The sequence below is a fragment of the Pinus tabuliformis genome, chromosome 4_1, assembly GCF_031772625.1.
Source record: "Pinus tabuliformis cultivar Carrire ecotype Pingquan chromosome 4_1, CPIR1, whole genome shotgun sequence".
Lineage (NCBI taxonomy): Eukaryota > Viridiplantae > Streptophyta > Pinopsida > Pinales > Pinaceae > Pinus > Pinus tabuliformis.
This window is the reverse complement of record NC_142303.1, coordinates 480766494-480838582: the sequence shown is the minus strand read 5'-3', so window position 1 is coordinate 480838582 and position 72089 is coordinate 480766494.

Here is a 72089-nt window from a genome sequence, read left to right as displayed (position 1 = left end):
CCTTCGCCTTGGATGAACTACCCTAGTGTTGTGGGAAGGCAGGACACAAGCTGATCTGAAGAAACATGGTAAAATTCTTTCTACCTGGAATGAATTTCTTTCTACCATTAGAAAGCATTTCTATCCACTAGCTTATATGTAGCAATAAATGATGAGTTGGCCAACCCTTCGCCAATTAAAGGGGCAAACTATACAAATTTATACCTAGGAATTTAAAAAAAGAGCTTTAACTCTAGGCATTTCTCTAGACTCACTAGAAAAATTGTTCAAGTATATAGGTGGTCTGCATAGCTATTTTAAGCACACCATTCTCATGTTTAACCCCACTAGCGTAGATGATGTATCAGTTCAGGCTACACATATAGAAGCTAGGGGCAAGAATGTGAACTGAGAGATTGGGGGATAATCAAAATCCTCTGCAAGCAAGAACAAGGAAAAGCAGAAGCTGAAATGGAAGGAGAGGTAGGAAAACACTGTACAAAAAGACAAACCTTCATGCACTCACTGCAAGAAGGATGGACACAATGGTGAACAATACTGTTCTTTGCATCCGGAGCTGAAACCTAATAAGTTTGATGGTAAGAAGAATAAGACTGCTGCGGCTATTCAGAAAGACTTGGGGTCAGACTCAAGTGATAAGACAATAGTCACAACCACAGTTATAAAGGGTAAAAATTCTGAAGCGCCTACAAGTGATTATGCACAATCTCTTGATAATGAAGATAATGAGAGGAAAAGACATGAGATTTTTTAAATTAGAGTTATTTCCAAGCACCAAAAGATTGATACTTTATTTGATAGTGGATCACAAGTAAACTTGATTTCTGAAGCAATTGTAAAGAAGTTGGGATTACTAACCACACCTCACAAGAAGCCATATCCATTAGGTTGGGTATGTGATAAAGCAATGCTACAAGTGACAAGACAATGTAAACTTAGGTTTTCTATTGGGTCAACATTTGTAGATGAGGTAGAGTTAGATATAGTTCCCTTGGATATATGTGGTATTGTTTTAGGAAGTCCTTAGTTGTATGGTAGAAAAGCCATTTTCTATAGAGATGAAAATAAGTATCAACTCACTAAAGATGGAATAGAATATATTTTAAGAGCTCATAAACTCAAAAATAACAATTCTCTCATAAACTCAGGGCAGATGAAAATAATTGTAAATTCATGCAAGCAATTTTTACTAATGGTTGTAAAGGAAAAGAACCCTAATAAAACCAATGTATTTGAGGGCTATGATGCTAAAAAGAATACTGATATAGTTAAATTTGTTTCAGAATGTAATATCCTATTTGAAGAACTTAAAGGTCTGCCACCCAAAAGGGAAATAGTACATGATATTCATTTGCAGCAAGATGCTCCATTACCTAACATCAAAATGTACAAGTTATCCACTTTAGAGAATGCATAGACCAAGAAGCAGGTATAGGAGCTGATCAATAAAGGGTTCATAAGACCAAGCACATCAACATGTAGATCTCTAATTGTGTTGGTGAGAGAGAAAGATGGTTCATGGAGGATGTGCATTGACTATAGAGCACTGAATAAAATAGTGATCAAGAATCGTTATCCTCTCCCTCACATTAATGATCTATTAGATCAGATGAAAGAAGCAGTTTACTTTTCCAAGTTGGACTTGCATAGTGGCTATCATTAGGTCTGAGTTGCAGAACAAGATGCATGGAAGACTGCTTTCAAAACAAAGTAAGGGTTGTATGAATGGCTCGTTATGACTTTTGGCTTAAATAATGCTCCTGCCACTTTCATGAGAGTTATGAATTATGTGCTGAGACCTTTTATTGATGATTTTGTAATTGTATATTTAGATGACATTCTTCTTTTCAGTAAAACATGGGAACAACATTTTAAACATGTAAAGCAGTCTTTAGATGTTTTGAAAAGAGAAAATCTATATGTGAAGTTATCAAAATGTAAATTTGGCAAAACATCTTTAAATTGTTTGAGTTATATTGTAGGGGGTAGTGAATTGAAGATAGATCCCTCTAAGGTTGAAGTCATTGTGAACTGGCCTACATGTTGGCATTATGATGCATGTGTTGTACTTGATGGCAACCCTCTCATAGAAGAATATCTCACTTATGTATAACTGGGTGAATCTTCAGAAGAGATATCAGATGTGACTGATAGAGGATAGCTCAAAGGAATCAGATGATGAATCTTCAGAAGAGATATCAGATGTGACTGATGGAGGACAGCTCAAAGGAATCAGATGATAGTTCTAAGTGTGACAAGTTAGCTTTGCCATCAAGTCCAAAGGGGGAGATTGTTGGCATTATGAGATAAGTGTTGTCCTTGATGGCAAACCTCACTGATGACAAATCATAGTACAGAAGGTCAGCAGCAAGGAATTGATGATCAGACTATAAGAAGAAGAGAAAGTTCATACACGCAGGTTCGTTAAGCCCAAGTCATGTGTACACGCAGGTTGGCTTCAGCAAAAGCGCGTGTATGTGGAAAAGTACTTTTGGTCCATGGCGGTTATTCCTTGGAAGTTGTGCCTATGGTTTTGGACCTTGGCGTCTCGACGGACGTGTTGATCCCTAGTTTTGAAGTTGATGGTATTGGATTTCTATGGTTTTGGCTCTTGGTATTGAACAAGGCCTAAGGCTATATAAAGGGAAGGAAATCATTAGGCAAGTGTATCTGAATTGTCTTGAATATCTGATGAAGCATTAGATCCAGTATGCAGGGTTATGGGTTGATGATGCATTGCTTGATCTGAGCTAAGGAGAGATCTCATCGGTCGATGGAGAGCAAGATCTAAGGAGAGATCGGGATCAAATGGTTTGAAATGAACTATCTTTATGATGCTTATTCTAGATCTACATACTGACGCATGTATTGTTCTATAAGTATTATGAGTATGATTGATGTCTGGTACAGCTGCAAGTTATGAGAAATTATTTTTAGATCTGTACGCGGGTTGTCTTTGGCAAAAGCGCGTATACACGCGGGTTTGATTCATCGAAGTAGCGTATACATTGTAAAGCTTGATATTTGAAGTTGCAGATGGGTCAGATGGTTATTACAGAGTTCTGTGTCTGCTCTGTGTTCTGGTGACAGTGTTGTTAACAGGGTTTCAGTGATTCAGAGTTTGATGACTGTTTTTATCTTCAATGATAGTTATGGGTCCAGTATGAAAATTGGATGAAATGTGGCCTTTCAGATTATGTGTTGTGCTTCAGTGTATCCAGTCTGAAAATTGATGAAACGTGGTACCTGGAGGAGAGAAGATTGTAGGCAAGCACCTATGTACTAGTATCTAAGCTAGTACAAAAGCTAAGGGAGATCTTTGGAGCATTGTAGCAGGTAGCAGCCTGTGTACTAGTAAATGGATCGGCTAGTACAAAAGCAAAGGGGGTTGTAGCTCCCGTAGTGGTATAAGACTGCACCAGTACAAATATTGTAAAAGTATTTTCTTATTAAGAAGAAGATTGAGATGACTTGCAGCAGGTGGTTTTCACCCACATTGGGTTTCCACCTTATATCTTTGTGTTCATGTGTGTGGCTTTTGTGTGATGATCTGTTCTGTTATACTGCACCTGTTTACTGTTAATATGGTTAATACTGTTCTGATATATTTACTGAAGATAAGCTAACTGAATCATAAGATTTCTGGATATACGCTAGTTTCTTTAGACACAGAGGCGTGTACACGCGGGTTCACTTAACTGAAGTAGCGTATATGTTCTTGAGCATTGAAAATTTTTTAATGATCTAATAATACTGATTCACCCCCCCCTCTCAGTATTATTTCCAACAATTGGGATCAGAGCAGGTCCTTTGGTAGAAGCTTGATCGCTTGAAGGAGATCCGTGGAACAATGGGAAAGAAGCTTAAGAAGAAAGCTCATAAGAAGAAGAAGACATCTCAGAAGATCTATGACAGTGGGAGAGTCGATTGGGGATTAGGTATAAGAAATTCTTCAGATTCAGAATCAGATTCAGATTCAGAATCATTATCAGGTATGAATGTGTTATCCTCTGATGTTCCTGATATATTTCCTTGTGAAAGTGATGGAAGTGATAGTGAAACTACTGAACATGCTTTTATGGGTGAGCAAGAAAAGTATCAAATAGAGGCAGTATTTAGAAGGCTGGCAGACAAAGTTAAAGATCAACAAGATCTATTGAACAAAAGGGAATGTGCTTTCAAAGAAGAAGTTACCAAACTAAAGGCCCAACTAGAAGAAGGAAACAAGGTAAGAAAGCTACTCAAGGACAAGGAAGACCAATGTCAAAAATTGCAGCATGAAGTGACATCATTAAGAAAAGAAGTCAACGAAAGAAGCACAACCATCAAGAAACTCAAAGATAGATCCAGCTACTATGAAAATCTTGAAGCTACGATCCTCTCACTAAAGGAAGATCTTGAAGAATCCAAGAAGCAGAATGAAGATCTACACCAAGCAATTGAAAAACAAGACAACGAAGTCATCAGCTTAAAATCACAGTTGGAATGTGCCTTCAGAGTTCGTCAAATTTAGCAGGATCTGTATAAAAAGCAAGAAAAGGAGATACTCAATCTAAGGCAACAAATGGAAGAAGGAAGAAAAGATGGAGAAGACATGAAGAAGCAATGTCTAGAAAAGGAGGAACAACTTCAAGTTGAGGTAAATATCTTGAAAGGTAAATTAGAAGAAAAGGATAAACTTTTGAGATTTCAAGATAGTACTAAAGCCTTGGATAATATTCTTAGTAGTCAAAGGTCTCCTGCAATCAAGACTGGTCTTGGTTTTCATGAATCTGTTGAAGGTGAATCTACCTCACAAGGTGAGGCAAGGAACTCTAAAGAGAAAACTAAAATGATCAAAAGGGAGATGAAAGGTCAATCCCATCAACAATCAAGGAAAGAGACTCCTCAAAGAAAATCGTTTACTCCTCCTATGAATAATGTTGAATGTTATGTATGTCATAATCTTGGACATGTTGCAGCTAGATGTGGAAGAAGAAGGGTTCAAGACCATCATGTAGAAAGATCATCACATTCAAGGTACTTTAATGGATATTGCTTTGCTTGCAATATGTTTGGTCACAAAGCCGCTGACTGCTACAGGAGGAATATGAAATATGTAAGATGTTATGCATGTAACACGATTGGACATATAGCAAAGGAATGCAGGAACAAAGGATGGACATCACACCAAAAGGAGAAAACCTCATCACACTTGAAGATATGGAGGAAGAAGGAAGTACAGTCAGCACAATGTACTGAGACACAGCACAGCACAGACATATCAGACTCAGGGGGAGCTGAAAGTGTAAAACTTCAGTGTCCTGAATCTCATACGCAAGTTCCTTAAAGGGAAGTCGCGTATATACGCGAGTTAGACACTGCAAAGTCGCGTATATGTCAGTCTGAGGAAAAGCAGTGGGAACAGGATCAGAAAAAGGATCTGATATGATTCAGTCTATTATTTGCTCTATTGGTTACAGTCTGCTGAGGATGTGTGGAAATGTTTTGTTACTTGTATGATGTCTAGAAGTGTTTTGATCCTAACTTGAGGATGATGATGTTTTGATGCTTATGCATGCTCAGATCTAACAGATGGCACTGGTTGAGGGGGAGCATATGCCTTTAGTAATTCATTGTTGGCATTATCGTTAATAATCCTTGGTGATGATTCTTATATGGCTAAATGATATATCTTGCTATGATGTGGTTGTGAGTTGTCTATGATAAAATCTCATATGATTCTTGGGGTTACATAGTTGATGTTCAGATCAGATTTATGGATGATTCTTTGATGATGCATATATGGTGCTTACATGGTGATCTTCATAAGGACAAGAAGAAGTACAAAGCTTGAATATACATCTTCCTCACTTGATGATGGGTCACTCATATACTGCTGTTGTCATATGCATAAAAAAATCATACAGTTATGATGCAGGCACTCTTGTGGATAAGGATTGTTGCTGTTGATGATATCAAGAAGTTTTGTCAAATGAGCTTGAGCTCAAGATACATAATGCTGATACATGGATGACTACTCAAAGTTGCTTTATTGGAGACATGGTGATGAGTTCTTATCTATATGATGATAGGTTTATACTTACATATGTTAATTGATGCAGATGTTCCCAAGTAATGATACTTGGATCATGTAGAGCTTGATGAAATGGCTATGGTGGTTTCACACATGATACAATGTGAATGACTCTAAATTCTGTTCAAAGGGATGAATTGATGCAGACATACCTTGTTATAGGTTGATGACCTATTCTCTACAGGACATTTACAGGTTGCTGATATGGAAATTTGTGTACGCGTGTTGTTTAAAGGATATCCGCGTGCATACGCCATTTTACAAGGGGATAGTCACGTATATGGTGTACGCGTGTTGCGTAAGGGATATCTGCGTATATACGCTTGTTTATGTATATACAGACGCGTATATGGAGATTTGAAGGAAATCAGCAGGGACAGATGTTGGTTGCAGAAAGTCTGATATAGGTCTGACAGAGATCATTTGGCACAGGTTCAGGGGGAGCAGATAATCTTCCAATGATGCATTGTTGGCATTATCTTAAAGCTTTTGGTTCTAGTTCACATTTGGTGTTGATTTCAGGAGGAACAAAGGCGAAAGGAGTACAGAAGGATCTCTTGGTTGCTGATCTGAATGGTGATTATCAGATGCTGCTGGTGACTTTCATAAGTCTTGGTCTAGTTATTTCGTCTCTATGTCATATATCTCTTTTGGGGTATCTCTTTCATGGTGTCAAGGTCATGTAACGGCCTATTTTGGTTTCCCCACTATGCCTGGGATGATTGATGCAATGTGATTGGTTGTCATATGTAAAATTTTGATGTATTCCCACTTGGTTGGGTGGATGAGTCAATTTTTGTATATCCTCACTTAGTTGAGAGATGGATGTATGTATGAGTCCTAAGTGATAGGAAGGTCCTTTATGATGTATAGAGTCATGTTCTTCTTGAAGAACATCTTTTGCAGATCTTGCCTACAGTCAGGAAGAGCATGTACAACACACTTCAGCGGTACAGAGATTCAGCATGTACTCAGGGGGAGCATGAACAGATTGGTACACCTTGGCATATGCAAAGGGGGAGACTATTCAGAGATTTCAGCAGGTACTCAGGGGGAGTATGGACAGTGGAATGATTCAGCAAAGGAAGAGAATATCTTGGTCCACCCTTTGCCCTTGATGTCAAAGGGGGAGAGTGATTTGGTGTTGTTGCCATCAAGTCCAAAGGGGGAGATTGTTGGCATTATGATGCATGTGTTGTACTTGATGGCAACCCTCTCATAGAAGAATATCTCACTTATGTATAACTGGGTGAATCTTGAGAAGAGATATCAGATGTGACTGATAGAGGATAGCTCAAAGGAATCAGATGATGAATCTTCAGAAGAGATATCAGATGTGACTGATGGAGGACAACTCAAAGGAATCAGATGATAGTTCTAAGTGTGACAAGTTAGCTTTGCCATCAAGTCCAAAGGGGGAGATTGTTCGCATTATGAGATAAGTGTTGTCCTTGATGGCAAACCTCACTGATGACAAATCATAGTACAGAAGGTCAGCAGCAAGGAATTGATGATCAGACTATAAGAAGAAGAGAAAGTTCATACATGCAGGTTCGTTAAGCCCAAGTCGCGTGTACACGCAGGTTGGCTTCAGCAAAAGCGCGTGTATGTGGAAAAGTACTTTTGGTCCATGGCGGTTATTCCTTGGAAGTTGTGCCTATGGTTTTGGACCTTGGCGTCTCGGCGGACGTGTTGATCCCTAGTTTTGAAGTTGATGGTATTGGATTTCTATGGTTTTGGCTCTTGGTATTGAACAAGGCCTAAGGCTATATAAAGGGAAGGAAATCATTAGGCAAGTGTATCTGAATTGTCTTGAATATCTGATGAAGCATTAGATCCAGTATGCAGGGTTATGGGTTGATGATGCATTGCTTGATCTGAGCTAAGGAGAGATCTCATCGGTCGATGGAGAGCAAGATCTAAGGAGAGATCGGGATCAAATGGTTTGAAATGAACTATCTTTATGATGCTTATTCTAGATCTACATACTGACGCATGTATTGTTCTATAAGTATTATGAGTATGATTGATGTCTGGTACAGCTGCAAGTTATGAGAAATTATTTTTAGATCTGTACGCGGGTTGTCTTTGGCAAAAGCGCGTATACACGCGGGTTTGATTCATCGAAGTAGCGTATACATTGTAAAGCTTGATATTTGAAGTTGCAGATGGGTCAGATGGTTATTACAGAGTTCTGTGTCTGCTCTGTGTTCTGGTGACAGTGTTGTTAACAGGGTTTCAGTGATTCAGAGTTTGATGATTGTTTTTATCTTCAATGATAGTTATGGGTCCAGTATGAAAATTGGATGAAATGTGGCCTTTCAGATTATGTGTTGTGCTTCAGTGTATCCAGTCTGAAAATTGATGAAACGTGGTACCTGGAGGAGAGAAGATTGTAGGCAAGCACCTACGTACTAGTATCTAAGCTAGTACAAAAGCTAAGGGAGATCTTTGGAGCATTGTAGCAGGTAGCAGCCTGTGTACTAGTAAATGGATCGGCTAGTACAAAAGCAAAGGGGGTTGTAGCTCCCGTACTGGTATAAGACTGCACCAGTACAAATATTGTAAAAGTATTTTCTTATTAAGAAGAAGATTGAGATGACTTGCAGCAGGTGGTTTTCACCCACATTGGGTTTCCACCTTATATCTTTGTGTTCATGTGTGTGGCTTTTGTGTGATGATCTGTTCTGTTATACTGCACCTGTTTACTGTTAATATGGTTAATACTGTTCTGATATATATACTGAAGATAAGCTAACTGAATCATAAGATTTCTGGATATACGATAGTTTCTTTAGACACAGAGGCGTGTACACGCGGGTTCACTTAACTGAAGTAGCGTATATGTTTTTGAGCATTGAAAAAGTTTTAATGATCTGATAATACTGATTCACCCCCCCCTCTCAGTATTATTTCCAACACTACACCCAAATCTGCAACAGAAGTTAGGAGTTTCCTAGCAGCAGCACAATATTGGAGAAAGTTTATTGTTAACTTTTCCTTGATTGCAGCTCCCTTACATGCTTTAACATGATTTAATAAGGTGTTTCAGTGGTGAGGCAAACAACAGAAAGCCTTCGACACCTTAAAAGAAAAAATTAGTACAACACCATTACTAGCACTGCTAGATCTTCAACGACTATTTGAGATTGAAACAGATGCCAATGACTATGCCGTGGCAGTAGTGTTGATGCAACACGGTAAACCCATATGCTATCATTCTGAGACATTTAATTCTATAGTAGTTAATTATCCCACATATGATAAAGAATTGTATGAATTAGTGCAAAGTGTGAAAAAGTGGAAACATTACTTTATGGGCAAAGAAACAATTATACATACAGATCATCAACCACTTCAATATTTTCGCTCAAAAAGTAAATTGAAAAAATCAAGGCACTATAGGTGGATGGGTTTTATACAACAGTTTCATCTTGTCATAAGATATAAGAAAGGCACACACAATATGGTTGTAGATATGTTATGCAGACCAATAATAAATGAATATACTATACTTAAGCATAACTCAGTAATGCATGAAAGCTACATTGAACAATATGCTCAAGATATAGATTTTGAAGATGTATATGCAACATTAAGTCATGGAAACCAAGTAGAAGAATTGGATTATTATGTTAGGGACCAACTCTTGTATCATTTGGGAAAGTTATGCATTCCACAAACTGAAAGAGTTAACATAATCCGAGAAGCACATACTTCTCTTATATCAGGTCATTTTGGTGTAAGTAAAACAGTTGCACAACTACATAAGTTCTATTATTGGACGAGAATGCATGAAACCGTTTCTGGATATATTAAAGAGTGTACCATGTGTGCTAAAACCAAGCCCAGCAATAGAAAAATAGGCTTGTACACTCCACTTCCAATTCCTTCTCGTCCTTGGGAAAGTGTTTCCATGGACTTTGTTGGGGATTGCCAAAATCTAGAAAATGTCGTGATTATTTATATGTTATTATGGATAGGTTCAGCAAAATCTGTATTTTAATACCTTGTAACAAGCAGATTATAGCTGAACAAACAAAGAAGTTGTTCTTTCAGCATGTATGGGTTCATTTTGGGTTACCCACTTCCATTGTATCTGATCGAGATTCCCGATTTGTTGGGAAGTTTTGGTCAAGTCTGTGGGAATTGATGGAAACCAAATTGAAGAAGAGCATAATATTTCATTCGTAAACAGATGGCCAAACAGAGGTGGTCAACAGGACAGTGATACAGTTTCTCAGGGCTATGGCAACAAGCATCCCAAGCTTTGGGATGAACATTTGTGTTATGTGAAACATGCTTACAACTGTGCTAAGCACTCTTCTACACAGAGATCTCCTTTTGAGACTTGTTTTGGTTTTACACCAAAGTCTCCATTGGATTTTTTCTTTGGAAAAGACTTAGAAGTTGATGGGCATAGTGATCTGGACAAAGCAACCAAGTTCATTGAACAGATCTAAGAAATTCATCAAGTAGTGTAGGAACAACTGGAAATAAGCCAGGTTAAGTATAAGGCAAAGAATGACAAGTATTGAATCGAGAATAGCTTCCAAGTTGGTGATCAAGTCTAGTTGTACATTAGCAAAGACAGAATGCAAGGTGAACGTAGGAAGCTAAAGCCAATAAGGTATGGGCCTTTCAAGATACTTGAGAAAATTGGTGAGAACACTTTTCGCCTTGATTTGTCAGCTTACATGCATATTTATTCAATCATTAATGCAGATAAATTGAGACTGTTTGAACCTTCATTGGTTGAAGATCTTGAAGAGAAAAGTTAGTTGCCTTCTATTGATGATATGTTTCCTGAATATCTCAATGAGTTGCGGGAAGATATAGTTCTAGATAGGAAGGTGAGAACTACGCACAGAGGGGATGTTGAGTAACCGAGAATTAGACTCAAAGGTTCAAAACCAAGAAGTGCACGATGGATAGAAATTGGGTAAGTGGGGAAGTTGTATCCTCACTTGATCGATGCTTAAAAACCAAATTTTGGTGGTCAAAAATCTTTTCAGTGGGAAGGCATGATCCAAAATGGATCCTAAAAATCCTCTAAGTCTTCAAAAATAAAAAATTGAACCTTTAAAAATGGTGGAAAACACTATTGGGAGATAAAATCATGAAGAAATAGTGAAAAATAGAGCCTCTCGGAGGTCAAAATAATGATGCACAAGAGCATTGGATCCAGTCGATCAACGGTCCAAATCTGACTAGCATATCGCAATCATCGGTGGCAGACATAGTTAATCAGGTGTGGCCTTTTGGAAATCATGATGGCGAAGAAGCGCGATTAGACGAGGACCATTGATCAAGCGCATAGATCTAACGGTCCAGATCTATCCACGCTATATTGCATCGCTTATCTGCATGTATAAAGGGGCTTAACTGCGGCTCGAGGTATTAGTGATATGCGATTGCAATATTGCTATATTGCATCGCAACTATATAAAGGGGTGATGTCAAGAGGCCAGCGACCATGCAATGCACTGATAGCTGATAAGGCCAATCGGCACAATCGGTGATCGGAAGCCAAAAGAAATATGCAACCTGCGATAGGGCTAGACCCAAAAGGGTTATGAATGTGATCTTATAACATTGAAGTCCGATATGGAGCATTTTGTCAAGTGTTGCTTTGTATTGGGGGTTTTCACTATAAACCCAAATAAGAAGAAAACCACGACTAAGCAACTTGTGATAACGATCTAAAGGTGGACCTGATGGATTTTAGGGCAAAGTTAATGATATTTCATGTCTGAAGAAAGGTGTTTTGGTGGATTTTCCTGTTTTTCTATGTATTTATCTGTGTAAACAGAGAACGATTATTTTTGGGATTTCGAATGCACCGATGGTCCCTTCTGTTGCATAACCAGTGGCCACCATCCATGAAGATGTTTAACAATGATTGTTTAACACTCAGAGGGGAGTTGAGTGGACAGAGGCTGGAAGCCAGAGAGCCCGAAGGGGAAAATGAACATAGAAGCGTTGATTGCCTTAAAAGCCACAGAATGATAAGGACAATGGCAAGCAGTGTTGAGACAGAGAGAAAATAGAGACAGAGAGCGAGAGGGAAAGTATGTGTACTCAAAGAGACTTGATTGATTCAAGTAAACTCCTATTATTTTGTATCTGTTGCGTTGAGACTCAATTTGAGCTCACATTTTGTAAAACACTGCTCTTGAAGACATAATAGAGAGGTCGCCACTAAAGGCTAGACCAGGAGACGTAGCCCAGGAGTTTTGGGTGAACTCCTTGATTATTTGGCTGTGTTATGTGTGTATGTCTATTATGTTTCTCTAACAGCTCATTGTCTATATTATTCGCAATCTTATTGATCTGTTGCACTAAGTGATATAGGAAAATCCATGCACATGACTGTGTAATACCTTAAAAGTAATCTAAGATCTCATTTTCAGAACAATCGAGGTGCTATATTGCGAGTGAATTTAACCTCAAAAAAGGATTAATTAAATTCCTTAATAATAATCGTTCCATGCCTCATGATTTGATCTAAGATGTAGTCAATCTTTAAGATGCCACCTCATCTCCTTTTGTGTTTATCATATGATCATGGTACAGACCTTGATTGATCCTATGTCAAACCGTGAGTACCCTCATGACAAGCCACATACCATTGGCATCGTTATGATGAGACTATTTTTTGAGGAAGGTCTCTAGAGAAAATTCACTCATCCTCAAAAACTTCTACAAGTGAGGGATTTCTATGGTTTCCTACTAACCTTCTAAGGCAATTCACCTATTGAACTTCCCAAGTGATATAATCCATGACATATATCAAGAGTTTTCAAGAATGGAAGTTTGCATCAATGACAACACCATTCAACAATACCCTAAGAAGAATAATTAGATGATGTTCATTATTAAGAACGATGGTGATCTTAAACTAATCCAATGTAGGAAGATTTTACTTCTACATGTTATGCAGTTTAGGTGTTATAACTAGTTATTATGTATTGTTCCTTTTTTGGGTGCACAAGATCTTAACATTTCACTTCTAACACTTTATGTTTGTAACTATATAGGAAAACTCTAATTCATGGCCGCTAATGCAAAAGAGCTAGGATGCCAATTGGGCTTTGAAATTGTGTTTTGATGGTAATATCCATTTTCTTTTGAAAACTCTTTCCATTGGCAATGTGCTCATTGAAAATAGAAGGATTCCATAGAACTACTAGCCTAATACTACATGCATATATAATGAACTTCTAAATTATTATTTATTATTTCTTATTCTTACTTTTATTATGGATAGTGGTTTATTTCATGGCGAATATGAGGAGTTAACATTATAATTTAGGATAATATGAAGTTTATATAAAACAATATTGAAGATTAAGTTGCCTAGTAGTGGAAATATCACAATTAGATAAATTAATGTTTTTTTTTAATTTTAATTTTTTTATTTATATGTTACATTCAACTAACAAGTGTGTTAATAGTATTCATTTTTTACAATATATTAAATATACACCAATTTGGTATTTGACTTAGTGGTGAGGTTAAAATTAGATAATAATAATAATAATAATAATAACCACCACAATAACAATAGTTAATAATGTTGGGACCCTGTTACATTCAACTAAGAATTGTGTTAACAATATTAATTTTTCACAATATATTAAATATACAACAATTTGGTATGTGTCTTAGCTGTGACTTTAAAATCAGATAATGATGATGATGACGACAACCACAACAACAATAACATTTAAATTGTATTGTGAACAAGTTTATTTACTTATAAAATTGTATAATATATATATGTATTCAATTGTTTTTATATGTTAATATATTTATTAATATAAAAAGTTTAATAAATTTAAATATGTTATTTTTAAAATATTATTATGTTTTTTATAATTTTAATATTTAATCATGAAAAAATTATAATGAATTATATTTAAATTTTTAACACAATAATTTGATTATAAATATATTTAAAAAAAAGTTATCTTTTATATAATTTAAATTTTATACTTAATTAAATATCTACATAACGTGACGGATAAATATTTTTTCCCTGATATATGAATTAGATGTCGATCAACATGTATATCAAGGAAAGTTTCATAAAATAATTACAAGAATCAAATTAAAGTCAGTTTTACTGTATTTTGAAAATAAGCTTGGAAAAAGTGGACATTACAGTTTTTCCTTAATATTTAATATTTTATATTACATTTTAATTTAATTTATTAAAATAACTTAATAAATATTGAAATCATATTTTTTTCAATAATTTTAGATATTTTTTAATTTTATGTTTGATAAAAAAAATATACAATGTATGGCTATCAAATAAATGAGAGTGCTTATTGATTTAAAGCACTATCAAGAGCTATATTCATAAAGATATATTGATTTTAAATTTAAATTTTAAGTTTTTTATATATATATATATATATATATATATATATTAATTAATTAATTAATGGTAAATAAAGTTGAATTTTTTAATTACATTTAATTTTAAATTAGTAATTTTTTATATAATAAAATATTAAAAATTTGTTAATATTTCAATATTTAAAATAATTACCAAATTCTATGATATTTAAATTCGTATGTACTGGAATAGATAGTCTTATACGAAAATAAACAAACGGGGAGAATCAAAACAATTTTCTTTATCTTTAAAAATCTTTTATATATTAACATAGAATATACTATATCTTAATCTAGAATATAATATTTCAAATTCTTTACTTCAATCTATACAACGCATCTAAAATATTTAAATGAAGAAAAAACTGGTCAACAAAATCTAACTAAACAAACTACACTTTTGACCTCAAAAAAATCAATTTTTTTTTGTACAATGCAAGTGCAATATCAATCATCCAAAATAAAACATGTAAATATTTTATGTCTCATTCTCTTGTAATTTGTTCAACTCTATGTCATTCCAACATTTTGTCCATGCTCGTGCGCCGTTACATTTCTTTACCTATACGATTTACTCTTCATTATAATTTATTTCACTCTTATCCTATCTGTCCTAAAAACACGCTTGTTGCACCCTGTCATATAACAGTGATCTCAATCTCCGAGACGAAAATTTTGAACTATTTCCAGTTGTAGAAGATGTACAGTTAATCATGAAAGCATGGATTGTCGATCACATTTGTTTTAAGTAAATTAATGATTATTTACAGTTTCAAGTTACTGTCATTTCAGTTTAGGTATCTATTTCTTCATCTTGATTATTGCAAATGAGACATTGATAAAACTAGGCACTGACGTTATATCCTTAACTCATATGACACCAAAATTTCTTGGCTTTCAGAAACCAAAGGTTTGTAACTTACGATAGCATGATATACATGCAACCACTTCTATATTTAGTAATGAAACAATCCAATTACAAACTAGTTATATTCTTCCTATCGTCTACAATTTCTGGCTTATTATTCTTGATAACCACTCTGAGGTTAACGATTCAAAGTGATCAGTTGCGACAAAATTATGATATTCACTTCATTCAAAACTGCCCTATTCGTGGAGTTCCCACGTTCATGTTGTTTCTTCTACCATCGCCATCGGCTAGTTTTAGTCTTAACAGAGCAATTTTAGTTTTAGGGATATGAGATCCAAATCTATGTGCTTTTCCAATTTGAATAATGAAACAGTGAGGCCGTTGAAATTGGAACCCACAAAACAGTCCCGGAGCATTGAGTGATGTAACCTGAGGTATGCCACTTTTTGGATGTTCACTAAGAAAAGAAACGGTGTTGCGCGGGATAAAGAGCAGCGAGTGGGTGATATCCACGGATAATGACAATGGTATGTGCACCATGAAACAGTCGCCATTGCATTGAAGATGCGATTTGATTTACCAACATATCGTTATCTGTAATTCGTGATGCGCGTTAATTCGGAAGGAAATGGTGTGACAATGGGATGCGCCTGAGCGATATGCAGGGATAAATGATCCTTACGAGAATATCGATATAGGTGCAAAGAGGTGTATCAATTTCAATGAAGGTTTTATAAATTCCATATTATTTCCTTATAAATAAATACCTTATTATTTGAAGTTAAAATAATTTTTTAAATAAATTGATTATAATTTTCTCAATATAATTGTCTTTGTCATAATTTGTGGGACAAATATAGTTGTCAGTATGGTAGAGTATTGAATAGATAATATGGTATCATAAATAATTAAATGAAAATATTGAAATATTTAATTTTTTTTATGGGATTCTATTTTATTTGATTTAAAATTAGTATAGTTATATAAATTAAATTAGAAACCAATTTATATTACATATTAAAGTTATTAGATAATAAAAAAATAAATTAATAAAATTATAAATTTATTATTATTATTAATTATAAAAAGATTTATAACATGTGTGAGAAAGAAAGGAAAAACGGAATAAGATTTTTATTCACAAAGATTTACTTCTTTTTTACTACATATATTTTTAATGTATAAATAATTTTTCTTACAATACCATTGGGGGATACCATATTTTATCAATACTACATGGTCAAAAACTATAACTTATTTTATTTGACAGTTTTTCATTTGACAATTTTTTTTTAAATTATTGATTTAATTAAGAAGAAAAAAAAATCATAACTACTTATGACATAAGTAAAAATATTCTAAAATATTTTATGATGTTAAATCTTACTATCCATCTAATAATTATAAATGATTAAACTAAAATTCCAAATTAAACATACTTTATGATGTTAAATCTTACTATCCATCTAATAATTAGAAATGATTAAACTAAAATTCCAAATTAAACATACTTATCCATATAATAAAGCATTAAATCAAACAATAATAACAATAAAATATAATATAACCTCAATTAAAAAATAATAACAATAATTTATATTCTTAACAATAATATTGAAAAACATTCCATAAATAAACATACAAAAACTTAATAAACTAAATAAATAACTATACATTGAAACTTAATAAACCAAATAAATGATTATATAACTAAATATATATAAATCAGAATTTTTATCTTAAATCCTTCGTGGACACATAGTTAGTATGAAATTATAATTAATCTTTGATAATAAAATAACGACTTGTTAAACACACACATGGCAACAACAAAATATTAAAGATAAGCGTAAGAGTACATCTATTATTTGACAATGATATACATTTATAGTACATTTGTGTGACCGTTGGGTTCCACATCCCAAGCTCTCTTGGACTTCCTTAGTCTATTCGGCTTCCTCACCAACCCTTAGAGGATTAGGTGTCCAACATTCCCCCCTTAATCTGAATGGTTATGCATGAGTCCAAGAAGAGAGTTGTAATACAAAATGTGTATAAATGCATGGCAGCACTAGGCTGAATGTGCTCTTCGAAATGTTGGTATAAAGGGAGGTGGTTTAAGGATGCCCAACAACATTGGAATGCTTAGTGCGGTTCCCGAAACTCTTCCGAGTCTCGCATGAAGCTCAGGTCTTCCACTAGAGGAAGTGCTCCTGATGTTTTGAAGAGGGTGACCTTCAATCATGAAAGGAAGGTCTCACCTTGCATAAAAGGGAGAACCTTGACCTGAAAAGGGAAGTCTCAACCTCTGATGGTTTAAGGATGACCAACAACTCTCGAATGCTTAATGCAATTCTTGAAACTCTTCCAAAACTGGCAAGAAGGTGAAGTCTTTTGTTAGAGGAAGTGTTCCCAATTCTTTGAAGAGGTATCACAAACTGAAGGCATGCTGAGGGGCATCTTTGTCTCTAGCTACAACTCTGAATCTCGTGTGGCAGGTTGTGGCTCAGGCTTGCTTGATGTGGCTTTGAAGCTTGTTGATGACCATCATTTCCCCCCTATTAGATACAAGGTGAGAAGATGAAGAAATATCAACTGCAAGATGGTTCAATACGCTAGAACAGGTTCTTACATATGACTAGAATATATTTTTGGTTGTTGATGCCCATTGCCAAGAAGCGATCCATCCAAGATGAATCTTTGCTCTTGTAGGAGGTTTGTTTTTGAAGCACCTATTTGAAGAATGATTGGTTTTATGATAGTGCTTGCATAGATGAAAATAAAAACAATGATCTTTCAGATGGCCAACTCGATCATAGTGTTGGCATTTCACAATCTGTTGTTGTGGAAGAGGGGCAGAATCTAGAACAGTTGGAGGTGAACTGTCATGAAGGAATCAAGCACTCTGAAACTAGATGGGCTTTGAGTAGTTTGGAATATGAAATGACATCTCCTTATCATATCTAAGACCTATTTTATGCTTGTTGTGGACAAGCTCTTCCCAAGGTCTCACGATGAGCTTGGAAAGTGCAAACTGCACTTCTGCATCTCCATGTAGAACTATTGCTTCATTGGGTACTAAATCTGAATGAATTTCAACAATATTGAGTTGATGTTGATGGGTGGCTATCTCAATGTTCTGAACAAAAACGCGTTCAGAATGATGTCTATTTTGATGTAGGTCTTCTTCATGGAATTGAGATTCGAGCTGCAAAAATTCAATTTTCTCATGTGCATTTTGCAGACAAATTTTAATATCAGAATGTGTATGAGACCTAATTTTTACCATTCCATCAACAGTGGAATGAATTAGGATATTTAACAGCAATAATGTATCATCAATTCTAGCCATTGTCTCACAAAGAAATGAAGGCTCAAAAATCTTAGTGGACACAGTAGCAAGGCTAGACAAACCCTAACTACTAGAGATTTCAAAAGTGAATACCAATTGTTTGACATGACTAAAATTCAATCGAAGCCTACCCAGACTTCTCTACCAAACAATACATGAATGAGTCATGCGCATATCACTTTGCCTTCTTAAGAGGATCCCAAACTCATCCATACATTTAATGCCAATTGCAGTCTAGATCCTCACTCCACAAATTCCTCCCAAACTCTCAATGCCAATGGCAATGCAGAGAAATGCATAAAAAATTATGTAACATCAAGAGGCTTCGAGAGGCGAAGGATAGTACCATGATTTCAGGAATTGACACCTAAGAAGCTAGCGAAGGCTAGACTTATGAGGGAGAAAGCATTTGGCACAACTAAGGATCAGATGTTATACATAGAACAATGTGCAAATTCAAGGGAAGTGACAATTTTTATTTGTGGTGGAAACAAGATGATGATAGAAGAGACAAAGCGAAGCCTTCATGATGCACTTCTTGTTGCCTGGAACTTCATTCGTGATAGTTCAATCGTATACGGTGGTGGATTTGCAGAAATTTCATGTTCACATGTTGTACAGGCTACCGTTGACAATATTTCTGGAGTTGAGCAGTATGCAGTTTGGGCATTTGCAGATGCTCTAGATGTGATGGTAGGATTCAAGCTATGGTGGCACAAATCGATGCCCTGAATCAAATTGTAATTTAGTTTGACCCGCTACCACATCGTGGACGAGCTCCTCAAATGCAAATTTGAAACGAGAAACACCAACAATGGCTTTGATATCAATCTTTTGTCCTCTTCATCTTGTGTGAGTCTCTCTGCTCTCCACACCGTTGCGAAGCTGTTCTATGGTGCTTTTGATTCTCCAAACTCAGGCAGTCATTTTTGTAAGATAATTTAGTTCATCATGGAAAAGGAGAAAACCCATATCAACATTGTGGTTATTGGCCATGTCGACTCCTGCAAGTCAACAATCAGTAGGCATTTCATAAGCGTGTGATTGAATGCTTTGAGAAAGAAGCTGTTGAGATGAACAAGAAGTCATTCAAGTATGCTTGGGTTCTTGACAAGCTCAAGGCTGAATGTGAAAGTGGTATCATAATTGATATTTCACTATGGAAGTTTGAGACAACTAAATACTACTGCACTATGATTGATTCCCTCGCGATCGTGATTTTATCAAGAACATGATTACTAGAACATCTAAGGCTCACTGTGCAGTTTTGATCAAGCTATGGTGGCACTCGCAAACCAAGTTTGAATCTCGCCCTCTTCTACAGCTTAACACAGAGCCCTTTGAGTTCATGTTGAAGAAATCTTACGGTTATGACAGAAATTGTGCAAATGGTATGTCCTGTACCTCATCCTCGTCCGCTAGAAACATGAATATGAATCTTGGCATTAATCTCAATTGTGGCGTTAAATACCACTTGAGACCAGAATTGAAAAGTAACACACTATTATAGTTCTGACAAGGAGCATTTATGTGCACAATAGACACAACAAATGTTAAAGAGACAAGAGCACTGAGGTCTTCTAAAACAACAACATGGAGCTATGTAAAATACAGCTAATGCGAAAACGAGACGTAGGCACAAAATGACTATGGTGCAGGCAACAACCTAAAGTGCCGACAAACTTGTTGACTGGTACTTGAGTGTAGGCAGAAGGTTTGCTAGAATTTAAATGACCCCTAAAAACACAATCAAGCACCCAACATGCGAATATGATGGAAAGAGGGGTGTTTTTTCTAGAAGAACACTGTAGAATGACAGGCACATAATTAGATGAAATAGCTTGATGCATGTATGTAGCAGACCTGATAGATAGAGGGACAGACTCTAAATCCGGTGTGGATGGATATCATGGAGGTGAGAGGCATTAATATGTCAGCCCGATGTTATTTATGACAACATTGGCATGGGGAGTTAACTAGAAATATGTATGCATGGCTTTCACAACACTTAACACAATCAGCAGATATGAATACAACACTGCATATACATTTAGCATATGAACAAGCACATATAACAGAAGGAGCTTCAACGCAATTGTAAAGCGCATAAAAGAAGGAGAGACTCACTGTTTCATTCACCGTTGTGGAATTCAATGCAGTGCCAAATTGTTTTGTATTCCCTCTGACTTTCAAATCCACGATGCTAGTAGGAACATAGACATTATGGAAAGGACTGTATAAATGAAAATCATAAGAAACTCAAACATGTATAGAAACTCACATATGTAGACCTCGGGCTCGGATACCATGTTAAAGACACACATGGCAACAATAGAATAATAAAGGTAAGCATGAGAGTACATCTATTATTTGACAATGATATACATTTATAGCACAATCGTGTGACCCTTGGGTTCCACATCGCAAGGTCTCTTGGACTTCCTTAGTCTATTCGGCTCCCTCACCAACCCTTAGAAAATTAGGTGTCCAACAATATTAATATAGAAAAGCCAATCAAAATATATAAATCCATTTAAATTTTATGATTATATAAGTAAATATATATAAATATGGATTTTTATCCGAAATCATTCGTGGACACTTAGTCAATATGAAATTAAAATTAATCTTTTTTAATAAAATAACGAATATATCTATATTAATATAGAAAAGCGAATAAAAATATATATGGTATAAAATTTACGGAACACAGATGAGCAACTCACAGGGAAAGTCATTATGCTATGGATTCTTAAAATGTTATTCGTTAAAGACACGAAAATAATATTATTGCCAACGATAGATGAAAATAGAAAAACACAATCTACCAATAACAATATTGAAGGTGAGGAACACCGGCAGTGTAACTCCTGAGAACGATCCGATTTGTCAACTCAACGAGGCCTGGAAATCATGTTGACTGCCGTTTCTGCAGGGTAACAAAGGAACGAAAGGCTCTGAGTAAACCGGGATGTCCCCGAATGGCGTCCATGAGATGCACCAAAGCCAATTGCAAGGATGGATGCTACTTAATTTCAATGGGATGTCACTTGCAGGATTGCCAATTGCAAGGATGGATGCTACTTGATTTCAATGGGATGTCAATTGCAGGATTTTTTATGAGTCCATTGCGGAGTGAATTTTATTTTTCAATGAAATAACTGAACGGAAATATATTAGTGACTGTGATTTATATTTTATATGTCAATGAAATATAATAAGTAAAAAAAATTATTTTATATCTCAATGAAACATGATGCTTGAAAAAAAAAACTCCTTTTTACTTTGCAACGTTCAGCCCTTGAGCCTACTCACCCAAAATCTAATAATTACAATTTCGTGCGGAATTATGTACTTTATTATCATTGCCCGGCCCATTGCCCTCTTCGCCGTACAACTCCAACCCATGGCTCGAAAAATTCAACGACCAACAGGGTATAATTATGCCCATGGTCCTCTGTAACCAATGAATATCGGATTTCCCTTTTTATTTATCATTCTAGCCCATGGCCGCGACATTTGTGAGTTTTATAAAAAGATATGCTCAAATTATATCTGCAAAAATTAATTTATATACATAATCAAGGTATAACAAATAAAATCCACCAGCTGCATAGTAAAAATCATGCTAATTAACCTCAATATGTAAAATATGGTCACATTGCAAACATATTCAAAATATACATCGACAGAGTCGACCCTAACAAACAGTAGCTCAAATTATCACAAAACCCTAAGTAACATAGCGTAGGGAGAACATAACGAACTTCCAAGCAATTAATCACCATGGACCTTGTCTAGGTATATATCTATATATACCAAAAAATGACAGCATATAATTCTATTCATGGTAAGATGAAGGGAAAACATATAATGATGTAATATCATAGAAAAATGAGTACACTACAAACACCTATTTATGGTATGGTAAGGTGAAGCTTAAAACATATAATCATGTAATAGCATAGAAAAATGAGTATATTAAGAATACTTTTTTGTCGAATGGCCAATTCATTGCAGACTTTCAATATTCCATCCATCTATAGACCACCTCATTCATCATATTTAAACCATAAATCACCTTTGAGTCACTGCTTGAACTCCAAGGGGAAACATTCTATCCAAAACCATAACCTAAAGATATCCACATCCCATAAGGTACCAACCCCAAGAGTCTCAACCTCCAACCTACAAGCTCATACCCCATCATCATGGGCCCAAGTGATGCACCACTTCTTTGCATCCATACTCACTCATTTGTACCACCAACTCTACAGTGCCACATCTAGACGGGGACGGTCTCAACTCTGTGGCTCAAGTAGATTTTGTTTCTTTATAAGGCTCCAAGTACCCTCGAGGCTCAAGAACCTGCCTTCAGCCACGAGGTAACTTGTGAATGTCTAAATCAATCACTCTTCCATGCATACAACCATGCATCACCAAATAATTGCCCCCCACTAGAAACTATTTCCACCACCTCCAGAGCATCTTACCGCTGGAGAGGGAAGGTCTCACCTTTGTCGATCTAGGAGCTCCACATGATTTTGAGGACTCCAAGTACCCTCTAGGCCCAAGTATTGGCTATTATCCATAGTTTACTCATGAATGTATGAAATTAGCATGCCTCCATGAATAGAACCATACATCATAGAATAATGTTGCCCCATAGTGAAACACCCTTCCTGTGTATTTGAAGGGCCTCTCCTTTTTCCCACTTGCCACTGGCTAATGTGACTTTGGGACTTTTGTCTTTTTTCCCATAATTAATAAATATATGTCAGCCCTATTGTATTCCCATGGAGTCTTGGGTCCCCCAAACTCTTACCATTCAATTGGTTTGAAGGTAGTTATTTTTATTATTGATATGTATATATTTACGACATATTTAGAATATGAGACCTCCCAACATCATAGTCTATAATGACATATACCCACAAGCACACTCACCCAAAAACATATGAAACATTTTCACACAGGCACATAGGCCCCTTAGATCATCATTTGTACATGTATACACATTATGATTACATGAGAATATTAGGACACTCTACCTTCATTGCATCTTCATGCTCCTAGGTAGCATCCTCAAGACCACAAAGGGTCCATTGAGCCTTTACGAAAGTGATCAATTGATTTGAGAGACCCTTGACTTTCGTGTCGAAAAATTGTACAAGCTTGACATAGAAGTCTCCCTTGGGCTGAGCCTGAATCATATGCCCATTAACCACATGATTAGTGTAACTAACATACTTAAGAAATGAAACATGAAACAAATTTTGAATATGCATTCAGGAAGGAAATGAAATCATATATGCAAATGGATTGATCCTCTCTAGGATCTCAAATGACCCACAATATCTAAATAACAACTTGGCATAGGTACCAAAATTGAATGATTTTCATCTTCACTTCTATTTTAGGAAGACATGATTGCTCACTTTAAATTTTGTTGTTTATCCCATTCATGCCAGCATAACTTTTCTATATATGTTAGGCATATTTCCAATTCCTTTAAATTTTTACTACCTACTCCTCCACGTCCCTCAACAAATCTATCCCAACAACAACCTTGTACACTAGATTATCCCACCTCACAAGTGTATTACATTTTTTGTCATACAAGGCTTCAAATGGGCTCATCTTAAAAAATGCATGGTCCCCATCATTGCGCCGAGAGGCACTCTAAAGCCCATCATATGAGGGAGCTCTACAACCCAATATATGAGAGAAAGTGATAGAGTTAGAGGGTGGAGAGAGGGGGAGAAAGATAAGGTGAGAGGGAGGGGGAGAGATATAAGGAGAGAGGGGGAAGGAGATAAGGAGAGAGGGAGGGAAATTGTGATAGAGTTGGAGGTGGAGAGAGAGTGTCTATATGATGGGGGGGAGGCGGACGGAGGTGGGATAGAAGGGGAGAGAGAGTAAGGAAAAAGAGAGAGAACTTGAGAGAGGGGAGAGAGAGAGGGGAGAAAGAGGTGGATTTGGAAGGAGAAGAAAGACATAGAAAGAGAAAGGTGGAGAGGGAGTGGGAAGAGAGAGATGGAGAGTGAGAGAGAGAGAGAGTGTGTTTGTATGCATTTGGGATGAGAAGGAGAGACAATGGGAGATAGAGTTATAGATGGGGCGGGGAATGGGATAGAAGAGATAGGAAAAGAGAGGGAGGGAGGAAGACGGATATATGGGAGATAGAGATATAGATGGAGGGGGTAAAGAGAGAGAAAGGGAAGGGGAAGAGATAGAGAGGGAAAGGAAGAGGGAGAGATAGATGTATAGATAGATAGATATGGGGAGAGAGACTGTGACATATGTTTAGGGGGTTGAGATAGCGAGACAAATAAGGAGAGATGGAGGGAGGTATAAATATAGATGGAAGGTGGAGAGGGGAAAGAAGAGAAAGCTAGGGAGAGGTATTTAGTGTGAGATGGGGGAGAGAGGGAGGGGAAGAGAGAGGGGAAGGTAGATAGACATAGAATGGAAGGTAGAGAGAGAGGGGAGAAGAAAGAGTCTCACAGAGACAAATACAAATGTAGAAGCTAGATCTAGAAAGTCATGAATATTTTAGATTCAATAATATAGATGTATTAATTTCAATGTAGTTGTTTATTTCTAATCTTATTTGATCGCATGCACTGTATGCATTGATTTCAATGTCGATGTTTATTTCTACACTTATTTGATTGCTTACACAAGTTGCATTAGTTTCAATATAGATATTGATTTCTAATCCTATTTGATTTCTTGCACTAGATGCATTGATTTCAGTGTGTATGTCAATTTCAAATCATATTTAATACCCTACACTAGGTGCATTTATTTTAGTGTAGATGTTGATTTCTACTAATATTTGATTGCTTGCATTAGATGCATTGGTTTCAGTGTAGATATTGATTTCTACTCCTATTTGGTTTCTTGCACAAGATACATTGGTTTCAGTGTAGATATTGATTTCTAATCCTATTTAATCACTTTCACTAGATGCATTGATTTCAGTGTAGATGTTGATTTCTAGTCATATTTAATACCTTACACTAGATGCATTGATTTCAACGTAGATGTTCATTTCTACCTATATTTAATTTATTGCATTAGATGCATTGGTTTCAATGTAGATATAGATTTCTTGCACTAGATGTATTGATTTCGATACAGATGTTGATTTCTAATCCTATTTGATTATTTCCGCTAGATGCATTGGTATAAGTGTAGATGTCGATTTTTGATTTGATGCAACAAGATGTATGATGTACATTAATTTCAAAGTAATTGGATTAATAGTGTGCACTGATTTCAATGTAAGCACATCTCTACCTCTTCCATCTATATCTCTATCTCCCATTGTGTCTCCTTCTCTGTCTCTTTATCTCAACCCCTAAACATACACACACTCTCTCTATATATATCTATCTCTCTCTCCCTCCCTCCATTTTCCCTCCCTCTCTCTCTCTTCCCCTTCTCTCTCTTTAACGTTCCTCTCTCCATATATATATCTCTTCCTCCCTCCCTATCTTTGACTCTCTCTTCTTCCCTCTCCACACCCCATAGATATCTCTATCTCCCATTCTATCTCCTTATCACCCCCAAAACACACACACTCTCTCAATGTAAGCACATAAAAATTATTCCACCATAAATACAATACTTGAATTTTCATCCTGAATAAAATGTTTTGCTTACCCCAAATGTTTTCTTCTTGAAACTCTAAGCTATTTATAATTGGGTGCATTCTTATTATTCCCATTTTCCATCATTCAACATTGTTAATTACTTTGCATTCAAATGTAGTAATAGAAAATAATTACCATTGAAAATTATTTGAGGTTTAACACTACATAAGTCACAATCATTTACTTTGGAGAAAACTACTATTAATAATTGAAGAGAAAGAGATACAAGGTATTTTGTTTAGTACAGTAGTTGGAGTTAAATATTTGAATGGTGTATGATTCAAACTTCTTCTTTTCATATGATCGACATAAGAAAATGGAAAAAATAATAGGTGTGACAATAGGAACAGTAGAAGAAAATAGTTTCAGATTGAGGTGTGACAATAGGAACAATAGAATAAAATAGTTTCATATTGATTGCAATGAAGATCGTTTGTAATTGACTATATTCTTAGCATTCACATTTTCTATCTATCAAAATTGTTACATTGACACTTTGCACTCAAAATTTGTATTTCATCATTTTTCACCATTCAAGTTACTAAGAGTCTCTCTCATCTCAACAAACTGAGGTAACTAAGAAAATTTTAGATTAAACTCACCAAATTAATCTTTGACATATTTAGCATATTTAAATTGATAAAAAGAAATATATGTTCAATAAATTTTGTAAGACGCACACGACTGAAACCAGCCTAGATCCATCTTAACACTGGTTCTATCAAGTGTCAAGAGGGATCAAATATCTCGAGGTGAAAACCTTTCCTCAACTTTTACACTCATAAAATAGTTTTGCACCTCGAGAGATTTGATCCCTCTTGGCACTTGATAGATTCGGTGTTAGAATGGATCTAGGCTCATTATAAGAAAACTCGAAAAAGTCTTGGTAGTCTTCCCATATTGATTGCTTCTCCAACACATATGTCTTAAACATGTCCATCACTAGAATTAGTCTCTCAATTTTTCCATGATGGTAAGTTATACTAAAATTTAAATTAGTTCCAAATATTTCAAATAAACATGTCCATAAATTAGATGTAAATTTAGGATTTGTGTTTTAGATAACTTTCTGAGGCACACCATGTAGCTTGGTAGTTTCTCGTGTATAAATCTAAGCATCCTTATCTACGTTATGCATTGACTTCACTGGAATAAAATGGGTAGCCTTTGTGATCTTGTTCACTACAACCATTATAGAATCATTCCCCCTTATTGTTCTCGGAAAATTCATGAAAAAATCAATCAATATAGTTTACCATTATCACCTGGGAATGGGTATGTTCTGTAGAAATTTAGTTGAGTTCTTATGCTTTGTTTCACCTTCTAGCATTCAAAGTAGTTAACTATAAACTACCTATTTATTCATCAATGCCCTTAAATATTGTTTATAATTGTTGAGATTATCTTTTGGTCTCCTCGATATCCACCATATTGAACTCTGTGCATCTCATTTAAAATATTTTTTTCAACTAATATACCTTTTGTAGTGTCACAACTCCTATTTCTAAATTTTTTCTTTGTTCATTAATCTTTTAATCACATAGATATGCTTAACTGTGTTCTTCATAATATGAAGGATAGTTTTACAGATCTACTATTCTATCTCTTCTACAAAATTAGACAGTGATTCCTTTACCCATATCTAGGTATTTGTTTCGACACTCAACACTCTACTCTAGAATGCCTTCAACAGCATTATCCATTTTCCTCATATACCTATCATCATAATTACAATTATGATTAGGTCACTAAAGCGTTTATATGGGAGCACACCATTTAAATAAGTTCAAGTTGTTAAATTCTAACATAACCCTCTCATCTTATGTAGAGTAATATCATTACCTTGTTTACTTTATTATGTTCAGTTGATTTGATTAATATGAAGGTTAGAATTGTTCATTAATTTTCCCCAACATTATGCTATTTGTACCATGTTAACCATGTACTGTTTTGCTACTTACTCATGCAATTTATGTTTTTTCTTTCCTTTGTTGTGTATTTGTTGAATACCCGCAATATATTATTTTTTCCCTTGTGTGTATTAACCTTGGAACTTCCATAAATTGGTATATTAACTCCTTCCATCATGTTCCCTATGCATTCATGCCTTGGGAACATATTCACCCAATATGTTAGTGTCACATCCCCTGCTTCACGTGGAGTGCAGGTGCTCTTGGGTATCTATCTACAGTTTCCATGAGGGTTGAGTTGACAAATGGTGGAAATCAACCCACCCAAATTCCAAACTACGTACGTCGTGATCAATGGCCCTTACAACCAATTTTTCACCACTTCTCAGTGCGTGAAGGCTTCTTATTGTTGTTTCTTTTGCATCCTCTAGAGTTAGGCACTCTTGCAACTTCCAATGGACTCAAGGTTCCAATTTGGATAGGATTTTCTAAAATTTGGTATACCTGCTTGAGTCCATGTAAGCAAACTTTTTTGCGTTACAACTGCATTTTTTTCTACTATTATATTTACTCCATTTCTATAAAAATTTAATTTTTTGTAGCCTTCTACATGGTTTCGTTTGGTGACTGCATAGATACAATCTATTTCCTCCCTGGTTCACATTGTACTACTTCCCCATGGCTTCAAATTTATACGCCTTGATATGGTTTCTTCTATTTTTTCCTCTATATTGAACCTCTCTCATTTCTTCTTTCATTAATCTCCAAAGGTATTGTGAGTTGAACACTAGGTGGCTTATAGTGAGTTAATGGTTTCTGCCATTTTGATTTTTTGTGGCGATTTTCATGTGTACCTTGTCACATTGGTTACTAGGGTTAATATTCCAATTCCAATTATGCTTAGGGTATTCCTTTCTTTCCAGAAGTATGATTTTTTTTCTCCATCCAGGTTTATGAGGTCGCACCCTTGAGGGGGTTTCCTCCCTCCATCTCGATGCTTACCCATCGGTATTTTAGTGTCAGGCTTCACCTTTCCATTGTGAGATTTTTTTTTCATACTCCAGACATGTCATTATTCTTTTTTTTTCTGTATTAATATCTAGATTGTCGAATTATGGCCAGAGTTCTCCCAAAATGATCATTGTTCTGTCTCCAGTATTTAATAGATACCTCCCACCGATAAGGAAAATCACAATGTGGTTTCCTTCGTTTCTCACTTTAATGTATTATTTTTGTTGTTTGTGGAATATGACCCCTGTTTTTTCTTTGGTTGAGCTACAGATTGGTGGATGCAGCCTGTTAGCCTATTTGGTCTCTCATCCCAACTAGGTAACCCAATTATATTCACTTATACTATTTTAGACCCCTGAGAAAGATGATGCTTCTAATTTATTTATTGAGAAATTTTCTTGGCTCTATCCCATGTTTTACATGTATTGAGTCGTTCATAGTTCACCCTCAATTCTTTCTCGGAAGAGAAAAATGTTGAGCGCATATATAATGTTACACTATGTCAATTATTTTGGTACATGTCGATAAAAATTCCATTGTTGGGGTTTCCACGAATGTTAGGTTAATTCGAGGTTGGGGTCATTATAGTACTTCCTATCTTCTGGGTTGAAAGAATTTTGTCTGTTGAAGATTTTTTGGAGTTTGAATATAACCCCAACATTATTTTTCATCACGAAGTGAACTACAGAGTTGAGATAATTCCCAACTGAGAATTTTATTTATGTAACGCTTGTTTTTTTATTTCTTTATAACGGATTTTTCTTTCCATCAAGAAGGTATTAACTAATTTATTTTGGAAGCCTTATGGTAGAAGTTGTATACCTTGACCTTATATCATTGGCATAACTCTTTCTGGACTATATAAAATCTATGTGTGACTGCAGTGAGTGCCCGTTTATGATTACTAGTCTATCTATTTCCTTGTGACAAAGCTAAGATGTTTAATATTGCGCTTCTGAAAATTTGAGCTGAGACATTGAATATTATTCTTATGAAAATTTGTACAACACTTTACTGTTAGTGTTATGGTAGTTATGTTCATTCACCGTACCATGTTCCTGATTATTGTTATTCCCTTTGTTTGTTGTATTTCACACTGCTTCATAGGTTTCCTATCCATTTTTGTGGCACTATAAGCATAACACCATTTACTTATGAGAATGCTATACACCCTATATCGATAATAAAATAGTTACTTGTTTTCTATTGTGAAATTTGCAATAATCATCTTTTCTCTACATCTACAAAACAACTCTCCAATCTTATACAGTACCTCTCAACATTGTCACTTCACTTCCCCTCATGTCTATTGATATTCTACAACTGTAATGTGTGTACTTCATAGCTTTCTATCATATAACAGATAATTTTTTGTGGATAATTCACGTGGAATACAATTATTTCACCATTAAAGTTTAAGTCCTCCCTTATTAACCCAGTCTATTCGAATTATAATTATATGGTTATCTACCAACCCTGTTTTAAGATAATACTTTTCACCTCGTTCGTAACAAGTATTTAATTTCCCTGCTTATAGAGACCCTGTTTGGCTCAATATCTTATTTATTTGTTTCTTCATTGATCGAATTCCACTACAATAGTTAAATCCTTAAATGCCTACCCTTATTCCTTCTCTTCCTTTGCGCCATAAACACTAACAAAATATAGTAGGAATCTTCTTTTTGTTTCCTTGTTTTGAACCATTACCTACTGTATATATTCATTACATACTCTAATTATCTTATACAATCGAGATGTGCATTCTAGTTGACATAATTATTCTTTATATGCTAAATTATCTTTCAGTGTACCATAACACAAAATATTTTTCATTTCTACTAAATTAACTTTGATAGTAACATAATTTTAGATATGCTTTAGATCTACTAGAATAATTTTCTGACTCTCAAGAAGAAATAAAATAGAGGTTTTCACTCCCAAATTAACGAGGTTATTATTTCTATATGGCTGGAAAATTGTATGACTCCACAAGACATGCAGACTCTATTGAATGTTGTAGTATAATTATAAATTATTTTTTCTTACCACCATATAATCTAGATATCATTTCCTTGAAATATCAAATCTTCCCCTTTTAATACTATACTTTTCTAAAATTCAACGTGTCTAAAAAAATAAAAGTAAAAATCTAGTTTCTACAATTTTTCTATTGGTTCTCAGAAGATTTACATAATATAAGAAACATGCTAATATTAACCAAAGGATTAAAGAGTATAACAATAATATAACCAATCACAATAAACAATTACAGAACATTAATTCCAACCAGATATACCATTAGGAATTCTCTTGGGAATGGACCATTTGTTTTCATCACCCAACCATGGACTGAGTTTCTCTAGTTCGCCTCAAGCTGAGATAATCTTGCCAGGGAATAAATAGCCTATGTTAATTCCTTCAATATATATTTGTTACCTTATTTCATGATAAATTTTCTTTTAGTGGAGTTGCACTTTTGTGGATCTTTTTATCCACTTGCCTAGGATTTTCCATAAAAGGTTGTCTTTCTCTGCCGCGGTGACTTAATTCTTATATAAGCTTACCATCTTTCTCTATATAGGAAACTTAATGGATGTTTATCTCCCATCCATGAATCTTATCTAGAATTTAATCTAAAATTATTATCATGAAAAAATTATCCAATCTAATTTACCAATGATATTTGTTTTTTGTTTTTTTTTTCTTCTTCAGAAAGAGTCTCATTTCTAAGTGCATCATTCTGTAGTACATACATCCATTTTATTTATTTATTAGTAATTATTCATTTACATAATTGTTCCAATATTATTCATGGATTTTCCACCATTTCTTCTTGGTAACTCAATCTAACCAAAACAATATTACAACAACGGAAGGATATTAAATTCTCCTCCCCTTTTACTAACACCATCCTCAATGTTCATTGCCCAATTTCTTCTCCCTAAAACCATGCTCCATAAATTTTATTACTTTTTTTTCTTTCTCTCTCGTATCATTTTTGGAAATAAGGTCTCTCATTTCACTTTATCGTGAGTGACAACTCGATTCTCGAACTGGATCTCTGTTCGGTTTAAGATATAATGGGTCCTGTCAAAAGATCTCCTTCATCTCTAACTTTAGCATTTTCCACTCAATGAGGTACAATTGTCATGTACATATTTATTAAGTAGGGATACATGAAAAAATAATATGACTAGGAAATAATAATTGAGAAGATATGGTTTGCATTCTGTTGGTTCTGTGAGGTTTTAGTAATTTGTTAAACTCTTTGTGTCATCGGAGAAATTTCAATCATTATTTTATTTTCTTATGACTACAAAGAATATACTTCGTGTCTTACATGCTTTCAATGAATACATGATTTCATTTGGTGCGATGAAACAATTCTGAAGTATACATACTCTTGCATTTATGCCATGTTTATCTTCTAACACATTTATATAAATGCTGAATATGCTCTCCCTAATTTTCACTTGCACTTAACATACTATCCACATGCATCCAACAAAGTCAACACCATTTATACATTACTACAATAGACCCAATGGCCATGCTCATTAACATAAATATTTTTCTCTTATAACTTTAATATACAAAATTGTACATTGTGTTTCATATTTCTCACGTAAAGATAACAATTATCAATAGAATTTTTCTAGCATGTTAGTTTAAAAATTATTGTGTCAATTGTGCATATATTATTTTAGCCATTTCCATAGTTTCTATGTTATGGTTTATACAACCTTCAGGTAGACTTAACCATGTCCACGTTTCGCTGGTTTTCGTAGTTGTTACATTCACCAATGCTGGTAGTCAAAGATATGTGTTACACTTTTTTTTCACTCTTAATATTACTACCAATTTAGAGTTTCTTAGCTCTTGTTAAGAGCTAATGCATTTTATAATCATTTTACATAGATATTATTGATCTAAACATGATTTGAGGTTATCACTGATGTCAACCCAAGCCGCACCAAGGATGACCCTCCACCTCTATGGCACATTAGACATCATCATTCATCGTTTCTCGTCTCATAACAATTATAGTAATACTCTACTGAAAAATATCTTTCTATCGGTATATAGTTGTAGTAATTCCTCACGATACGTAAGTTATTGAAGATTGAAGTTAGTAACCCCAATTAGTGGGCTAAAATCCCATGGGGTCATGGCATGGAGTTTATCATTGATTTTTGTCATTTAATAATCAACAATTAATAATGTTTTAAGCTCCTAAAATCCCTCCAACATTCTCTATAGAAGCTCCTCTTAACTCTATAAAAGGAAATATCATATATTCTCCAAAAATACTGATCGTGGAATGTTCGCTATGAATTTATTTAGGTGAAGTCTTACATGATGAAATTAAAACCCATTAGAGAGGAAATCATGATGAACATCGTGACCAGATTTCATATCTTCATTTGCTATGTTTTTGGAGATATGATTTGTGGAAGTTACAATTGTTGCAGTCTCCCGAATTTCATCTCAAAGAGGTGACATTGGGAAAATCATCATAACTCTCTCTCCGAGAAGTGGATTCGAATTCTGTAAAAAGTAGAGGATAGTGCACGAGTTTTAGTTTTATGTGTATCAATTGTGCATCCTAAGGAGGAAACTGTTACGCGTGGCATGCCGTACAATTTCGCTCTACTAAACTAGTCGATAATTAGGTCACTCTGAGAGACTCGGCATAAGTTTTCCTTGAAGAATTATGTCATTTCTATTGCCCTACCAAACATAACATATTGGGGATTTGGAATCACAGAGGTACACAAGATTCAATATCATGCTCCTAGAATGAAATAAAAAAACTAGATCAAGTGTTGTCAAAGAGGTGCGAAGAACTAGACTTTCTAGGGCAATAAAGAGAAAGGTGCAGCAAAATGATGTAGTAGAGGTAAGCTCCAATTAAGTATATTCTGTATATGCATGTTCATCTCTTAATTACATTAGGTTCTTTGTATTCCAATTTGTTGCTTTTGTTTAGCACTGACATATGTTCTGCAAGATGAGGTAAGTTTTTCTATTATCATGTCATGAGTATTTCCTTGAAGACTTTTTGCAAGTATTATATATTCATCAAGAGAATACCCAATGCATAATCTAATTTTCTAAAGAGTGATAAAGGGTAGCATGGGAAGAGTAGCAATAAAGGTGCAGAATAGTGGCAAGAAGTTCACCGCATGAAGTCTTCAAGTGGGCATCACTGCATACAGACATTGTAAAAGTATAATTGTACACAGTCATTGTAAAAGCATTATTGTAAAATTTGTACAAGTGTATATCTCCCAAGAGTTGAAGAGGAAGTGTCCGGAGGTCCATGATTAACATTAGGTGGTTATGTCATAGTTTGGGTTATGGTATAGTGTGTCTTCTTATTCTACATCATTTGATATCCTTGTAAAGTGGACCATTGTCCCTGGTATGGGAGTCCATTCTTATTTTATTATTCTATAGGCTGGTAGAGTGGTGCTATGATGAATTGTAAGAGTACTAGCATTTACAGATGCAGATTAGGCAGGAAGCGTTGATGATCATAAGAGTACTAGTGGAGCAGCATTCTATCTAGGTGGTTGCCTTGTATTGTGGTTGAGAAAAAGTAAACCTCAATATTGTTATCTATAGCAGAGGAAGAATACATTGCAGCGACATCTTGTTGTACTCAAGTCCTTTGGATGAAACAAAATTTGCAAGATTTTCAAGTACAATTCAATGATCCTATTCCCATATTTTGTGATAACACCAGTGCCATAAGAATCTCCAAGAATCTTGTCATGCATTCAAAAACAAAACTGATTCAGATCAAATATCATTTTGTTAGAGAACAAGTCATTGAAAATAATATCAAACTTGAATATGTTGGTGTAAAATAACAAATCATCGATATCTTCACTAAACCTTTACCTCGTGAAGCATTTGAATATCTTCTCCAAAATCTTGGGATTCTCCGATATTCTCATTGGATTTTCCTTATTTAGAAAATAAAGGGGGAGTGGAGGTGTGTACAAGTCCACAGGATGTCTGTGTGTTAGGGGGAGTTACCGTTTTTCATTGATGTGAAATGGGGAGAGAAGGCAGTAGGAAGAGTTGCCGTGATCGTAGGAGGAGTACTTGTGTTTCCATCAATGCCAAAGGGGGATATTGTTGCTCTAAATATGATCTAAGGTTGTCATTGATGTAAACCCAGGTAGAATCAAGGATGACAATGAACATCCATGGCACATTGGGCATCATCATTCATCTTTTCTTGTCTCATAACTATTATAGGAATACTCTACTAAAAAATATCTTCCTATCATTATATAGCTCTCCTCGTAAGTCCTCATGGCTTTTAATTTTTTCAATGTTGAAGTTAGTAACCCCAATTAGTGGGATAAAACCCCATGCAGTTGTGGCATTGCATTTATCATTGATTTTGGTCATTTAATAACAAATAATTAATAATTTTTTAAGCTTCTAAACTCCCTCCAACATTCTCGACAAAAGCCCTCTCAACTCTATAAAAGGAAATCTCATATATCCTCCAAAAGTAGTGATCATGGAAGTTTCACTATAACTTTATTTATATGAATTCTTAGATGTTGAAATTAAAACCCATTTGAGCGAAAATACTGATGAATTTCGTGACCAAAATTCATGTATTCGTTCGCTATATTTTTAGAGATATGATCTGTAGAATTTAGGCTTTGTGTAGGCTCCATAATTTCATCCCAAAGAGGTGACCTTGGGAAAATTGTCATAACTCTCTCTCTCTGAGAAGTGGAATGGAATTCAGTAAAAAGTTTTGGATAATGCACAGATGGTAGTTTTCATTGTATCAATTTTAGAGCTGAAGGAGGAAACATTGACACGTGAAATGCCTTACAAGTTTGTTGTACTGAATTGTTCCATAATTAGGCCATTGTCGGAGATTGGGAATAACATTGTCTTTGAGAATCCAAATCGGGTCAAGCCTATGGCATTGGTAAGTTGACCTAGTGGGCTACCACAACACTGAAGATAAAATATTGGGGATATGAAATCATAGAGATACATCAAATTCAATATCATGCTCCTAGAAGGCAAGAAAAAAACTAGATCAAGTGTTGTTAAGGGGTGCAAAGGACCAGAATTTCTAGGGTAGCAAAGAGAAAGGTGTAGAAAAATGATGCAGTAGAGGTAACCTCTAGGTAAGTATCTTCTGTATATGCATGTTCATCTCTTAATTTCATTAGGTTCTTTATATTCTAATTGTTGTTTTCATTTAGCACTAACATATGCTCTGCAGAATGAGGTAAGTTTTGCTATTATCATTTCATGGGTATTTCCTTGAACACTTTTTGCAGGTATTATATATTCGTCAAAAGAAGACTTAATGCATAATCTACTTTTCTGAAAAGTGAGAAAGGGTAGCATGACAAGAGTATAAATCAATGTGTAGAATAGCAACAAGAAGTTCACCACATGAAGTCTTGAAGTGGGCAGCACTGCATACATATATTGTAAACGTATCATTGTACAGAGTCATTGTAAAAGCATCACTGCAAAATTTGTACAAGTGTCTATCTTCCAAGAGTTGAAGAGGCAGTTTTGAGAGGTCTAGGATCATCATTAGGTGATTATTTCATAGTCGGGGTTATGGTCTCATGCATCTTCTTCTTCTACATCATTCTATATCATTGTAAAGTGGAGCATTTTCCCTCGTACAGAGTCCATTCTTCTTTTATTGTTTTATAGGGTGGTAGGGTGGTTCTATCCTGGTGCATGAAGTCACCAATACATTCAATCCTGTGAAAAACATGGGGTGCTAGTGTGGTTCTAGGGTGAATTGTAGCTCATTGGGGTGCTGGGGCATCCATTCACTTGACTACTAAAGAATATCGGGCGTTGGAGCATCCATCCAATGGGAGTTAGAGAAGAATGTTTTTCTAGATTATAGGAAGTTGGAGATTTCTTTTCAATTGGAGTTGAAGATTAAAGAATTATTTGAAAATCGTTCAGGTGTTTTTTTCCTCGAGGGGGTTTCCACCTTAAAAATTTTGTGCATTTGTGTTCCTTTGTTTATTGTTATCATTGTACAAACACTAATAATAATTGAAGATTAACTAATGCTATGAAAGATTAATAATAATACTAATTGAAAGGAATATTGATCCCCCCCCCCCCCTTAGTATTTCCAATAGATCTTGGATACTAAAGGGTAGAACATGTTACACATGATTCTTATATCTTATTGATTTAATCCGAATGAGGCTGAAGTGAGTTTCTACTTATAATGATGGCACTTATTTTTTAGCATAGACTTTTTAATTCATTCCACTTTGTATTCCTATTATTGTGAGTAAATCTAGAAGGGAATTGTTTTGTAAGTCCCTCTATCGAAGAGGTCACAAAATCAACTATTTGTTACCTTGGTAACACATTTCGTTTTCTTTTTCCAAAATCTTATTAGTTGTTCCAACAATTACTTTCAAAATATCCTTAGTAGTTTAATACTCAACCATAATGGTGTAATATTGAGAATATTAATGCTATTAGCATTTGTTTTCCTCATAATAGTATTTTATTTGCATCACTAAGAATATTAAATATTATCAAGAGAATCACTTTTTCCATAACGGTTATATGCTATTTTTGTGTTAATAGTTCTTAATATTTCTTTTAATCCATTTTCTATCTATGTTTATATACATTACAATGATTTGTATCTTATGGAAAGAGTGCATGTTACTTTCTCTGTAATGACAGAATTTGTTAACGAAAAAAAACTTGGTATTCTCAACTTGTAATTCAAGTTTTTACTTTATTTCACTATAGGAACCTATATTGGGTTCTTTATATAAGATTACTATTTTCCATTACCACTTATTATCCATCAAACTCATATTCTAACCTTCATTTCTCTTGCAAAAATGTGTCTAGCAAACTTTTCTCTTAAAAGTGTATTTTTTCTACAACACGAGTCAATGATTTTAGTGACTCTCTCGCCACTTCCATATTATATGCCTTACACCACTTTTCCCAAATTGGTCATATTATTATTACTCAATACTATAGGCTTTAATAAACTTAGTGTGGTGCATATGCTTTTGGTCAATTTAGATAAAAATCCAACAATATATATAGATATAACAATGACACACAATTTCCTTAGCCTTAATATAATAGAAATAATGTTTGGCTCATTACCCAGATCAACCCTAACTCACATAAAAAGTGGGTCATTTCCTTAGCTTTGACACAACCTTAGTCGGGTCATCAATAATAATAATATCATCTTTAGGTTTTATATAAGAAAACAAAAGTTGTATCTATAACATTGCCAACTAATTTTATAGTTTGGCTCATCTTTGTTTATGCTTTCTCCTAAGTCCAACATATATCTCTCTTTTTTATTATAACTACATTCATACATTTTCAAATTTATCTTTGTGAACCTCCTAAAATATTCTGCCTAAAGTTCTTCATCAAACTATTGAGATAAAAACTAACTTGTTGGCCATAATATCTCTTGAATCTTAATTATCCTTTTCTCCTAATAATGACATGAAACAATCAATTGGTAGTGAAGAGGTAAATACTTTGTACCAATCGAGATGAGTACCCTAAACTAGAATTTGATGAAAAGGATTGCAAACTTATTTTCTTGATATATTTCTTCCAAACTTCCTCACAATTACACAAAGTAATGTGACCATTGTTCTATGCGACATTCAGAATATGAATTGCCAATTTTCCCTTTTTATAATATGTTCAAAAATGGAATCATGATTAATGAGCTACTTGCATTCCACTATTTTATGCTAATACTTGATACTAGTGTATTAGATATACATACATAAATATTGTATACTTAATTGTACAAGATTTTGTTACCAGTATTACCGAGCCCCTTCGTCCCAATTGTCCATAAAATTTGATTTTACCATTTCCTTCATTGTAATCTTCATAATTTTTACCTATTCTCTTACATCATCATCACTCCCCTTCTCTAATTGGATACCTCTACTGTTGCAAATGATGGTAGCATAAGGGTTAATCTAGTGTATTTCCTTGCGTATGTACCCTTTATCATTCCTTTATTTTCATATCATTGTCTCAAATATATTAAGGACAATCCATTAGGTTGAACACTGGGTGCATTTTATTATTAATGTATATGCTCTAATTGAAGGAGTTGAGTTATCTTTCTACATTGAAGGCTGTTGTAGGAATTCTAGGCGGACCTGGGTGCTTTGAGTGTTCAATAATTCAAGTGAAAATTTCCATTGAAGGTTGTTGTAGGAATTCTTGGTGGAGGTGGTTGCTTTTCAATAATTCAAGTGAAAATTTCCCTTAAATGGCTTGGTTTTTAGTCATGTGTTGTATCAATATGAAATAAATTTTAAGACAAAAAAACCCTCATAATTTCAAGCCAACCCTCACTTTCTCAAAGAAGACCAAGAGGGTATATCATTTAGCATTAAGGTTTTTGAGGCTATTTGACTGCAACATAAATCAATTGTATACACCTATCATATCTTATCATTCATTCACATACATAAATTGGAACTTAGCCACTACAAATTCCATTCATAGCTAAATTACAATTAACTATGTTTTTCTTCTTCGCATTAATAAAAAAACAAGTGTTCAAGTTTAGGAATCAAGAAAAACCCATTGTAAAATCAATGTGTATGAGTTCATTCATAACCAAGTGTCAAGAAAATTTCAAGAACACACTCACGTTTATTTTTTCCTTGGTTTCTTATTGAGTTTAGTCTTTTGCAGTACTCTATGAAAGGTTGTAGGTACAAGGATGGATTTCTTTCACTACAAGTTGTGGGAATCTCCATCCGTGGATTATAAATACAACACAATATTTTGTCCACCACTCGTGCAGTCTATGTCCAATATAGGGACACGCATCACCATGGATGATAATAATAATAACCAAGAATCCAAAAAAATTTAGTAGTTTTCTTTTGTAGTCAACCATACAAATTAATTTCATTTAATGTAATTGTTGCAATATAGATTAGGCTTGCCCTTATGTTAGGAAACAATTCTTTCAAGAATCCTCCTTGAACCTAATTTATTAGACTTATTTTCATTTGTATCACACCTGAAGTATTTTCTCCTAGAGAAAATCAGCCATTATTGTTGTAAAATTTATGAACTCTACATGTCTCATTGATTAATCTGAAATTACACTAATTTTTTTTTTCAAAGCCCATTGGGTCTAAGTGTTATAGGTAGGGCTCTTACACAATCTCTCACAACTCTTCTAAATAAATATATATATATATATATATAACATTTTGGTCACATAGCTATGATTAATTATGTTATGCATATTATGGAAGGACATGTTTACAGATGTACTATTCTATCTCTTCCGAAAAATTAGACAATGATGCCATTACCCATATCTAGGTATCTGTTTATGTAGTCTCCACTCTACCCCGGAATGACTTGAATATAATTATTCCTTATGATCATATACCTATCATCATAATTCCAATTATGATTAGCTCGCTAAATGGTTTATATGGGACAGAACTATTTAAATAAATTCAAGATGTTAAATTCTACCATAACCATCTCATCTTGTATAAAGGGATGTCATTACCTTGATTACTTTATTATGTTTGGTTGATTTGATTAATATGAAGGTCGAAACTATCCATTAAATTTTCGCCAACGTTATGCTATGGGTACAATGTTAAGAATTTATTGTTGTGCTACTTACCCCTGCGATTTATGTTCTTTTTTTCCATTGGTATGTACTTGTTGAATGCATGCGATATATTATTTTTGCTCTTGTGCGTACTAAGCTTGGTACTTCCACACATTTTTTTTCAACTCCTTCCCTCACATTCTCTGTGTATTGACGTCTTGTTAATAGATTGAACGAATGTGTTAGTTCCACATCCATTATCTGATGTGGAGTGCAGGTGTTCTTGGGCATCGCTCTACGGTCTCATTGAGGTTTGACTCGATCAATGCTAGAAATCAACCCACCCAAACCCCAAATCACATATGTCGTGATTAGTGGCCCTTACAACCCCTTTTTCGTTACTTATTAGTGCCTGAAGGCTTCTTGGTGCTATTTCTTTTGCCTCCTATAGAGTTAGGCACTCTTGAAACTTCCAGTGTCGTTGAGCTGCCAATTTGGATTGGGCTTTATGACATTTGGCATACCTTCTTGAGTCTAGGTAACCAAACTTTACACTCTTACAACTGTTTTGTTTTAACACTATTATATTTACTTTATATCTCTAAAAATTATATTTTTCTAACCTTATTCATGGTTCGTTTGGTGACTGCACAAAAACAATGTATTTCCTCCCTAGTGCAAATTCTACTGCTTCCGCATGGGTTCAAATCTATACGCCCTCAGATTATTTCTTCGAGTTGTTCCTCTATACTATACCCCTCTAGTATATTGTCTCATTAATCTCCAAATTTATTGTTAGTTGAGTGATATGCGGCTTTTAATGAGTTATTGGTTACTTCCATTTTTATTTGTTGTGGCACTTTGTATTTGCGAGTTGTCACACTGATCAATAGGGTTAATATTCCAATTCGAATTATGTTTAGGGTGTTCCTTTGTTTCCATGAGAATTCATTGGGTTCTGTGTCCATGTTTATGAGGTCGCACTCCTAAGGGGTTTCCTTCCACAAGCTTGATGCTTACCGACCAGTGTGTGATTGTTAGGCTTCACCTTTCCTTTGTGATATTTTTTTTCATATTATAGACATTTCATTATTCTTATGTTTTATTTTTTTGCCTTAATATATGGACTGTTGAATTGTGACTAGAGTTCTCCCAAAATGATCGGTGTTTTGTCTCTAGTGTCTAATAGAGGGCTCCCCACAGTAAGGTGAATCCCAATGTGGTTTCTTCTGTCTGTCACTTTACTATATATATATATATATATATATATATATATATATATATATATATTTTGGCAAAATATGACCCATATTTTGGCTTTGGTCGAGCTATAGTTTCGTTTATGTGTCCTGGTACACTATCTAGTCTCTCGTCCCAACCAGGTAACCTAATTATATTCCCTTCTACTGTTTTAGACCCCTCGTAAAGATGATGCTTCTAGTTTATTTATTGACTATGTTTCCTTGGTATATCCCTTGTTTTATAGGTACTGAATCATTCATAGTTCAGCCTCAATTAATCCTGGACAGAGAAAAACATTGACCATGTAATTAATTTTACACTCCATCAAATCTTTAGGTAAATGTTAGTACGAATTCCACTGTTGGGATTTCCAGGAATGTTAGGTTAATGCAAGATTGGGGTTTTTATAATACCCCTTGTCTTCAGCATTGAAATAATTTTGTCTATTGAATATTGCTTGGAGGTTTATCGTAATCCCAATTTTACTGTTCATCATGAAGTGAACTATGGAGTTGAGAAAATTCCAAACAGAGAATTATCTTTGTGTAACGCTTCGTTTTTTTCTTTATATTGGAATTTTATTTGCAACAATAAGGTCTTAATTGATTTATTCTGGATGTCTTATGACACCTTTTGGCATCAACATAAGTCTTCCTTGACTATATAAAATATATGTTTGATTATATTGGATGCTAGTTTATGACTACTACTATATTTATTTCCTTCTAACAAAGGTAAGATGTTTAATATTGTGGTTCTGAAAATTAAGGCTGAGACATTGAATATTTTTGTTCTTAAAATTTATACAACAATTTACTGTTACTGTTATGGTAGTTATAATCATTCAATGTATCACGTTCCTGATTATTGTTATTCCCTTTGTTCGTTATATTTCAAAATTTTTTATATGTCTGTTATCAATTTTTTTGTCACTATAAGAATAACACCATTTACTTAAGAGGCTTCTCTACACTGTGTGTCGATAATAAAATAGCTAATTTTTTTCTATTGTGAAATTGGTGGAAGAATAGTCTTTTCTCTGCATCTATGGAAAAAATATCTTATTTTCTTTACAGTACGTCTTGGTTCACTATCACATCGCTTCCCCTCATGTGTATCGACAATATACAATTGTATCCTGTGTAGTTCATAGTTGTCTATCTTAAAACCAAAAAATTTGTGTAGATAATTCACGTGGAATACAATTATTTCACCATTAAAGTTTATGTCATTCCTTCTTAACCAATCTATCCAAATTATACATCTATGGTTATCCACTGACCCCTATTTTAAGATGATACTTTTCACCTTGTTCATACGAGGTATTTAATTTCCATACTTGTAGAGACCCTCTTAGGCTCAATAACTTAGTTATTTCGGATTCCAGTACAATAGTTAAATCCTTAAATACTTAACCTTATTCCCTCTCTACCTTTGCACTATAATCCCTAACGCAATAGAGTAGGATTATTATTTTTGTTTCCTTTTTTCTAAACCATTACCTACTATATATATTCATTGCGTAATCTAGTTATCTTTTAAAATCCAAATCCACATTCTACTTAACATAATTATTCCAGATTTGCTGAATTATATTTGAATGTAGAATAACTATAAATATGTTATGTTTCTACTGATTAACTTTCAGAGTAACATTATTTTAGATATGCTTCAAATCTACTATAATAACTTTCTGATCCTCAAGCACGAATAAAATAGAGGTTTTCACACCGAAATTAACATGGTTAGTACTTATATATTGCTGGCAATGTAAACTCTGATGAATGTTGCAATAAAATCATAAATTATTTTTTATTCCCACTGCATAAACAAGATATCATTTCTTTTAAAAATTCAAATTTCCCCTTTTACTACTATAATTTTCTAAAATTTTGTGTGTCTACAAAATAAGAGTAAAAATCTTATTTCTATAGATTTTCTACTTGTTCTCAAAAGATTTTCTTAATATACAGATAGGCTAATATTAAAAAGGGACTTAAAGAAGATAACAATAATATAACCCATGACAATAAATAATTTCATCATAAACATTCCAACTAGATATACCATTAGGAATTCACTTGGGAATGGACCACTTGTTTGCACCACTCAACTATGAATTGAATTCCTCTAGTTCACCCTAGAGATGAGATAACATTGCTATGGAATCAACTACTTTTTTTGATCCCTTCAGTAGTTATTTATTACCTTCTTCCATGATAAAGTTTCCTCTAGGGGTGTCTTAATTTTGTGGATCTTTTTATCCACTTGCCTAGGCTTTTCGATAAAAGCTTGTGTTTCTCTCCTGCCACTATTTTATCCTTATTGAAGGTTAGTATATTTCTTCATCTAAGTAACTTAATGTCTTTTTCTCTCCCATACATTAAACTTATCTAGAATTCCATCTACAATTCCTATCATGAAAGAATTATCCAACCTCATTTACTAATGCCATTTTATTTTTGTTTTTTTCTTTTCCTTGGAAAGAGTCTCATTTCTAAGTGTCTCATTCTCCAGTACATACATCCAATTAATCTATTTATTATCAATTATTCATTTACATAATTGTTCCAATATTCTTCATGGATTTTCCACCATTCTTTCTACCCAAATCAATCTAACCAAAACAAGATTACAAAAACCAAGGGATATTAGTAGATAATTTGAGCCCTTGTGAGAAAAAGTACTTTGTTTAATCCCCATCTAGTGATGCTTGGATTTTGGTTACAAATTACATTGTTGTGGGTTACTTTTAATTTCTATACATTATTGGACTAAATTTCTAGCCTCTGTAATTCTGAACATCAATTCATATCTACAAATGCTTCTAGATGTAGGATAAATAAAGTGAACCCTTTGAATGAGTGCATCAACCACCTTATTTTCCATTCCCTTTATATACCTAATTTCAAACTTGTATTTTGCCAAAAATTACATACAAGTAATTTTTCTAGCATTTAATTTTTTCTATACAAACAAATGCTACAAACCCCTATGATTATATGTAACTAGCACTGCCTTCTCGTAAGGTAGTGTCTCCATATTTTTAGATCATGTACAATTGTTTTAGACTATATATCATGAGAAACATAGTTCATTTCATGCTCTTTTTATTTTCTAGACTCATAACATATGACCTACCCATTTTTCAAAACCAGTCATCATAGTCTTGCTTTACATGGATCTGTGAAAATCATAGAAAATTCATTCATATAAGTTATGTTATTTTTAATATTGGTTCGTTCATTAAGAAAGCTTTAAAATGCTAAAAAGCCCCTAATTTATGCGAATAGTAAAGTTTTACACTTTTCTTTTATGAAGAAGTGATACTGTGGGCTGCTCTCAAAAATCCCTTTATGAATATTTTGTAATAATCTTCTATAACAATGAAATACCTCACCCTTCCCACATTTTTAGGTACAGTGTTCTCTTACATAGATTTAATGGTACATCAACCAAAGTGAGTGGCATTAATTTGGAACCCTTTCTTGAAATTTGTCTTGAGATACATGGTTGATACATTCCTAATGGATTTTGTTCTTATAATTCCCTATACTTGTCTTTACTACCCCTCTTCAGCAAGAAAAAAATTTATTCATTAGAGGAGTCAAGTATTGCATGATGCCTCTAACTAATTTATACCAATTAGGTAGATGTATGATTCTAGTGATATTACATGTAAATGTTAACTTGTATTCAACCCATTCATATTGATGGTGAAATATTTTAGAATTTCCATTATTTTCCTATTCCTTCATGTAGCCAACAGAACTAGCCATCCTTTACAATGCTTAGTTTTCTCCATATGAAGTATTTCAACAAAATTATGATCAATATAGATATGAATAACTCCATAATCAATTAAAATGGAAATAGGATAATCATTTATCTTACCTTTGAATTCAGTCATGTGTACCGGATAGTCTCCCTACCTATTCTCCAACACTACGTAAATCATAGGTATACATCTTAGTACATCTTTGTAGTGTCCCTCCTTGGTAAGATAGATTTGATGACACTTGGAGAGGGTGGTTTTGATGTAGTCATATAAATATTATGCATATTAGATCGATGTTTATGCTTGTATTATATAGAATTGGTTAGGGTCACATGGTTGCTATGTGCTTATGATAAACATTGATTTTGTTTAAGTACATATTATTAATGTTTTCTCTTTTGGAATACTAGTTTGGACATACGTGTATGACATGGATGGTAATGCAAGATTGAGACACATAGATCCAAGGATGATCAAGGTTATGTGGAACATATGTTTAATTATGATTTATGGATGATACATGATTTGTATGATTATATATGCTTAATATTGTAGTAAGCATGATGTGGCACACAACCTACTTATTTGCAAACATGGATGCCCAAGTTATAAATGATTGTGGAAGTCACAATATATGAATTTTATGATTATATATGCTTAATATTGTACTAAGTAGGATGTTGTAGGGGATGTGGTTATTTACAAACAACAATGTTTAAATTATAAATGATTGTGGAAGCCATTTCTTCAAAGCCAAAATGACTGCAAAATTCATACAAAAGTTATGGTCTTTGAACTAGACCCTATCAAAGAATCATTAGATGGGTATGAGCTCACAATCAGTACCTTAAGCTGAAGCATAAAGTTTCAAAGTAGACTAGACAAGAAGGCATGGGAATTAGGGTGTAGATTCCTAAATCCATGAAAGATAAAGACATGGAGTCTTGGTTCTATAATAAAAATTTTGGGCACAGAGGCTTGAATATTTAAAATATCAAGGTCTGGAATCTTCGATCTTTTGAGTAAATCATGGCATAAATTCCTAAATATAGTAAGGAACAAAAAATGAATGTTATATGGATGTGTAATACCTATTCTCCAGAAGAAAATCTCGATGAATTTCCTTAATAAAATCTTATTTCTAACAATTCTTTAGCGAATTTCTAATGATAGAAGCTCATGTCTAGTGTATGAATTTCAAAAAATATTAAATAGCCATGCCTCAATTGGTAATCAAGTATAGTTAAAGTAAAATCACTTAACTTATCACTAATCAATCCTAATAATTCAATATTGACTTAATAATCAATATTATTTATATTATTATATTTTATTAGACAAGAATATTATTGCTAAAAGGAGTTACAAGTCACCTTCATCACCTCAACCTCTTTGCACATATCTCCTTGATTACTCTCATGGCTCTACATAAATCTCTCTCTCAATGATACATTACAAATATGGCATATCCCTCTTACACTCATTAAAATCATGTCATAAAATATTCCTCTTATGATCTCTTTAATGCATATGGTGCACTCTCCCTAACCAAGGCATCCATACTTGTTCTTAATGGTAAGATTTGCACTCATCTAAATGAATATGTTACTTTTTCTCAACGCATGCATATTACTCCTCATTTATGACAAAAAATTGTTGCTCCTCCTATATATGTGTCATGTTTTCTCACTTGGGGGTGGAAGAGGTGCACTGTAATACCAAGAATTAGAGAGACTTAAAGAGGATTGTGAGAGGAAGAGATTTGGACAGTAGCAAGATGATATCAAAATGAATCTGAAATTCCTAAAGTAAATTTATAATTACCTCTACCTGGCAGCATTGACTATGAGTGGTATTGAGAGGAAGCAAAACCTATCTTCCTTAGTTTGCCTTGTATATCTCTCGGGCTGCTATATTTTGGTACTACTTGTGAGCTCTTACAACTCACGTGTTCCAGTAGGAGAACTTATCCCTAGATATGGCTGCGTGGGAAATCACATGGTTCAAATGAGTCAATTAACTAATCATATATGGATCATATTCTCAATGATTGAAGTTTCATATCTAATTAGGTATAAATTTAATTGTCCTGAAATTTTAGTATAGCATCAACATAAAAAAAAAGTAGAAAATAAAATTCTTGTCAACATCTAATTCAATTTTAGATTATGTTATATGTAATCTTATTGGCCAGTTAAAAATTAAGACTAAGAGTGGTCTATATGTATGGATATTTATTCTATCTCAAGTTCAAATTATTATTGGTGTAGCTTATTGTACTAACCTTGGTATGTAAAATTTGAGAAAGGAAATTCAAAAGTGGCTAAAGGTAATTACAATAAATAATTATTAAAGGAGTTGGGAAAGAGTTTCATGAGTTATGGTTTTGTCTCATTTTAACTAAAATAGATAATTATACGCATGTTTTAGAAAGAGTTTGATGATATGTTGCCAAGTTTATGAAAGTAATTATTCTTGAATAAGTGCTAACCTGTATTCTACCAAAGAAGTAAGGAAATAGAAAAATATCCAAAGTATGCATGGAGAAATCATTGGATCATCCCATAAAATAAAAAAGTAGAAACAATGGAAACGAAGAGCTTCAAAGAAAATAATTGAGGCAATTTTAGTAATTATGTGCTTGCAATATTTTCAAATGTGGATAACAAGTAAGAATAAATACGAAATTAAAATAATCATCACTGGTTAACTCTTATTTTGGTGTATCTCTTTATATGTATTGCAATAGTTCAAGATGTATGCAATGTATTTGTAGGAATGATTGAATAAAAATAATTCTTGACGTGTCTCAAAACCATTCAATTTACTTAGAGTATATGGAATGGTTTGGGAAATCATGTAGAAAATACATAAACAATTATAGATTAATTCTATGTGTCTATTTCTTATGAATGATTGTAGAGTCAAGCTCTCCTGCCATTTGTTTGACAAATTTGTAAACGAGATTCCAGGAGTTAGAATATTTGTTAGTTTAAAAAAAATGCTTCCAAGGGTGTTTTTGTAATTATTCAAGTAAACCTTAGGGGTATCGATACCATTTCAACCTGTAGCCCATGATTTGATTCCAAAAAAATCCTTTTCAGAACCTAAACCATAAATATTGAAAAAAAATATTGTTGACGCCAATTATATTTTCCTATTGTCAAGTTTTCGTTGAAAGATTAAGATTATTTAGTACCTGTTTTAAGATGTCAACATTGAAGTTTTAGTTTATGAATTTTATGAATTAAATAGGTTGCATAAGAATCTCAAATTCATTGTTGTGAAGTGTTTGAAAAAATACCTCAAAGGTTGTAGATTACACGATTACAAAGTGTCCGACAAAATGCCTCAATGACTCTAGATTTCATTGTCGCAAACTATTTTTCGAAAGGCCTCAATGGATGTAAATTACATGTTTGCAAAGTGTTTATCACAATGCCTCAATGGTTTTCGCTTTTATACACATAAATCATTAGATTAAATGTCTTAATGAATGTAGATTTTATGTACTAGAAATTTATGGATAGATTATTCAATAGAGATAGCTTCCTACTTATGCAAATTGTTTGTATGAATGTGAAAATGAGTTTAATAATTTTTCGAAATTGTAAATAGAGAAAAATTGGGTAGGCTAGTTATTTCTTTTATGATCTAAACCTTTCATGAAAAAAAGGGATTGTTATTAGAAGAAATTTTACAGTGATCATTTATGTAGGATTTAATTACTTGTGCAAGTGTGCATAATAAGTTTGGTTGAGATGCATGTATTCATGCGTGTAATCTTTTGCTTCAATGACTATAGAAAATAACTATTTGTGCCTAATTTATGCACATCCATTGTCTTACTTGCCACATTTTGAAGAATAATATGCTTCTAAATTGGTAATAGCAGTTTCTCTTGTTGCAATATTCATTATACAATTATCATGATTGAAACATTTCCATCTTGCAAAGAATTGTTTTTCCTTAATAATTGGGATTGAGAATTTTTAACTAATGAAATTGGAAATGTTGTTGGGTCAATATATTTTTTGATTCCATTTCATAAACCTATCATATTTATTATATTTAATGATGAAGGGAGGCATATTCTTCCATCAGTTAGCTTGTTATAGGTGAGTAATACTTATACCCTTATATGTGATTTTATTTCAAGTCTTACTTAGAGCTCATGTATAATTGTGAAAGGGGCACATTCTATCATCTTATAAACTTGGGAGGAAATTTGTTTTGGAATCTCTTTTAAGGAAAATTTATCCTTGTCTCCTTATGTGATATTATTATCTTGAAATAGATGAATGAACATGATTACATGATATCTAAGTTAGTAATGTTACAAAATAAAAAAAGGAAATTGACTATTAGTGATTAATGTGACCCTTAATACTCTATATTATTGATGGCTTGTAAGGTGGGATGTTACATATGGTATCAGAGTGAGCTACAACACCAGGGTCTAATGCGCCGACATGCTTTATTGTAGGTTGATGATATATGAATGTTGGTTCTTCGTGCATGTTGAATGATTGTGTATGTTGACTTGGAAGCATATTAGTTGCATAAGGGAAATCATTAATGTTACTATTTCATTTAGAAACTAATCAAAGAAAAATAATGATGTCATATATTCCTTTATATTTTCATTAAGACTAATCATTAGAAATATGTTATAAGACTTAAAGTCATGTTGGGAAAGGATGTCCTTTAGAATATTTGGTTTAAACCCAAGCATGTGAACGGCTTGATTTTCAATTGATGAGTGAGATAGGTGGAGTGCATGCATGGTTTTGTACATGTTTAATTCATCGTTATGAATGTGATATGGGCTTAGTAGCCATATTTACTAACTGAATTTGTATGTACCAAGAAAAATATTAGCTTAGTATGGATTATAGTATGATGACTTTGGTTTGTATGCTTTGGGAATATACAACAAGTGTAAGGTTCAGATTCAATTAACGTGATGATTGAGTTCATCATGTAAATTTTGACTCGTTTATTATCTTCACAAGTAATGTATATGCATTAATTGATGTGTTAAAATATGATTTGGGAATACATTCTTAACACGTAAAAATGGAATCCCTATGAATTATTTGACATGATTTTGTGTAGTTTAGTATGACATTATGCATCAAATAACTTGAAATTACTCAAATACTAGGTTGTGGTATGACGTTCTTAATAAAAGAGAGCGTTAAATGACTTTTGCGTGAATTTTTGTGGAATCCATTTTAAGGAACACTTGAAAGTTATGTTTTCCCTATGTGTTTGTGTTGAATCCATACTAGCATATATCTAGGAGCTAAAGTATGGGTGTGGAATCCATAGTAACATATATCTATGAGCTAAGTAATTATTTAGTTGACAATGAACAAATTAGTTTGATTTAAATTCACAGAGATTATTAAGGAGGACTGATTATGCGTAATTAAAGATAAATGGATAGAAATTTGTAACATGAATTTCCTTAATCCATTTTTTTTTTATTACAATGAAGAAACTAAGGTTGGTATATTGAACAACATTAAGTTTTTTAGAATGTATGGAATCGTCGATTTTCATATATGAAGTCAAATATGAAATAAGCATCTATCCTTTAGTATTGTAATTATTTTCTATTTGTTGTACTAAAGTAGAATTAAATTGGTTTTAAAATTCTTGAAATGTAGAAAAATATTATTGTGATAAGTTCATGAAATATATTTTTTATTGGATGAAGACAATTAGTTTAGGAAATCCATAATAGTCTCCTTAATGATTTTATCAATTGCATATTTATTGAATTCCATTTAACTAAATTAATCAGAGAAATTACGAGGATTAGCTAGGCGATCATTCAAATTTCATATTTTTATGAACCTCATGAGCCACTTTATTGAAATGTGATTAACTTGTAAATTGTTAAGAAAATAAAATGTTTAGAAGATAAACATGTTGTGTGGTGAGAACTTTGTTTTATTTCAACTTAAAGGAAAAATGTTTGTGATTAATGAAAAGCTTATTTGAGTTCCTTTTTTACAAGAATATGTGCTTGTGATATTTTTTTAGGGAGAAATTGAAGGAGAGTGAGACCATATTTGATGCATTGGAATTGTTACATGATTTAGAAACCTAAGATGATTGTATGTTTTGTGGAATGGAAGAAATAGTTGGATTTAGTAGTTTTTTCTTGCATGTATAGTTATATGAGTAGTTAGTAGTCCTGAAAAAGATTGTAATATTTTGAGATGGTGGTAATTATCTTTAAAGAGGAAAAATACGATTAGCTTTAGGCTATAAATTCCCTTGTGATACTCTGAATGTTATCCTTCTTAGTTTCTGAGGTCCATTGTTCCCATAACTTTTCTTTTTGTGCATGTATTAATAGTAAGGAATAAGACATTAAAACAAATGAATTTATTAATTATTGAATAAAAATCATGAGAAATTTTATGGTTAGAAAATAGGCCGACTTCCAAGTATCAAGGTAGATTCAAAAATATAGATATCATATTTACATCATTATGAGAGTTGTTCTTGATTACAAGTTTGTAAAGCAAATATGAGAGTTTCTCTTGATTAAAAGTTTGCAAAAAGATGGCTTTAATTATATTTGGAATGAATATCTTCTAAATTGTTTCTCAAGTAATAGAAGTGAATAATAATGAATATTATGGGAATTTAAGGAATGGTATATAAAGAAAAAGTGGGTGAGTGAGGACTGTGTTGAACCTTAGCTTATTAATTAAAAAAAAATGGTTTTCAACCTAAAGTTGTCATTTTCTTAAACATTTAATAAAATTGGAGGGTATATCCTAAATATTTTGATTGGAAGGGTGCCTTATGGAATGAAAATGGGAAAAATTTGATTGAGAAGGAAAGACTTAAGTGGGATGTAAGAGCGGCCTATATATATGACATGTTTTGTTGTGTAGTTGCAATGGAAATTGTATGTCTACGACTTGAAGCTAATTTTATTATGAGATGGGATGAACCATCATTTTTGTTTATACAACTAATGTGGAAGTTGCTTATGAGTTGGTAGATCAATTTTTCTATAGAAACCTAAGAGACTGGAATAGGAAATATTATTGAATTCTTAATGTATTAGATAAGTTAAAAAAATCCCTTTTAGTATGAGATAATTGTCATATCATTTAAAAATATTGGTATCCAAATATAAAATGCTCGATTACATGTTGGCTTGTTGGGGCCTAGCCCCAGTTCAAAAATGTTTTAGCCAAATAAATCCTGAAACTATTGGCATTTCGGCAATAGTCTGCGGAGCGTGGACTGAGATCTCACGCGAGGTAGTATGGGAGGGTGCTGGAACTAGGTTTCCGCATCCTAGGGATGTCTTGATGAGGTCTGGAAAGGTCGTGAACCAATCTTTTGCACTTGTACTCCTTTGCGCAGCTATCCAACCTTTGTGTAGCACTAGTACCAAGCATGGACAGGCGTTGTCTAGATCCCTTACCCCTAGTATGTGTTATTATATATCTGACTTAATTCAAGAGTCTTATCAATAATTCAATATTTGTAGATAGTGTGTGCAAACATAAAATATAAAGAGATGCATAAAACCATAACAGAAGAATAACCACATAGATCTACGACCAGATGCACAATATTTCAGAAAAACTTATCTTTTACTACTCTTTTGTTCCAGTACAATGCAATTCCACCCTGCGCACTTAGTTGCAAGGGTTCGTGCACATAGCTGCGGACTCTACCAGGCCTCTGAGCACTCAACTGCAGAGCCTCTTCTACTACCACAACCCTTGACTCGGACTTACAAACTCGGAGTGAATATCACCGCCAACAACCCATAACACTTCAAATATAATCTAAACTTAAAACTGCCTTCTTCACCTAGAGCCTTGCTCTATTTATACATTCCCATGGTCTGCAGACCATGGGTAGGCCAACTCACTTTCTATTATCTTACATTATTTTCGAGCAGACAACCCTTTGACATGACTCCGTGCACTTCGCGGAACCTTTACAATACCAATACCCAAAGTTGTGGACTTTAAGCCCTAAAACCATTATGCGGGGGATATGTTGCCCAACAAGCCCCCAACACAAACATCGTGACGCATCCTGAGTCACTTGGTTGGTGTGGAGATCTTTGCTTGGAGTCCATCCAACAACCTCTGCACTTCACAGACATCTGCTGCACATCTTGCCGTTGTTTTCTATATCAATTGTGTACGACTCTCTGATGCATCATTGTTGGAGGCACCCTCTTGCCTTTTTGCATATATGTCCTGTATATGGTCCAGATTCCCCTCAATCATGGCACTGACAATGAATGCTTCCTCGAGCGAAGGCTGGATGCATACTTTAAGCCCTGCTTCTTTCTGGCGTGTTGCATCCACCTGTTCTTTCAGATCCCCTGCCTCCCTCATCTTGGTTAATCACTGGGTAAGGGCGATCGTCTGCACGGTCCCCCGAAAATTGTCATAGGCCTGCTGCAATTCCCGTACTTCTATCTCTAACTGTTATAGTGTTGGATCCTCATTTAGTGAGGTGAGGGTGAAGAGGTACTGGTCCAACAATCCCATGCAGTCGTGTACAACATGCTCTATCTCTTGGAACCCCGATTGACTGGTGCAATGGCACTGCTATCTGACTTCTGGGGGTGTTGAGGCTTGTGCCTTCCGTCACAGCTCTACGATTTGTAGGTTAAGCTCCAACTGAACCTTGGAAACCTCCTCTTGGGTCCTGCGAACTCCAGTTTCCAGTTGATGAATCTTTTCCACAATGGGGAGTGCAGATGGCATGGCCCACTCAGGCATGCTGCTATAGGCCTCCTCCATTACCTATTCTAATCCCTAGTTTTGGGTCACCATGTTGTTGCACTGCAGGCTGAGCTGTTTTAATTTTACCTTGTTATCAACCACGACTTGGAGAGCACGACCCTCCCTGGTACAAAGCTCAACAGTTACCCCCTCTTGCAGCTAGTACAGGGTTCCTGTGGGAAGGGTAGTAAAATTCAATCCCTAGCCCCTCATGTCACCTTTGACTTCTACTAGGACGACGCCTTCTGGTAACACCAAAGTGTTCATTGTGTGTGTGCGCACCATCTGCTCAACGTTAGCTATACCTTCCGTAATGTGCCGTGTCATCACTCCTCGGGGTCACACATGTAATTCCTGCAACTTTACTCTTAGTACCTCCAACACAGTTGTCTGCTTCGTCATCAACTCTTCAAGAGCGTACATACGTACTGGTTTGCTACTATCCATAAGGTCTCCCTCCACGACCTTCGTTTTCTTTGTGTTTTTGCGCGCGGGTGGCTGCTCCTCGATGTGTAACCTCTTGAGTTGGGTCAATTTTGTTGTAAGGTCTATGCATTCATGTGTCTCCACTTCCCCTATATGTCCTGCTCCGTGGACATTTCCTGGCCTTCCTCAGTCTCCTCAGTGGGGGCAGTTTTGGTTTGTACCATCTGCTCTAGTGTTGCTGCCTCAGCCATCTTTAGCTACGTGGCCTGTTCATGTTCCTGACACTTTCTTTCTGCTAACTTCACAATGCATAGCTTGGTATCCCTCTTCCTCTGCTGCACCGTGATCTTTTCAAGTTCTGCCAAGTCTGGAGTGTGCCACTCTGGAGACCATGTTGCCATTACTTTGAACATTTCATCATCTATGGAAATGAACGATATCTTTTCCCATGCTCGAGCGAGATCCTTGCGCGCCTGGGTATACAAGTTACGCATATCTGATTTGAATTCTGCCATGCTTTGTAAACTGTTATATACTGTCAGGGATAAGCACGGCTTGCGGTTGATCCATAAACATAAGGTCAACTCTATGAATGCCCAAAACACTTTTATCTTCGGAATCCTCATCACGTCTTTAGTTGCCCAGAGCGAGGTGTACCTCACGGCCTTAGGTAGGTTCCCCTCAATGGTGGGAAAGTGGTTGTTCGCCAGCAGCTCCCTGGTGACCAACAAGATGGATATGAGAAACCACATGTAGTGGAAGGTATTACCCTGGTCGTGGGCTTCCCTACAATTTGTAAAAAATTAATCGTAGAGAAACTGCACCAAGTTGAACTAGACCCCTTCTACACACTGCTCTGCTAATGCAATTATAGATGTTGGCACTTCATCTGCACGAAATTTCCTCATGAGCTTGCTGGCCAGCAGCTAGGTGGTGATGTGCACCCCTTGGTCATTGATGCTTGCTATTACATACCGTCACTTCCTTTTCTCTAGCTTATATTTGGCCTTCATAGCTTTTACAAGGCCCAAGTCACTGCGCTTTCCTGCAATGTCTGCGGGATTGCTTCCTTTAATGGGAAGCCACGAAATTAAGTGAATTAATTCAGCTGTGATGGGAATTGGCTCCTCCAGCCAAAGATACCCATCATGTACTAGATACAATAACTGTCAGATGACAAAAAATTGTGATAGGTGCACATTGGTAGTGGGGTATCCACCACAGATGGAGTAACCCAACCTTCTCCATGTCGCGCAACGATTTCTGTTGTAGTAACTTCTCCACGACCAAATGTGGGAACTTCTCACTATCTATGAGTTCTTAGTCTTCAAATTTTATATTCGGTACCCATCCCAGCGGCGGACCGTCAAACTTTATTTCATCCAGAAGAAGTGGGGTCTAGAGCGTACTCTTCGTGGCCTCCAGGTCCTTTGGTATCTTGGCTGTCCCTTTCCATGGGGGAATATAGGGGATTAACTCTATTGTTGAAGGTACTTGGGAGACACTTTCCACCTCATCATCATGTGCCTCAATTTGGTATAAGGGATTGAAAATCTTCCTCCTCCTCCTCTGTTTCAATGGTGATTACTTTTCCCTTCTCTATCATTGATAATTTACTAGCTCTTGGGTTTTGTAGCGATACCCAGACTGGAACCATTGGTTGTTTGTTTTTCTAAAGTCGCAGCATGCGTGGGGACTTCGGTATCTTTGGCATGCCTGCTGCCTCTTTAGGCTCCTCCTGGGTCACCCGAGGTTCTAGGGTAACTTCCGTGAGTCACACTCTAGTTCTCGACATTGTGTCTATACTGGATTCGCTTGGTTACATACTCATGGGTGGTAAGGTAGCTTGGTGCTCACTACTCTATACTAGCTCAAATCTCAAACAACCGAGTGTTACTTCGAAACTACCCCGCATAATTTTATAGTAACCTTTTCATTTGAATTCGACCATTCCCTCCATTTCGGAGTCATTAGTACCTTCTTGGCGGTAGATCATCCTTAATCTAGCTCGTAATTCCTGTCTTAATGGCCCGCCGCCTGCTCCTTTCTGCCCTAAATCAACCCTTTTGTCATGAACAGTGACATCAACGTTCACCTCCCAGGTTACCCGCGCAGCAGTACAACTGTGTCTGGATGACCCGCAATCCCTGTGACAGACTGGCCTTGTGCGGAACCTTCTTTCCATGCAGCTCTCCTCCAAACTTGTTTATAATTCCATGCCTTCTTTCAACTGCTTGGAGCACTCACACTGTGCATCTTACAAATAGTGAGATGGTCACACCCCTGGTGGGAGGCTTCGATTTTCCTGCTAGCCTGGGTTGCGGGCACCCTTCACATACCCTTGCGTCTGGTAGTGCATCGTGTTGCTCTTTGTATGGTGTGATCCCTTGTTTAGTAATGTGTGGTTGCAGCCATGATAGTAGGCTTGAAACTCTTTCTAATGCAGTAGTAGGGCTAGTGAGACTCAACCTCATCCTACTCAGTTTCTTGCGGCCTGCTTGCGTGACTTTAGTTTCCAGTTTGTTGATTTTTTTGTCCAATATCATACTTCTTTTCCTCTACCGTGCCCACTCATCATCGAGTTTACAAAGCTTCATACATCCTTGCCGAAGTTCTTCTTGCAACTGGCAAATTCCTTTACCCAGGTCCTTCCATCCTGTCCCTATTGCGAGAGCCGTGGTCTGTGGATTCTTCTCTGTCCTCTTGTTTTCCTCTCTTCTTCTCACTATTGAGGTCATTTCCATGCTTCGGTTTTCGCTTATGGTCCTATAGGCCCATCGAACCACTGGTATATGCAGGTCCCAATCTATTTGTCCCTCTTGGTAAACTCTATTCATCATTCTGCGTAGCCTTGGGAATGCTTCGTCGTGGGGTATTTGTGGTGTGCGTCACTCTTTCTGCTACCACATCAGGTTCTAATTTTTTATCCTTAGCCTAGGATATGCCTGCCTAGCACATGAACGCACCCATCGGCACAAGTGGGCGTGCAAACTACTATGCCCTGGCTGCCTAACTCGCATTTAATGTTGGGGACTTCCAAACCGTAAGTGCATCCTTCTTCTGCATTCGTGCCAACTCCCAATATTATTCTATTGTGTTTGCCACCATTGTGCGGGTGTCACGCACAACGCCCATTCCATCGCACTGTACCGCTACTGTTTTGGTACTGACCTTTTGACTTTGTCTAGGAATTCATCCACGCCTATTTCCCCATCATATGTTGGTAGTTCCCTTGGTTCGGTCATCACACACCTTAGTGATCTAATCATCATGTTGCAATTTAGTGTTGTTACTTCATGCAATTGGTTTTGCCAGCGTTCTATTTCTTCATCTAAATCTGATGTACATGAAGTGTCGCGCTCCCATGAGATTCTCCCATCTTCAGTCGAGTTCACCCAATCCTGGTCTTACACCGTTATCTAGTAAATGAAATCCAGCACATCATCGTTGTCATCCTCCCACACAGGTTCAATATGGTGTGCTCCTTTAGCTCGATCTAGTGGAACTATGATGTGTAGGTAATTTTTCTCGAAAGTCATTTTTTGCTTCTTCAAGTTGATGATTCCATTCATCTCCATGGCCCAGTTTATACCTAACAATGCAGGGTAAGGGTTACTGTCATCCACAATCTCTATTACCTCAAAGTCCGTCTGCATGCTTACACCTTCGATATCCACTATTACCCTTTTCAATCTTCCCATGGGCATGATATTTTGTCGGTCTGCCATCCGTAATTGAATAGGAGACCACTATAATGCAGGCTTGCCCATGTGTTACCATGTCTGGTTTGGTAACACATTCCTGTCTGAACCTAGGTCTAATATTACCTAATCCATATCATATTCACCAATTTGTGTCGTCAACCGCATTTCCCTCCCGCTGCGCAAAGCATGCTTCCCCATCTTTCGAACTACGTGTAGTTCCCCTGACCCTACCCACCTGGTGATTAGCTCCTGTAGTCCTTTAACTCCCTTATTTTCTCATAGTAGCTTCACACATGTCTCTAAAAAGGTAGCAAGAATAGAAGGATCCATTCTCGGTTCTGGTTGATCCTTACTACCTAAAGTATAGGCCTCCTTCAATCTCTTCTTGGCTTCCATAAATGTGTCCCTTACACGTTCCAAGTCAAAATCAGGTTCCTTCATAGGAGCCTTGCGAACCCATGTATCATCCTCGAGTTGGTTTTCCTTATCTTCCCATGTGGTCGCATCGCTTCTAAGCACCATGTTCATGTTTGGGTCTTCTTCGCGTGGTTCAGACCTCATCATTTGAATATTTTGAGTTGGAGTAGATTGCAGTACCCCTTTCTCGTGCATCTGTGCAATCAACATCAGACAATCTACTGCTTCATGATCAAACTCATAATAATATGGACAACATGTTTTTGTCAGATCTGTATATTCACGTGCATAGTGCCTAGGTCCTTCGCAATTATAGCAGATTAACTATCCACACCCTCATTTGGGTCTCATTCCTCCTCATTCTCGACCTCACCCTTGAAATCCAACCCGTGCTATTGCTGCAGCTGGATCCTAACCTCTTACCTCGATCTGTATCCTATAGGTAGGTGTTCAATCCATCAACAATTCATAACTTTGACAACTTCACTCATCGTGGGCAACTGATCTACAAAAATTACAAAATAACTGCTATAGAGTCTATGTGTACTTCTGCAAAAGGTGACGATTGTCTGTTGTGTCTCCCACTTGACACATCGCGCACTAGAGCACGTGTCCCACGCTTGCAGCCACTTGTGCCTCTAATCTCAATGGCATTGGTCCCCCTCGCACCAAATAATTCATGAATATGGGACAACGATCCTTATTGTGGCCCTGGCCCTTGCATTTTATGCACCACACTTCTTCACGCGCTTTTGGCTGGGGCGCCTTACCCTACTTCAAACTCTGCATCTCCAAGCATAGGTTTCGTAGTTACACATGGATTTCTTGGACTCCCAACCCCGAATCCTGTATCAGTGTTTCATGCAACCTCGTCACCATTTCCAATGCTTCTATCTGGGTTAAGAGCTTTTGTTGTGACAGCGCCGTCCTCAGGTGTGGTGTCAAAGACGCCACAAACTATGCATGGTGCTGTGCATCTGCCAATGTCATATTAGCCTCACAAATCATACTTTTTAGCCTCTGATCCAGATCCCAGGGGGGTTTTCCTAGAAGCATCACAATCTCCTTAAATCTAATGATCTACTGTGTTTCCAGTTTGGGCCAGTTATATTCTTTGTTCAGCGCATTCTGGATCTCCACTATTCTTGCATTTGGATAATCATTTGAGTGCTTAATATACCAAGTTAGTGCACGATCCTACAGTGCACTTACGAGTGTGGCCTTCTTAATGTTGTCATCTGTGACCCCATGTGCTTCGCACACTCCTCTTACCACAAACCAGAACTAATCTGGGTCCTCATTCCCTACTCCTTTAAATATAGTTAGCTTGGTCCCGCTTGCCATGTTGAACTATGTGTTTGGTGGGGTTGGGGTGGCTAAAGAGGGAGGTGAAGTTGGTGAAGTAGGTGATCGCATAAGCGGAGGTGATAGCTATGGAATTCGCTGCCTTATTAGACTGATTGCACTTCTTGGGGAAAGCCAAGCATGCTCTTCCTCACTCTCTCACAATGGTGAAATTAAAGGACTGTTCCCTAATCCTTCTATCCCTTTGTAGCTTTTTTCGCTCCGTGTTGCTCCACTCATTAATGTATCTGCATAACCTGCTTTTCACATAACAAAATGTTAATCTAGGTATTCAAGGATTTAATGTACCTACCTCGTGGTCCTCAGAGGAAACATCATTCTCCTTTGCTATAACTCACAATTGTGTCTATTTAGAATTCAGTGATAAAACCTCCTATTATCTGATTGAGCCAATGGTCTATGTCTCACACGGTCTTATCTTCTGATGCCTCTAGTGCACACGACCTCTGGAGTCCACGCTATTGGTTGATCAAGCTTGCACCTTTCCTCGCTATCGGCTAGCCTCGCGATCCAATCGTACAGCTCTGAAGAGAAGGTTGCAAAGAAGATCTTATGGATTTCCATATATATGTAGTGATCCAGCCAGGGTTCTCTTTCCCTATATTACAAACTCGTGAAGCTTCTAATCCAACCAATCTTCAATTTCCTCCTTTGTAGGGTTCCAGTGTTCCGACATCAGACATCCCTTAGGTAGATCCCAGTCCTGGCAATGGAACCATTTGTTGGCTTGTTGAGGACTGACCCAGGTTCAGAAATGTTTTATCCAAAAAAATCCTGAAACTACTAGCACTTTCGACAATATTCCATCGAGTGCAGACTGAGGTCTCACCCGAGGTAGTATGGGAGGGTGTTGGAACCAGGTTTCCACACCCTAGGGATGTCTTGATGAGGTCTAGGAAGGTTACAAATCGATATTTCACACTTGTACTGCTTCACACAGATAGCCGACCTTCACGTAGCCCTAGTACTAAGCGTGAAGAGGCATTGTGTAAATCCCTTATCCTTAGTATGTGTTATTATAGATCTTACTTAATTCAATAGTCTTATCAATTGTCCAATATTTTTAACTATCACGCACAAACATAAACCGTAGAGAGATGCATAAAATCATAACAGAAGAATAACGACATAGATCTACTATCAAATGCACAATATTTAAAAAAAGGCTTATCTTTTATTAATCTTATGTTCCAGTACAATGCAATTCCACCCTGTGCACTCAGCTGCAGGGGTCCACGCACATACCTGTGAACTCTACTAGGCCTCTGCGCACTTAACTGCAGAGCCTCTTCTACTACTACAACCCTCAACTTGGACGTATAGACTCGGAGCTAATATCACAGCTAACAACCCATAACAATTCAGATCTAATCAAACTTAAAACTACTTGCTTCACCTAGAGCCTTGCTCTATTTATACATTCCCATGGTCTGCGGATAATGGATAGGCTGACTGACTTTCTATTATCCTACATTATTTTTGGGCAGACAACCCTTTGACTTGACTCAATACAGGTCATGCTCCATGCACTTTGCGGAGCCTTTAAAATACCAATACCCAAAATAGTGGACTTTAAGCCACAAAATTGTTACGCGGGGGATCTGTTGCCCAACATTACATAATTGTTTTGTCTTCATAGAAATATTGACTGCATTATATATATATATATATATATATATATATATATATATATATATATATATATATATATATATATATATATATATATATATATATATATAATAGAACATTGGGCGAAGGTTAGGCCAAGAGGGTGCGTATGTAGTGTTCCTTCTTGGTGAGATAACTTTGATAACACTTGGAGATGGTGATTTTGATGCAGTGGTATAAAAATAATGCATATAAGACTTATGTATATTTGTGTATGCTATAGACTTGGTTAGGGTCGCACATTTACTATGTGCTTATGATAAAGACCGATTTTGTTTAATTCCATATTATCAATGTTTTTTCCTTTGGTATCCTAGTTTGGAAATACATGTATGACATGGATGGTGATCCACAATTGAGACAGATATATACATCGAAGTTTCTCTTTTGGTTTCCTAGTTTGGACATATGTGTATGACATGGATGGTGATCTAGGATTGAGACACATAGACGCATGGATGGTCATGGTTATGTGGAAAATATGGCTAATTATTATTTATGGATGATACATGATTTGTATGATTATATAAGCTTAATATTCTACTAATCAGGATGTGGCAAGGGACTTGTTTATTTGCAAGCAGGGATGATTAAACTATAAATGACTATGGAAGTCATGATACATGATTTTTATGATTATATATTCTTAATATTGTACTAAGAATGATGTGGAAGGGGGTGCGGTTATTTATAATCAAGGATGTCCAAACTATAAATGAATTTGGAAGTTATTTCTTCAAAACCAAATTTATTGTGGAAGTCATGCACAATTCTTGGTCTTGGAACTAGACCTTACCAATGAACCATGAGATGGGTATAATATTGTAATTAGTACCTTAAGGTGAAGAACAAAGTTTCAAAGAAGATTATATGAGAAGCCATGTAAATTAGGGCGCAAAGTCCTAAATCCATGAAATATAAAGACGTGGATTATAAGATGTATACTAAAAAAATTAGGGCATAGAGTCGTGAATATTTAAAAGATCAAGGTGTCGAATCTTGGATCTTTGGAGTAGATTAAGGCACAGAGTCCTAAATATACTAAACAACAAAGATGCATGTGATAGGTATGTGGAATCCCTATGCTTTGGAAGAAAAATACCACTCATGGGTAGCTCAAGGATGAGTTTCCTTAATAAAATCTCATTTCAGACAATTCTGGAGTGACATTCTAAAAATAGTAAATCACCTTGCCTCAATTCATAATCAAGTGTATTCGAAGGAACGTCACTTAACTTATCACTAATCATTCTCAACAGCTCAATATTGACTTAATCATAAATATTATGAATATTATTATTATCTTTTTATGAGACTATGATATTATTATTAAAAGGGATTATGAGTCACCTTCATCATATCAATCACTTTACACCTCTCTACTTGATGACTCTCATGGCTCCACATAACTCTCTCTCTTAACGATACATTACGAACATGTAATACTCCTCTAAAAGTCACTAAAATCATGTGATAGAAGATTCCTCTTATGCACTTGTTAATGCATATGTTACACTCTCCTTAACGAAGGCATGCATACCACTCCCTAATGGAATGAGTTATGCCCCTCTAAATGGAATATGTTACTTCTTCTCAAGGCATGCATGTTACTCACCCTTTAAGAGAATAATTTGTTTCTCCTCCTATATATTTGTCTCATGTATTCTCAATTGGGCAGAAAAAGAGGTGCATTGTAATACCAAGAATTGGAGAGACTTGAAGAGGATTGTGAAAGGGAGATACTTGGAGAGTAGCCAAATGTTGAAATCAATCTGAAACTCCTAAGATAAATTGCTAAATAGATCTACCTGGTGAAGTTGACCATGATTTGATATGGAATTATGTAGGAACATAACAAAAAATAGAGATATGAACATAAACACAGAGATACAACATAAATACAACTTCATTTCATTAAGATCAAAGAACTGAAATATGCTTACATATAGAATGGAAATAAACTAGCTTGGGCGATGGTAGCTTATCTCTATGAAGAGATGTGGTAGCTTCATGCCTCTCAATTGTGTTACAATTGGAGTCAAACACCTTTTTATTATTGAACAACAAGGGAAAACCCGAACACAAGGAAATGAAATGCCACAAGTTTGTGGGCGTTATTAGGGTTAGTTTGGAAACCAACTTCTTGATGTCGTAAATTGGTCATATAATCTTTATTTGTTGTGTATGATACCTTTTGGAAATATCTCTCCAATTTCTGTAGTATTTTCTGCAGGCCCCTACCAATGGCTATGGGACTTTTTTGGACCTCAATAAAACATCATTTATGGGGTCAAAACAGCCCTGAAAGTTTAGGACGTGAAATACTGCTAAAAATAGTAAATGTTGCTATAATCAAGGAAACTGACAAAACCAACTTGAGGTCTAGGTGGAATAGGTGGTTGGCCAACAATATCCACCTAGGTGATTCCTCCCCCATTTGGAATCAATGGTCCCCATTGCGTGTAGAGCCTCCATGACGTGAGGAAAGTTTTGTTGAACCTAGTCCCTTGTGAACCACTTGCCTTGGTGAAAGAGTTGACCTACTTAGACAAATTGATATAGTTGGATACTCTACTGGAATATTTTTTAATATGTGTTTCCATGATCCTATTAGTTGTGGCATGCTCAATGCAGCTTGGGTTGAGCTTTGTTGGACCCTAATTTTGACCTTTTTCACCATGAACATTCCACCATTCTATCATCCCTTACTTTCAATCATATTTTTAATATTTTGGCCTCTTTTTGAACATTAAGATAAAATAATTGTGTCTCTTAATTTTTAGAATTGTTAGTAAAAATTAGGTATTACAATTATTTTTGGCAGAAACATAATTTCTCGTAATGGCTCCGTTGAATTCGTATGTGCAAGACGCTTGGGAAAAAACTAAACAAAGATTAAAGAAGTACATTAACTAAGGATTGGTAGACCCTTGTTTTCATACTCCAAACAAATAAGAACAAACCTGGTCAAAGTTGGTCAAACTTGACCAATCATTGAGAAAATCCCTTGATATAGAGGCAATTTTGTGATTTTGTGGAATCTTCCTAGATTTTGTGCAACGAAGGTATGATTTCGACCCTATTAGGTGGAATAGGGATCTTTATCATTGTTACAACCATTATAACTAATTTAGTTATACTTTTAGCCTATTTAAGCACAATTATTCAACAACTATGACGATATATTATTAGCATTGTGATTACTCTCTTTTAGATTACATTTTAAGACTTTCTCTATATTTCTTATGCTTCATTAATGCGGGATTGGAATGATGAATTATTGTAACTGATTGTTGTTATGCAGCTAGCTCACAAAATAGAAGAAAAAATAGATCAACGACTTCAAAATCAACCTCTTAGAGGGGGCAACCCCCTTTACGTTACACAAATGAACAATTCTTGGATGATACAAATGACAAAACCTCCTTTCTATATATAGGAGTCTAAAGGGTTACAATATAATCAAATCCGACATAACAATAATAATATAAGGGCACAACAATACCAATAGTGGGCTTCTATGGGGCACACTAATAACAATATGGGAACAAAAGGGGCACAACAATAATAATAAGGGGTACAATGACAATAGTAATGGGGGAATCACTATAATTATAGGGACCTAACATGTCCCTCTCCTCTAAAAAATTGTTGTCCTCAATGGTTGAGTAGTTCTGGATGCTTCTAGATAAAATTATCATCCTCCCATGAGGAATCTTTAGCGTGTAAGTTCTTTCACTTGATGAGATACTCTAAAATTGATCGATTTCTTAGCTATCATGTTCTTGTTTCTGTGAGTGATTCAAGTTCCCATATGATTTTTCCTTCATCATCATGTTTTAGCAATATTGTTTGAATTGGGAGCTTTTCACCTATAACCTCCTTTAAGCATGAAACATGGAAAACTTGGTGCACAGGGGAAGCTACAGGAAGCTCATATTTGTATGCCATAGTACCAATCTTTTGCAACACCTTGTAGGGACATTAATACTTTGGTGATAATTTATTATCCTTCATAGCTTTCTTGAGGGACATTTGTTTATATGGTTGTGGCCATACAAATACCTAGTCACCTATATGAAAACTTCTTTCACTGTGATGTTGATGTACCTGTTGTTTCGTTATATTCTTCGCCAAAGTGAGGTTATAATTTTTGAGTTGGAGAAGTTGTTGTTGATGCTCAATGCGATATTCCACTACTTGAATCTTAGAATTTCCTCTTAAATATGATGTGATCGTTGGTGGATGATATCCAGAAAGTTCCATAAATGGGTTCATTTTCGTTGCAGTAAGGAAGGAAGTGTTATACCACCATTCATCTAGAGGCACCCATTTGACCCATTGTGTCTATTTATTAGATACAAAGAAAATAACATATCCTTCCAAACATTTGTTTAGTATATCATTTTTCCCATCAAATTGAAGATGATAAGATGAGCTATGAGCTAACTAAGTACCTAGACAAGAAAATAATTATTTCCAAAAAATTCAAATTAAAATGGGATCTCTATCACTTACAATAATCTTTGGGTTTACATGTAGCTTTTGAATTGTTTCCATAAATGGAGTAGAAACTGTATTAGCTATAAATGTATGAGGCAATGCACAAAATTGTGCATACTTGGAAAATCTATCAACTGTGGAGCGATAAAAAGGTGTCTTGTGAACTCCTAATTACCTCACATTAATTATCAACCCAGGGACGACTTTTTATTTCAAGAGTGTACTCTGTCTGAGGCTGCTACTTACTTAAGAGTAATGTTGTGCAGTATAGTGCTTAAAACCCAAAAGTAGATGAATGCTTAAAAAAATAAATCTAATTGAAACAACAAGAAACTGAAAATGTCTTAAACTAACTCATTCATTCAAACAACCATCAATCGAGGATATAGTAGCAATAGCTCATTCCTCTAGAAATTGATGAAGGAAAAGGAATTAGAGTATGGATCATGGATCTGGGAGCATAATAGCGTCTGCTGTGTCTCACGACAGCCTTGACCCTCCTCCCACACTAAAGCAAAAAATGCAAGGAAAAGGAATGGCAAAAAGCAGCATGAAACGAAATGGAAAGCAGTAAATGAAACAACAATTAAAAGAACTAAATCTCGCGAGTTAAAACTGAACTCTCATTCCGCAATCAAATAACAATCGGCAAAAGCAATTCCAATGAACTTTACTTTATGAGACGATATTTACAAATGAATTATGGAACAGCAATAATCAAATGAAACAACAGCAATCAAATGGAACAACAATCCTTAATGAATTACAAAATAACAACTATCACCCATATGTACATGATTTACATTAATATAGCAATCTGAAAGTATTGAATGATATAACTATATTTTTGAACGAAGGAACATTGTCCTCAAGCCTCACAAATACTATTTCACATTGATCGGATAACAGTAACATTCATACCAACGTTCCGCTACGGAAATAGCTGAGAAATGCAATTCGAATAGATCCACTTATACAATGCAGAGACATGAGAGAAAGAACTCCTTCAGATATCAATTATAATGAGGCATAGTATATCACATATAAAGAATGTATCAGATTACTTAATAACAGAAATGAACAAACCACACGCAATTTACCATATAATACAACAGCGGCAAGTGTCCGTTGGAGCCGGGCCCGTAGCTTCCAATGGCACCGCCGTAAATTATTTCAGATGTAGGGAGAAAGTAAATGCCAAGCCTTTTATATTAACGCATCAATGATAATACAGCAACACTAATTCCCAAAGAGATTCGATCGTCTGAGTTCTGAAACTTAGAATTACAAAAACAGTCCTCTCCCCCGTCTCTGATCTTGGGTTTCATTTAAATAGAGAAATATCAGAGCATGGATAATTACAAAATGATTTGTTTTACAGAATTGGATGGATCCTAACCAATTGATCAACCAGATCAAGGCGAATTTTGGCTTTGCAGTTAAGATTTGGAGGGCGGCCGCAACAGCAAATCTCAGAAAATCGTGCTCAAAGAACCCTGCGTTTCTCCCTGTACAAGCCGAATTTGGGCAAACTGTTCTTCAAGAAGATAATTGGGCCCGTTCTGGACAAAACCCATGTTCCGGATTTTCCAAATTCGTCTTCATTTGCTTAGAATCTTAACCGCAAAACTGTCACTCCTTAAACCAACGAATTTCTGAGTTGGCTGATTTAAAAATCAAATCTTCAATCTGGAAGTTACTTTGGAGGCTAAGAATGGCGAATGATGTTACAACCAACTTATTATAACTATCATTGATAAATTAATGCATAATAATCAATTTATTAAAAATAAAAGAGAATAAATAACATTCATCCATGAGAGCATAAATTATTTATCAAATGGATCTAAATGATAAATTATAATAAATGACATGATGAAGAATGGTGGAAATGGGTGGAATAAACGTTCACAAGTGACAATAATCATGGCATATTAACGACCCTACACACCCCCACACTCAATATGTTGCATGTCCTCATGCAACGAAAACTGAATATATTGCACGTCCTCATGCAACCCAAAGACAAAAACCATGTGTTAACCAAGCAATAAAAAATTGAGAATAAATGAATGCTTCCTTAATTAATGAATATTCAATTTTAGTAATCTTGATGAAGGCATACCAATTTTTACATTGACATTCAATTATATGTATATATGAAGTTGCAACAAAATATGATATATGTAACAGCAAACTCCATGAACCATTTTCTCAAAAACTACAAACCAGCTTTTGTTGAAATTTGGCAAGTAAATTTATAATATATGGATGCCTTTATGATCCAAAAATCAGATTGTTTTGATGCATGGATCATGAGATATAAACAAAATGGCTGTAGGTGAGAGTGCATGATTTCCGAAATTTTATGAACCACTATTTCTTGAAATTGTGTGGGTTTGTATTAATGATAGGTATGTGTTTTCCAAAAATTACAAGAATTGGGTTCATAGTTGTTAAAAATATGTGGAAATCAATTTCTACACTGAAATTGTATGACTGAAATTGCATGCCTTAAATGAGAAAGAAAATAGGAAACATCCATCATGCGTAGCGATTCCTCCCCCTCTCTGAAAAATTAACATGTCCTCATGCGATGCGAGAAAACAAATAGAGGGGGTTGCTACCAGCTGTTGAATTCTGTGCTTGGTGTAAAACAACATGAAAGGGAGGTGTTGAGAGTGAATAAGAATAGCAATGGATGATAAAGAATATGAATGGCGTGGTGATAAGAAAGAAATGAATGAAATGAACACTCCCCCATACTCGAAAATGATATGCTGCTGAAAAAGGGAAAGTGGTAAAGATGTGGAATGAAAGATGACAAATAATGCTCAAAATGGATTGTCATTAGATTCTCCTAAATTTATAATAAATTAGAAAACTATGCAATTTTACCTCAAGTTTTACCTCCAAAAATGTGGAATGACATATAAATACTGGCAGTTGTTGAAGCTGATGTAGGCAGAGTTGGTGCTGAAAGCGATGCAAAAAGGTAGAATCCAGGGAAGCACATAATGTCTGAAAAATTGTTCATGTTCGCAAGTTGCTCGAGCCGCGTCTGTTAGTTGCAATAGTGCGGTCATGCTGTGAATAGAATTTTCCCATACTTGTTGTTCTCCTGTAAACAAAGCACTATTTTGCATACAATGTGCTTGAATCCATAGTGTTAGCTTTGAATAGCAACAGAGAAAATGCATGCAAAATTGCAATTAAAAAAACTTATGTATACATGCAATACTACTATGTTGTCAAATCAACAAGGTATGGCAAAGTGTAGTAATCATATCGCATGCAACCCCATAATGCATACATTCCCCCTCCAATTGGAAAATGGGTCCCATAACCATAAAGCATATGAGAGGGGTGGTGCGGACGGCAAGGCAATGGAATGAACAATATATCAGTAAGGGAGGCAGAGTACACTTATGAAGGATAGGACGGTGAAAATTATGGTTATGTTGAGAGCAAAGTGTGTAAAGATAGTTATGAATAAGAGATAGGACGCTTTGGATTGATGATAGTTTATACAAAACGAAAAAGGACAACAATATGCTAAAAAGATGCTTTGCTGACAGTATTCTAGCTGAAAATGATGTGATTGATCATAAAACACTTTCTCATGCATAAAGGTTCAAACAGGGAAAAAGTTAAGGAAATAACTTCTCTGATAAAAAGAAAATAAGAAAAGGGTATTATAATAATAATTGACGAAAAGATATAACTTCAATACCATAAGCAGAGCCGCTGCTGCCAGCAGGCGTCCATAGCCTCGGCAGGGTTGCTTTTTAACCCATATGAGCCAGGATCCTCAATTTATAAATGGAGAGTTTTAGTGCTGTTCTACAGAAGAGATCAGTGTGCTGGCGTGGTAACCAGACAACCACACTGCCATTCACTAGGAGGTAGCAAAAGTGATCAGGCCGGCTCGTGATGAGACCTCCTGTTCCAAGGATAATTTGGCTATCCAATGGATCATAACCCCGGTGTGGTGGCCATAATGGGAATGTCACTTTGTTACAGCCTTATGAACATGGTAGGCTGGCTCGTAATGAGACACCCTATCCTCCATCTGCGAACAAAATTTTGTTGTTATTTCACATTTTTATGATAAAAAGAGGGAGGCTCAGTACTCCTTAAGAGCAGGGATGGCAGAAGAAGTTGAACATGTCAATATAAAAAAATATACCCATAATCTCATTTATTACAGATAGAGAAGATTATAACCAGGAAGGGTGGAACCAGCATGGTATTAAGATGCTCAATCAGTATCATGTACAACAAAGAACAATGCAGTAAAGGAATATATAAATAATTGTGTCCCTTTTAAAAAGAATCTATCATCAAGGAGCTGTCATTTTAAAGATCATAACGTGAATAATATTAACTTTGCTTCAAAAGAATCCATAATTCTTGTCCTCATAAAAGTAGTGTACTTCATGTCATGAAACAGAATCAGGAGAATGTGGTTGAGCTGAACTATGAATAATCCTACAAGAGAAAGGAAAGGGTTGCCCTCAAAAATATTCCCAAAGTGTTGCTCTTTTGAATGAACAGCAAAAACACTCAAAAAGTGGTGTTCCGTGTAGGGAACATCAAAGAAAATGCACACCAAAAAACAAAAATACACACAGAAAACGTGAAAATGCAAATGTCGTTCCTTTTGAAAGAGAAGAATCCATACAAGCAAAAACTCGAACAACAAAAACTCAAACTGTTGTTCCTTTTGAAAAAGGAACAGCAAAAAACTCAAACTGTTGTTCCTTTTGAAAAATGAACAGCAAAAACTCAAACTGCTGTTCCTTTTGAAAAAGGAACAGCAAAAACTCAAACTGCTGTTCCTTTTGAAAAAGGAACAGAAAAAAACTCAAACTGCTGTTCCTTTTGAAAAAGGAACAGCAAAAACTCAAACTGCTATTCCTTTTGAAAAAGGAACAGCAAAAAACTCAAACTGCTGTTCCTTTTGAAAAAGGAACAGCAAAAAACTCAAACTGCTGTTCCTTTTGAAAAAGGAACAGCAAAAACTCAAACTGTTGTTCCTTTTGAAAAAGGAACAGCAAAAACTCAAACTGCTATTCCTTTTGAAAAAAGAACAGCAAAAAACTCAAACTGCTGTTCCTTTTGAAAAAGGAACAGCAAAAACTCAAACTGCTGTTCCTTTTGAAAAAGGAACAGCAAAAAGCTCAAACTGTTGTTCCTTTTGAAAAAGGAACAGCAAAAACTCAAACTGTTGTTCCTTTTGAAAAAGGAACAGCAAAAAGCTCAA